The sequence below is a fragment of the Hyperolius riggenbachi genome, chromosome 1, assembly GCF_040937935.1.
Source record: "Hyperolius riggenbachi isolate aHypRig1 chromosome 1, aHypRig1.pri, whole genome shotgun sequence".
Lineage (NCBI taxonomy): Eukaryota > Metazoa > Chordata > Amphibia > Anura > Hyperoliidae > Hyperolius > Hyperolius riggenbachi.
In genome coordinates this window covers 238,797,340-238,869,428 of record NC_090646.1, presented here as the reverse complement: position 1 = coordinate 238,869,428, position 72,089 = coordinate 238,797,340, and the positions used below count along the sequence as shown (strand labels likewise).

The following is a 72,089-nucleotide window of genomic DNA, read 5'->3' as shown; positions in this document are numbered from 1 at the left end:
CAGCAGCGTGCCTTTGGAGTGGCTGGGTCTGTTAGTCCACATAGATGGACGGAGAGCTACGCGCGCGTGGGCCAGAAGTCAGGACCTTTATACCAGCAGGGGAAGTGTCAGCTGATCAGGACGATCAGCTGATTCCTGCTGGACTCATGATTGGCTGAGTGGCAGAGTTCAGCTACTATGTATTCTGCTTGCTTGTCAGTTGCTGGTTGTCTGCCATTGCAAACACTTTTGTGGAAGCATTTAGACCATAGTCAGATCCTTACAGTGTGTTTGAACCAGGTGGACCTGGGAATTCACACTTAGCCAGATTCTGTTGATAGTTTAAAATACTAATTGAATTGTATTATTTGTTAGACCAGTTCCAGGGTGTTGAGATCAAGGCCCTCACACCCCAGACTAGGAATACTGCGTATCTTCTGTGTATTCTCTAGCATAGTTCCAGGGTGTTGAGATCAAGGCCCTCACACCCAAGACTAGGGAACTGTATTGTCTTTGTGTTATGTTCCAGACTAGTTCCAGGGTGTTGATGATCACGGACCTCACACCAAAGACTAGGGAATTGTATTGTCATTTATGTTATATTCCAGACTAGTTCCAGGGTGTTGATGATCACGGACCTCACACCAAAGACTAGGGAATTGTATTATCATTTATGTTATATTCCAGACCAGTTCCAGGGTGTTGATGATCACGGACCTCACACCCCAGACTAGGATTGTGCTATTACTGTATTACGTTAGCCCAGTTCAGGGCAAAACCTTTTATATTAGCAGCAGGGCTTCCTGCAACCCAGCCTCGGTCCCTCGCCCAGGGGTCCACAGGCTACAGGAATATCACCCACAGTCAGGGGTGAATTCCTCAGAAGTCTTAGGCCGCCAGCTCCTCTGGTGGTCTCCACTCAGAGTTGTTACTGTTACAAAACACTCACCCACTCAGGTGTCTAGAGGTTAGACATATAAACATGAAAAAAGACAAGGCTACCCCTCTATATATGTATATTGATGAGCATTTGAATGGACCAGGACGCCAGGGAAGTATAATATATTCCTCTTAATTACAGCCAAAAAATGGAAAATTAAAAACATCTAAAAACAAGAGCACGTCATATCCATGCCTGTATAAAGCCCCAATGATAACAATAATATAGTGGCCTTGCAGATACTAAAAAGCACAACAAAATATATAATCAATAAGACACAATGATGGCCTGATAGTGTGTTCCCCTCAACACATAATGTGAAAAGTGTCAGCTCAGTGTTGCAAAAATGTATACCAGTGGATAAAAATAAAACACTGAGTCACACCATGCATGAGGAGGTACACACAAATGTATGAACATAAAACTGGTTCTGCTTATATAAATTCTCTCTGATGCTCAAAGTTAGAAAAAAATATATATTAAATCTGAACTCCAGCATTTGCTGTACAGTACATTAGAAAGTCATAAGGTGCAAAAACGTGCATAACAATTGAGAGCAACAGCCTAGTGCTCAATTAAAGTGCTAAGTGCTAGTTATAATGCATGAAACAGTGTAAAAAAACACATGTAATACCTGTGCTAAATGAAGAAAAAAAGGGGGGGGGGTTGAAAGTGAGGAAAGGAGGACTGTTAGGCAACGGAGTAATAGTAAATGATTGAGCAATATGATGAGAATAGAGTAAAGATGTGCAAGGCTCACCTAAGTAAGAAAGTCAAACAGGCATGGAGATGGCTGCGTGGGCGCTCCAGCGCCCGTCCGACTAGTTCCGCCGAAGCTGCTGAAGGGACGAATGTTTGTTGTATTTGGCTCGATTTAAATAAGTCCATAGACGCGGCCGCGTCACTGGCATGACCCCGCGCGCCGTCTTGACGTCAGCGCGCCGGGTCAGCCATGCGTACTAAATTATGCGTTCCATGCGTAATGACGTATGTATGTGTTGCGTAAATAAAGACGCATCGCCATCTTGTGGACAGAAATAAGAATACAAGAAAAGAGAATATATAGAATGAGCAAGGAAAAATATGTATAGGGGAAGACTCCATCTTGTGGCCAATATGCTAAAGACACCAACCTTCTCTTTTTATATACAAAAAACAAAAGGGTAAAGCTGGTACCATATTTCCTTACAATACAAAGAACAAACTACATTATTCCTATCAAGGAAAATTGATGAATATTAAATCCAGAGGTTATTCTTCCTTTTGGGGATGGATATTCAACGAGGAGTGTTGTTAAACATTGAAGACTTCCAAATTTTCATCAAGAAATAGATCCAACCAAAGACCCAAGCGTCTTCTAATTGAAAACATACAGAAGGTATAAATTCAGCATGTTTAAAGGAGAAAAAGGAGTTTGTTACCACCAAACCAAGGGAGGTCACTCCACCCAAATCCAACTAAAGGTGAGAGAGCATGTACACCTCCACTTATTTATATAATAAAAAAAGGCTATTGGTATTGTGTAAAAGATGTTATTCAGGGACGTAGACCATGCGTGAATACAGTAAATTGGAAATAAAGGCCATACAATTCTCCATCTACTCACAAAATGGAGCACGATATTAGTCTAAAAATATATAGCATGAAGAAAGCCTAAGTAGAGAAACAGAGATTTATTATACAATTAGTCCAGCTTTCCTACCTCAAAGCCGTAGATGTTGAGACAAGAAGACAGTCTAGCTCCCTTACCTTGAGCTGTTGAAAAACATAGAGTGGAATTGTAGAGGGGAAAGAAGTAAGAAAAAGATCACATGCAGCACCAATGTAGTGGTGAAGGAAGAGACTATTGTGGCAAGTAACACCCCAGGTTGAAATCCTCATTGAGCCCATAGGGGGCTTTCGTACCTAGTCTATGAATCCAGCGTAATTCCCACTGTAGCAGTTTGATCGTGTGATTACCACCTCTATTGTTTGGATGTAGTCGCTGTAGTCCATACACTTTCCAATTTTCGATCTTGCTCTGCCTGCATGTCAAGGTGTGTGCTGCCACAGTGGTTAACGTCTTGTTTTCCAGGTAATCCCTTTGAGCAAGTTTCATCGTGGAGCGGTGTTTTTGAATTCTCTGTTTAAGCGGATTTTTTGTCTGTCCTATATACCTCTTGGTACACCCGCATTCAAGAAGATATATTACCCAAGGTGTTTGGCAATTAATGAAATCTAACAGGGTGATGGTCTGGTTATCCCTATAGTCTACGATAAATTTAGTGGATGGCATCAGTGGACAAACAGAACATCCGCCGCATGGAAAACTACCCTTCAAACTCAATGATCTCTGTGGGGCTTGATAGTGACTGTGACAAAGTCTATCTCTCAGGGTGGGGGCCCTTCTTGCAGTCACAGAGGGTTTGGTGGTGATAAATTGGCTAATTGTAGGTTCACTCAACAATATGTTCCAATGTTTTTCAAGGACTTGATGGATGTCACTCCATTTCTCATTGTAGGTGGTAATCAGTCGAACTGTATTATTAGTATTTACTTTTTTATTTTTGCATGATAGCTGTAGCAGTTGTTCTCTTGGGGAAAATCTGGCTCGTCTCCAAGCCCTCCGTATATGTTTGTTAGGATAACCCCGATCTCTAAACCTGTCTGCCAACTTACTTGCTTCCCTTTCAAATTCCTCACTGGTGGTACAGTTCCGTTTGATTCTTAAGAATTGTCCAATGGGTATGCTCCGTCTAGTTGTAGATGTATGATACGACGAGTAGTGCAAAAGACTATTTACAGCTGTTTCCTTCCGATAAAGAGTTGTATGTAGTTGCCCATCCTGTTGTTTAGTAATCGTGATGTCCAAAAAATTAACTTCGTCCTGAGAGATGTTAAAAGTGAGAAAGATGCTTAAGTCATTATTGTTGAGAGTCTTCAAAAATTCATTTAATAACGCCGAGTTGCCCTGCCATATTATGAGAACGTCGTCAATGAAACGATGCCACCCCGCAATGGCGGGGTGGAATCGTTCCAACGGCGACGCCCACACAAACTCTCTCTCCCACCACCCAAGGAAGAGGTTGGCCACTGAGGGGGCACATTTGGCCCCCATGGCCACACCCCTTACCTGGAGATAATACGTACCATTAAAAATAAAATAGTTGTGTGTCAACACAAAATCAAGTAGATCAAGTAACCACAGATTTCTTCTCCTATTATCCATAGTCTCAGTGTCTAAAAAGTACTTAACCGCTCTCAAACCTTGGTGATGGGAGATGTTGGAGTACAGACTCTCTACATCACAGGTAACCAAAAGGTCCTGTGGGTTCACCTGAACATCCGTCAGTTGGGTTATAATATCTGTTGAGTCACGAATATAAGAGTCGAGTGCAACAACGTGAGGTTGCAGAAAAAAATCAATGTACGCACAACACTTTTCACTAAGACCTCCCATACCGGAAATAATTGGCCTTCCCGGTGGATGTAATCGATTCTTATGGATTTTGGGTAACATGTAGAATGTCGGTGTTACTGGATCTTCTACCCATAGGTATTTAAACTCTTTCTTTGTTATAATCTTTTCTTCTAATGCTAGATCTAGTAAATTTTTTAGTTCTCTTTGATATTTCTCTCTAGGGTTTCCTGTGAGTTTTTTATAGAATCTGGTGTCATTAATTTGCCTATAGGCCTCTTTTTCATAAAGATCTCGTGGCCAGATGACAACATTCCCCCCCTTATCCGCTTCCTTAATCAGGATATCTGATCTTTTACTAAGTTCTGTCAATGCCTTTCTCTCCTGTTTAGTCAAATTATCCTTCCCTATGGTTTTATTACAGTTGATTCTCTGTAAATCTGCTGAGACAACATCAAAAAAGACCTGTATTTGGGGGCAGGAATTAAAGGAGGGCAGAAACTTGGAGGCCGGTCTAAATTTTGTGCTACTACTCACCGCTGTGTGGGTGGTTTGTTCTTCTAATAGGGACATTAGGTCCAAGAAAATTGTTTTGTCTTGTTCTTCAAGACCCATTTCTTCAAATGAAGGCTCAGAAGTGTTTTGCGTATTATACATTTTTCTAAGAACCAACTTCCTGCAAAAGAAATAAAGATCTTTGAGCATATCAAAAGGGTCATACCTATTGACCGGAGAAAAGGTTAGTCCCCTTTTTAATAAGTCAAGTTCAACATCTGTCAAGGGAGTGTCAGACAAATTAATGACTGTAAGTACCTCATTGCCGGTTCTCAGCCCGGTTGCATCTTCACTTGCTTTATGTTTCTTCCCCACTTGACGTGGATCCAATCGGATATCCTCAAGTCTTCCCAGATGTTGTAGTACACTGCTCTCATAATCAGATTCTGTGAATTCACTTGAGTCTGAATTGTCCCCTCTAGGGGGACCTCCACCCTGAGGTATCGATGGACCTGATGCAGGACGCTTTGGCCTTTTTGGTTTTCTGGGTCGTTTGGGGAAATTCTTCCCTCTCATGTTGTTTTTATGTTTCCAAAGGTAGGCCCCAGCACCCGCATAATCCTGTCTGTCCCTCAGAAGCTTCTTTTTTTTATTTTCAATCACATCCATCTCCAGTTTCTTGACTTCATTTTTAAGCTGTTCCATAAAGGGTTCTACCAAAGTTCTCTGGTCATATTTGGTCAGTTGTTTTAATAGATCTGTGTTTTTCACTTTTAAATTCATCAGTAATTCTCTATCTAGGTTGATTAACATTTGTATGATGATACTAGCACATTTATTGAGACCCACCTCCCAGATTTTCTTATTTCTGTCTTCTAACTGCCAAGAGGGAAAAATTTGAACCCTTAGACCTCTGGGGTATATACCTTCCTTATCATAATGTTGTAGGCTCTTTATATTCCACCAAACTTTGACATAGTGCATATGGTTGTCCTTAATTAGACCACATAGAGTTTTGAAATCTTCCGGCAAAGTGTTGTTTATTATCGCCTGCTCATTCTGAAATACTTCGCTGAGTCTCTCACTCCAATCTTGCTCAAACGTTTCAATAAAGCTGTAAGCCATTTTTAATATAGCAAAAATTACACTGCTCTGAAAGAAGACAAAAGACAGTCTCCAATTAGACATATTTAAAACAAGAAAAAAAGGCGAGCATGCATAATAGTGCAATTAATATTGCTTTTAGCGTATAGCAGATGGGGGAAGAGGGTCACCGACCCAAACTCAGACATAAACATGAAAAAAGACAAGGCTACCCCTCTATATATGTATATTGATGAGCATTTGAATGGACCAGGACGCCAGGGAAGTATAATATATTCCTCTTAATTACAGCCAGAGAACTTTGGTAGAACCCTTTATGGAACAGCTTAAAAATGAAGTCAAGAAACTGGAGATGGATGTGATTGAAAATAAAAAAAAGAAGCTTCTGAGGGACAGACAGGATTATGCGGGTGCTGGGGCCTACCTTTGGAAACATAAAAACAACATGAGAGGGAAGAATTTCCCCAAACGACCCAGAAAACCAAAAAGGCCAAAGCGTCCTGCATCAGGTCCATCGATACCTCAGGGTGGAGGTCCCCCTAGAGGGGACATTTCAGACTCAACTGAATTCACAGAATCTGATTATGAGAGCAGTGTACTACAACATCTGGGAAGACTTGAGGATATCCGATTGGATCCACGTCAAGTGGGGAAGAAACATAAAGCAAGTGAAGATGCAACCGGGCTGAGAACCGGCAATGAGGTACTTACAGTCATTAATTTGTCTGACACTCCCTTGACAGATGTTGAACTTGACTTATTAAAAAGGGGACTAACCTTTTCTCCGGTCAATAGGTATGACCCTTTTGATATGCTCAAAGATCTTTATTTCTTTTGCAGGAAGTTGGTTCTTAGAAAAATGTATAATACGCAAAACACTTCTGAGCCTTCATTTGAAGAAATGGGTCTTGAAGAACAAGACAAAACAATTTTCTTGGACCTAATGTCCCTATTAGAAGAACAAACCACCCACACAGCGGTGAGTAGTAGCACAAAATTTAGACCGGCCTCCAAGTTTCTGCCCTCCTTTAATTCCTGCCCCCAAATACAGGTCTTTTTTGATGTTGTCTCAGCAGATTTACAGAGAATCAACTGTAATAAAACCATAGGGAAGGATAATTTGACTAAACAGGAGAGAAAGGCATTGACAGAACTTAGTAAAAGATCAGATATCCTGATTAAGGAAGCGGATAAGGGGGGGAATGTTGTCATCTGGCCACGAGATCTTTATGAAAAAGAGGCCTATAGGCAAATTAATGACACCAGATTCTATAAAAAACTCACAGGAAACCCTAGAGAGAAATATCAAAGAGAACTAAAAAATTTACTAGATCTAGCATTAGAAGAAAAGATTATAACAAAGAAAGAGTTTAAATACCTATGGGTAGAAGATCCAGTAACACCGACATTCTACATGTTACCCAAAATCCATAAGAATCGATTACATCCACCGGGAAGGCCAATTATTTCCGGTATGGGAGGTCTTAGTGAAAAGTGTTGTGCGTACATTGATTTTTTTCTGCAACCTCACGTTGTTGCACTCGACTCTTATATTCGTGACTCAACAGATATTATAACCCAACTGACGGATGTTCAGGTGAACCCACAGGACCTTTTGGTTACCTGTGATGTAGAGAGTCTGTACTCCAACATCTCCCATCACCAAGGTTTGAGAGCGGTTAAGTACTTTTTAGACACTGAGACTATGGATAATAGGAGAAGAAATCTGTGGTTACTTGATCTACTTGATTTTGTGTTGACACACAACTATTTTATTTTTAATGGTACGTATTATCTCCAGGTAAGGGGTGTGGCCATGGGGGCCAAATGTGCCCCCTCAGTGGCCAACCTCTTCCTTGGGTGGTGGGAGAGAGAGTTTGTGTGGGCGTCGCCGTTGGAACGATTCCACCCCGCCATTGCGGGGTGGCATCGTTTCATTGACGACGTTCTCATAATATGGCAGGGCAACTCGGCGTTATTAAATGAATTTTTGAAGACTCTCAACAATAATGACTTAAGCATCTTTCTCACTTTTAACATCTCTCAGGACGAAGTTAATTTTTTGGACATCACGATTACTAAACAACAGGATGGGCAACTACATACAACTCTTTATCGGAAGGAAACAGCTGTAAATAGTCTTTTGCACTACTCGTCGTATCATACATCTACAACTAGACGGAGCATACCCATTGGACAATTCTTAAGAATCAAACGGAACTGTACCACCAGTGAGGAATTTGAAAGGGAAGCAAGTAAGTTGGCAGACAGGTTTAGAGATCGGGGTTATCCTAACAAACATATACGGAGGGCTTGGAGACGAGCCAGATTTTCCCCAAGAGAACAACTGCTACAGCTATCATGCAAAAATAAAAAAGTAAATACTAATAATACAGTTCGACTAATTACCACCTACAATGAGAAATGGAGTGACATCCATCAAGTCCTTGAAAAACATTGGAACATATTGTTGAGTGAACCTACAATTAGCCAATTTATCACCACCAAACCCTCTGTGACTGCAAGAAGGGCCCCCACCCTGAGAGATAGACTTTGTCACAGTCACTATCAAGCCCCACAGAGATCATTGAGTTTGAAGGGTAGTTTTCCATGCGGCGGATGTTCTGTTTGTCCACTGATGCCATCCACTAAATTTATCGTAGACTATAGGGATAACCAGACCATCACCCTGTTAGATTTCATTAATTGCCAAACACCTTGGGTAATATATCTTCTTGAATGCGGGTGTACCAAGAGGTATATAGGACAGACAAAAAATCCGCTTAAACAGAGAATTCAAAAACACCGCTCCACGATGAAACTTGCTCAAAGGGATTACCTGGAAAACAAGACGTTAACCACTGTGGCAGCACACACCTTGACATGCAGGCAGAGCAAGATCGAAAATTGGAAAGTGTATGGACTACAGCGACTACATCCAAACAATAGAGGTGGTAATCACACGATCAAACTGCTACAGTGGGAATTACGCTGGATTCATAGACTAGGTACGAAAGCCCCCTATGGGCTCAATGAGGATTTCAACCTGGGGTGTTACTTGCCACAATAGTCTCTTCCTTCACCACTACATTGGTGCTGCATGTGATCTTTTTCTTACTTCTTTCCCCTCTACAATTCCACTCTATGTTTTTCAACAGCTCAAGGTAAGGGAGCTAGACTGTCTTCTTGTCTCAACATCTACGGCTTTGAGGTAGGAAAGCTGGACTAATTGTATAATAAATCTCTGTTTCTCTACTTAGGCTTTCTTCATGCTATATATTTTTAGACTAATATCGTGCTCCATTTTGTGAGTAGATGGAGAATTGTATGGCCTTTATTTCCAATTTACTGTATTCACGCATGGTCTACGTCCCTGAATAACATCTTTTACACAATACCAATAGCCTTTTTTTATTATATAAATAAGTGGAGGTGTACATGCTCTCTCACCTTTAGTTGGATTTGGGTGGAGTGACCTCCCTTGGTTTGGTGGTAACAAACTCCTTTTTCTCCTTTAAACATGCTGAATTTATACCTTCTGTATGTTTTCAATTAGAAGACGCTTGGGTCTTTGGTTGGATCTATTTCTTGATGAAAATTTGGAAGTCTTCAATGTTTAACAACACTCCTCGTTGAATATCCATCCCCAAAAGGAAGAATAACCTCTGGATTTAATATTCATCAATTTTCCTTGATAGGAATAATGTAGTTTGTTCTTTGTATTGTAAGGAAATATGGTACCAGCTTTACCCTTTTGTTTTTTGTATATAAAAAGAGAAGGTTGGTGTCTTTAGCATATTGGCCACAAGATGGAGTCTTCCCCTATACATATTTTTCCTTGCTCATTCTATATATTCTCTTTTCTTGTATTCTTATTTCTGTCCACAAGATGGCGATGCGTCTTTATTTACGCAACACATACATACGTCATTACGCATGGAACGCATAATTTAGTACGCATGGCTGACCCGGCGCGCTGACGTCAAGACGGCGCGCGGGGTCATGCCAGTGACGCGGCCGCGTCTATGGACTTATTTAAATCGAGCCAAATACAACAAACATTCGTCCCTTCAGCAGCTTCGGCGGAACTAGTCGGACGGGCGCTGGAGCGCCCACGCAGCCATCTCCATGCCTGTTTGACTTTCTTACTTAGGTAAGCCTTGCACATCTTTACTCTATTCTCATCATATTGCTCAATCATTTACTATTACTCCGTTGCCTAACAGTCCTCCTTTCCTCACTTTCAACCCCCCCCTTTTTTTCTTCATTTAGCACAGGTATTACATGTGTTTTTTTACACTGTTTCATGCATTATAACTAGCACTTAGCACTTTAATTGAGCACTAGGCTGTTGCTCTCAATTGTTATGCACGTTTTTGCACCTTATGACTTTCTAATGTACTGTACAGCAAATGCTGGAGTTCAGATTTAATATATATTTTTTTCTAACTTTGAGCATCAGAGAGAATTTATATAAGCAGAACCAGTTTTATGTTCATACATTTGTGTGTACCTCCTCATGCATGGTGTGACTCAGTGTTTTATTTTTATCCACTGGTATACATTTTTGCAACACTGAGCTGACACTTTTCACATTATGTGTTGAGGGGAACACACTATCAGGCCATCATTGTGTCTTATTGATTATATATTTTGTTGTGCTTTTTAGTATCTGCAAGGCCACTATATTATTGTTATCATTGGGGCTTTATACAGGCATGGATATGACGTGCTCTTGTTTTTAGATGTTTTTAATTTTCCATTTTTTGGCTGTAATTAAGAGGAATATATTATACTTCCCTGGCGTCCTGGTCCATTCAAATGCTCATCAATATACATATATAGAGGGGTAGCCTTGTCTTTTTTCATGTTTATGTCTGAGTTTGGGTCGGTGACCCTCTTCCCCCATCTGCTATACGCTAAAAGCAATATTAATTGCACTATTATGCATGCTCGCCTTTTTTTCTTGTTTTAAATAGAGGTTAGACATATCTGATTATTGACGATACTGCAGATCCTCAATAATCGGGTATATCTGCATTCTTGGGGATACTGCAGATCGCCAAGAATCGGATTCTCTCTCTGGTTGCTGACACCGATCGTTATATTAACTTACTGCAAATCATTAACCTGGTTTATTAATTTGGGGCCAGTATTTTTCATTACATTTGACAATACAAAATAGATTTCACAAGGACTGCAATAAAAAGCGGCTCAAGGGCAATGATCTGAGATTGTGATTATCCTATCCAGGGAAACACTGCGTAAGTCAGCAATGCTGCTGCCAAGAGTGCTGCACAACAAATCTGTGGTCCCTTTGCATGCTATTGGGTGACATTAGTCAGTAAATAACAAAAGAAACATGACCTGCAAACCAGCAGGGCAGTGGCAATACACTGAGGGAGTTACAAAAGCAGAGAGTGGAGGACAAGTGCATGGCAGAGACTCTCAAAATAATTATTGGCAATGTAGGATATGCAAATGGCTCAAGAGTTTCTGAGAATCCTGGAGATGTACTTCTGCCAATCATCCCCCCACCACCATGTCATTAGTGCCGCCTTATATCTAGACAAAGACAGATTGCTTTGACATGGGAAGTGCAGCCGAACCATTCAAAACTGATATTTGCATAAGCTAAACTTTAGTGGGTGAATGTGCAAAACTGCTTTATATATAAAGCACCTAAGACTGACTTGTGCTCAAATTAAATTTTCTTTTTGGATGCTTCATTTTAAAGTAAAATTCAATTTCTAATATACATACTTGCTGGCACTTCCCAATCCTCTTTGCTTATAAATTGTTAACTTGAATTCTCTCCTGGGGAAGTTTATTTGGGGTAAAGGAAAGCGTAGACATTCAGGCCCTGTCCCACCAGAGAGTGGATCATTGACTTGCATTAAAATTGCTGCAAAAAAGCCACGATCCTGATTTTTTAAGACATAGTGATCCTGGCAGTTTTACTGCAATTTTAATGCGAGTCAATGAGAGCATTATTAAAGGGACTCCGAGCAGTGCAGAAACTATGGAAAGATGCATATCATTTTAAAGCTCTCTTTCTCCTCTTTCCAATGATATATAAACCGCTGTCCTACGCCTTTTAGTTTTTGCTATTTTCGCGATTGAAATTGCCGCGGCCGCGATTTCAATCGCGAAAATAGAGAAAACTAAAAAGGCATAGGGCGCTGATTTAGGTGTTGCCAGAAAGAGGAGAAAGAGAGCTTTAAAATGATATCCATCTTTCCATAGTTACTTGTATTAGACAGGACGACACTTTCCCCAGTGTCAGCAGCTCCATTCAGCAGAATGGAGCTGCTGACTTTAGGAAAAAGTCGTCCTGTGTAATACAAGTAACTATGGAAAGATGGATATCATTTTAAAGCTCCCTTTCTCCTCTTTCTGGTGACACCTAAATTATCGCCCTATGCCTTTTAGTTTTCTCTATTTTCGCGATTGAAATCGCGGCCATGACAATTTCAATCGCGGCGTAGGGCGGCGGTTTATATATCATTGGAAAGAGGAGAAAGAGAGCTTTAAAATGATATGCATCTTTCCATAGTTTCTGCACTGCTCGGAGTCCCTTTAAAGAATGAAAATTACCTAAAAACTGCTCTCTGGTGTGTCTCCGGCGTCACCCAATGTATACTATTATTACCTGGCGACACAACTCTTCCACTTTTACCATGTTATGAAGACTTGGCGGGACAGATATCAGTGCCTTATAATTTTGTAAACTACCTTTGCTTGCAAAGATTTTTTTAGTCACCTTAAAAGGTTCAAAACCTACTTGCAATGTAACTACTCTCACAATCACACTGAGGCAATTCCTAAGAGTCTGGGATATAACCCATCAGGCGATTAATGTAAAGTACCCTTTGAAATACACTCCTCTTTGGGAGAATCTGGGTATGTCAGAACTCCATAACTTGCAGTGTATTTGTTTATGGTTCAATGAAGGTCTGTTATTATTTGTATACCAGGTCATTGAGTCCGGTGCCATCAGATCGTTTGACAGTCTAATGCTGGATACACACTGTGCGTTTTTCCGCTCGATTTCTTGCTCGATCGATAAAATTGATCGAATCGAGTATGAATCCATGCTGGCAATCGAGAGATATAATCGAAAAGTATTACGGATTCGATTATTTCATCGGTCGAAATGTAATCGAGCATGGAAATAGTTGATCAAAATACACATAATCAAGCGTTTTCTTCGCATTTCAATCTATTGCCTCGACCAGTCGGTCGAGTAGCATTAACATAAACCCTCCCATACTCTACACCTTATCTACAGTGGGAATATACAGTGGGAGCACAACATAGCAGTGTGTGTGTGTGTGGTGTGGTGTGGTGTGGTGTGGTGTGGTGTGGTGTGGTGTGTGTGTGTGTGTGTGTGTGTGTGTGTGTGTGTGTGTGTGTGTGTGTGTGTGTGTGTGTGTGTGTGTGTGTGTGTGTGTGTGTGTGTGTGTGTGTGTGTGTGTGTGTGTGTGTGTGTGTGTGTGTGTGTGTGTGTGTGTGTGTGTGTGTGTGTGTGTGTGTGTGTGTGTGTGTGTGTGTGTGTATGTGTAATCTCCTACTAATATAATAAATGGGAAAGTTCGGATGTTTGTTACTCGATCACGCAAAAACAGCTGAACAGATTTGAATGAAATTTGGCACACACATAGTACATTACCTGGAATAAAGTATAGGATACTTTTTATTCCCATAACCAAAAAGAGACAAATACAAAATTTCACTGGAAAATGTAAACTGCAGCCATTCTTACACTGTTACACTGGAGGTGTGTTTAGCTTCTAAGGGTAGAATGGTTAATTTGCATATATTCAGCAGTGATGCCCTGGGAGACATCTCAAGCTCACTCCAACCTCAATTATTGCAAATTCTTTCTGTTTTAAGAAAGCAAACTTTTGTTTTTCCTAACATCTTAGTAAGGGGGCTTTTAGAACCATTGTAGTCCCTTAAACACTCCAATGAGTTCTGGGTCACCATGAGCTTGCTGGTTAGTCTGTACCTCTCGGTGTTACAAGCCCTACTCCATAGAGCCAAATTAATCCATGCCATGAACTGATGAGGGTCAAACAATCCAAAACAGTCTGTATGCATGTTGGATTATTATGGCTCTGTACAAATTGCCCCTGTTTAACTCTCTAGTAAGGCCACATCTGGAATATGGAATTCAGTTCTGGGCACCACATTACAAAAAAGATATTGCAGTTTTAGAGCAGGTGCAGAGACGAGCTACAAAATTGATACGTGGGATGGAAGGTCTCGCTTACCAAGAAAGGTTAGATAAACTGGGTTTATTTAGTCTAGAGAAAAGACGCCTTAGAGGAGATCTAATTAACATGTATAAATACATTAGAGGGCAATATAATAGCTTGGCGGATGATTTTGTCCCTAGGCCTTCTCAAAGGACTAGAGGACATGAGCTGCGCATGGAGGAAAAACGTTTTAGCCATTTATTTAGGAAAGGGTTCTTTACAGTAAGAGTGGTTAAGATGTGGAATGCATTGCCACAGGAAGTCGTTATGGCAAACTCTATACCTGCATTTAAAGGGGGCTTAGATGCTTTCCTTGCGTTGAAAGACATCCATGGCTACAATTACTAGGTTATGCCTAATGATGTTGATCCAGGGATTTTATCTGATTGCCATCTGGAGTCAGGAAGGAATTTTTCCCATTTGGGGCTAATTGGACCATGCCTGGTGGGGTTTTTTTCACCTTCCTCTGCATCAACAGGGGTATGTGGGGGACGGGCTGGAGTTGTACTTTGTACTGGTTGAACTCGATGGACGTATGTCTTTTTTCAGCCAAAATAACTATGTAACTATGTAACAAGCTGACACATCATTGCATTCCAGCAGTTCTGGAGGTGTGTTTAGCTTTTAAGGGTAACAATGGTTAATTTGCATATATTCAACAGTGAAGCGCTGGGAGACATTTTAAGCTCACTCCAACCTGAATTATCACAAATTATTTCTGTTTTAACCACTTGAGGACCTAGGGCTTTCTACCCCTTAAGGACCGGCCACTTTTTTTCCATTCAGACCACTGCAGCTTTCACGGTTTATTGCTCGCTCATACAACCTACCACCTAAATGAATTTTGGCTCCTTTTCTTGTCACTAATAAAGCTTTCTTTTGGTGCTATTTGATTGCTCCTGCGATTTTTACTTTTTATTATATTCATCAAAAAAGACATGAATTTTGGCAAAAAAATGATTTTTTTAACTTTCTGTGCTGACATTTTTCAAATAAAGTAAAATTTCTGTATACATGCAGCGCGAAAAATGTGGACAAACATGTTTTTGAAAAAAAAAAACCCATTCAGTGTATATTTATTGGTTTGGGTAAAAGTTATAGCGTTTACAAACTATGGTGCAAAAAGTGAATTTTCCCATTTTCAAGCATCTCTGACTTTTCTGACCCCCTGTCATGTTTCATGAGGGGCTAGAATTCCAGGATAGTATAAATACCCCCCAAATGACCCCATTTTGGAAAGAAGACATCCCAAAGTATTCACTGAGAGGCATAGTGAGTTCATAGAAGATATTATTTTTTGTCACAAGTAAGCGGAAAATGACACTTTGTGAGAAAAAAAAAAAAAAAAGTTTCCATTTCTTCTAACTTGCGACGAAAAAAAATGAAATCTGCCACGGACTCACCATGCCCCTCTCTGAATACCTTGAAGGGTCTACTTTCCAAAATGGGGTCATTTGTGGGGTGTGTTTACTGTCCTGACATTTTGGGGGGTGCTAAATTGTAAGCACCCCTGTAAAGCCTAAAGGTGCTCATTGGACTTTGGACCCCTTAGCGCAGTTAGGCTGCAAAAAAGTGCCACACATGTGGTATTGCCATACTCAGGAGAAGTAGTATAATGTGTTTTGGGGTGTATTTTTACACATACCCATGCTGGGTGGGAGAAATATCTCTGTAAATGACAATCTTTTGATTTTTTTACACACAATTGTCCATTTACAGAGGTATTTCTCCCACCCAGCATGGGTATGTGTAAAAATACACCCCAAAACACATTGTACTACTTCTCCCGAGTATGGCGATACCACATGTGTGGCACTTTTTTGCACCGTAACTGCGCTAAAGGGCCCAAAGTCCAATGAGTACCTTTAGGATTTCACAGGTCATTTTGAGAAATTTCGTTTCAAGACTACTCCTCACGGTTTAGGGCCCCTAAAATGCCAGGGCAGTATAGGAACCCCACAAATGACCCCATTTTAGAAAGAAGACACCCCAAGGTATTCCGTTAGGAGTATGGTGAGTTCATAGAAGATTTTATTTTTTGTCGGAAGTTAGCGGAAAATGACACTTTGTGAAAAAACACAATTAAAATCAATTTCCGCTAACTTTTGACAAAAAATAAAATCTTCTATGAACTCGCCATACTACTAACGGAATACCTTGGGGTGTCTTCTTTCTAAAATGGGGTCATTTGTGGGGTTCCTATACTGCCCTCGCGGTTGCCCTCGGGGGTTTAGGGCCCCTAAAATGCCAGGGCAGTATAGGAACCCCACAAGTGACCCCATTTTAGAAAGAAGACACCCCAAGGTATTCCGTTAGGCGAGTTCATAGAAGATTTTATTTTTTGTCACAAGTTAGTGAAAAATGACACTTTGTGAAAAAAAACCAATAAAAATTAATTTCCGCTAACTTTTGACAAAAAATAAAATCTTCTATGAACTCATACACCTAACAGAATACCTTGGGGTGTCTTTTTTTCTAAAATGGGGTCACTTGTGGGGTTCCTATACCGCCCTGGCATTTTACAGGCCCAAAACCGTGAGTAGTCTGGAAACCAAATGTCTCAAAATGACTGTTCAGGGGTATAAGCATCTGCAAATTTTGATGACAGGTGGTCTATGAGGGGGCGAATTTTGTGGAACCGGTCATAAGCAGGGTGGCCTTTAGGATGACAGGTTGTATTGGGCCTGATCTGATGGATAGGAGTGCTAGGGGGGTGACAGGAGGTGATTGATGGGTGTCTCAGGGGGTGGTTAGAGGGGAAAATAGATGCAATCAATGCACTGGGGAGGTGATCGGAAGGGGGTCTGAGGGGGATCTGAGGGTTTGGCCGAGTGATCAGGAGCCCACACGGGGCAAATTGGGGCCTGATCTGATGGGTAGGTGTGCTAGGGGGTGACAGGAGGTGATTGATGGGTGTCTCAAGGTGTGATTAGAGGGGGGAATAGATGCAAGCAATGGCGAGGTGATCAGGGCTGGGGTCTGAGGGCATTTTGAGGGTGTGGGCGGGTGATTGAGTGCCCTAGGGGCAGATAGGGGTCTAATCTGATAGGTAGCAGTGACAGGGGGTGATTGATGGGTAATTAGTGGGTGTTTAGGATAGAGAATAGATGGAAACACTGCGCTTGGGTGGTGATCTGATGTCGGATCTGCGGGGGATCTATTGGTGTGGGTGGGTGATCAGTTTGCCCGCAAGGGGCAGGTTAGGGGCTGATTGATGGGTGGCAGTGACAGCGGGTGATTGATGGGTGGCAGTGACAGGGGGTGATTGATGGGTGGCAGTGACAGGGGGTGATTGATGGGTGATTGATAGGTGATTGACAGGTAATCAGTGGGTTATTACAGGGGAGAACAGATGTAAATATTGCACTGGCGAATTGATAAGGGGGGGTCTGAGGGCAATCTGAGTGTGTAGGCGGGCGATTGGGTGCCCGCAAGGGGCAGATTAGGGTCTGATCTGATGGGTAACAGTGACAGGTGGTGATAGGGGGTGATTGATGGGTGATTGATGGGTAATTAGTGGGTGTTTAGAGGAGAGAATAGATGTAAACGCTGCGCTTGGGTGGTGATCTGATGTCGGATCTGCGGGCGATCTATTGGTGTGGGTGGGTGATCAGATTGCCCGCAAGGGGCAGGTTAGGGGCTGATTGTTGGGTGGCAGTGACAGGGGGTGATTGATGGGTGATAGGTGATTGACAGGTGATCAGTGGGTTATTACAGGGAAGGACCGATGTAATTAATGCACTGGCGAATTGATAAGGGGGGGGGGGGGTCTGAGGGCAATCTGAGCGTGTGGGCGGGTGATTGGGTGCCCGCAAGGGGCAGATTAGGGTCTGATCTGATAGGTAACAGTGACAGGTGGTGATAGGGGGTGATTGATGGGTGATTGATGGGTAATTAGTGGGTGTTTAGAGAAGATAACAGATGTAAACGATACATTTGGGAGGTAATCTGACGGCGGGTTTGCGGGCGATCTAATGGTGTGGGTGGGTGATCAGATTGCCCGCAAGGGGCAGGTTAGGGGCTGATTGATGGGTGGCAGTGACAGGGGGTGACAGGGGGTGATTGATGGGTGATAGGTGATTGGCAGGTGATTGACAGGTGATCAGTGGGTATTACAGGGAAGAACAGATGTAATTAATGCACTGGTGAATTGATAAGGGGGGGTCAGAGGGCAATCTGAGCGTGTGGGCGGGTGATTGGGTGCCCGCAAGGGGCAGATTAGGGTCTGATCTGATAGGTAAAAGTGACAGGTGGTGATAGGGGGTGATTGATGGGTAATTAGTGGGTGTTTAGAGGAGAGAATAGATGTAAACAATGGATTTGGGAGGTGATCTGATGTCGGATCTGCGGGCGATCTATTGGTGTGGGGGGGTGATCAGATTGCCCGCAAGGGGCAGGTTAGGGGCTGATTGATGGGTGGCAGTGACAGGGGGTGATTGACAGGTGATTGACAGGTGATCAGGGGGATAGATGCATACAGTAAACAGGGGGGGTGGTCTGGGGGGGGGGGGGGGGGTCTGGGGAGAATCTGTGGGGTGGGGGGTGATCAGGCGGGGGCAGGGAGCAGAGGGGGGGGATAAAAAAAATAGCATTGACAGATAGTGACAGGGAGTGATTGATGGGTGATTAGGGGGGTGATTGGGTGCAAACAGGGGTCTGGGGGGTGGGCAGGGGGGGGTCTGATGGGTGCTGTGGGCGATCTGGGGCAGGGGGGGGAGAAATCAGTGTGCTTGGGTGCAGACTAGGGTGTTTGCAGCCTGCCCTGGTGGTCCCTCGGACACTGGGACCACCAGGGCAGGAGGCAGCCTGTATAATACACTTTGTAAACATTACAAAGTGTATTATACACTTTGTATGCGGCAATCGCGGGGTTAACATCCCGCCGGCGCTTCCGTATAGCCAGCGGGATGTTGCGGCAGGCGAGCGGTGACAGGCGCCGGCGGAGGATCGCGTCACGGATGACGCGATTGCTCCGCCCATGCCCTTAGAAGGACTGCCGCCTCTGTGGGTGAGCCGGTCCTTCAGGGCTCCACTTCCCGGCCGCCCCTGTGCGTTAGGTGGTCGGGAAGTGGTTAAGAAAGCAAACTTTTGTTTTTCTTACACTGTTAATGGTAGGGTTCTCAAACTTTGCACAGTTGGTCGATTTTCAAGGGGAATATTTCTGCCATTCTTGCACTGTTAATAGCACAAGCCTCAAACCTGCCATTCTTGCACTGTTAATGGCACAAGCCTCACACCTGGTATAGTTGATCATTGGGTGACTGGGGTTCAATTTCAGAAAGGGGGTGGAGCCACAAATAGCCAATCAGATTTGTTTCATTCCAATGCAAATTATTGTTGCCAAACACCGCAAAGCTCACAAACTTTGTAATTGAGTAATTGATTAATTGTGTGTTAGGGTTAGGAAAGTGGGCACAGCCATCACCAGCCAAATACATAAGCGGGCAACGCAGGGTCATAAGTGGGCGGAGACAAATACAAATTTTACTCGGAAAATGTAAACAGCAGCCATTCTTACACTGTTAATGGTAGGGTTCTCAAACTTTGCACAGTTGGTTACTGGGTGACTGGGATTAATATTCAGAAAAGTGGGTGGAGCCTACAAAAAACAATCAAAAATTACCTATTGATTTTTCAGGGGAATATTTCATTGCTGCCATTCTTGCACTGTTAATGGTACAAGCCTCAAACCTGGTACAGTTGATCATTGCGTGACTGGGGTTTAAATTTATATAAGGGGGTGGAGCCCCAAACAACCAATCTGATTTGTTTCATTTTAATGCAGGTTCTTGATACCAAAGACCGCAAAGCTCACAAACTTGGTCATTGAGTAATTGTGTGTTAGGGTTAGGAAAAGTGGGCGCAGCCAACACCAGCCAAATACATATTCGGGCAATGCCGGGACATCAGTAGGCGGAGACAAATACAAATTTCACTGAGAAAATGTAAACTGCAGCAAATCTTACACTATTAATGGTAGGGTTCTCAAACTTTGCACAGTTGGTCACTGGGTGACTGAGATTAATATTCAGAAAAGTGGGTGGAGCCTACAAAAGCCAATCAAAATCCACCTATTAATCTTTAAGGGGAATATTTAATTGATGCCATTCTTGCACTGTTAATCACCTGTACCTGGTACAGTTGGCCATTGGGTGATTGGGGTTCAAATTCAGAAAAGCGGTGGAGCCACAGCCAATCAGATTTATTTTATTTCAATGCAAATTATTGATGCCGAAAACCACAAAGCTCACAAACTTGGTCATTAAGTAATTTTGTGTTAGGGTTATAAAAAGTGGGCGGAGCCAACACCAGCCAAATACATACCTGGGCAATGCCAAGTCATCAGTGGGCGGAGACAAACACAAATTTCACTGGGAAAATGTAAACTGCAGCCATTCTTACACTATAAATTGTAGGGTTCTAAAATTTTGTACAGTTGGTCACTGGGTGACTGAGATTAACCACCCTGGCGTTCTGATTAAATCGCCAGGGTGGCTGCGGGAGGGTTTTTTTCAAATAAAAAAAAAACTATTTCATGCAGCCAACTGAAAGTTGGCTGCATGAAAGCCCACTAGAGGGCGCTCCGGAGGCGATCTTCCGATCGCCTCCGGCGCCCAGAATAAACAAGGAAGGCCGCAATGAGCGGCCTTCCTTGTTTTGCTTATATCGTCGCCATAGCGACGAGCGGAGTGACGTCATCGACGTCAGCCGACGTCCTGACGTCAGCCGCCTCCGATCCAGCCCTTAGCGCTGGCCGGAACTTTTTGTTCCGGCTGCGCAGGGCTCAGGCGGCTAGGGGGGCCCTCTTTCGCCGCTGCTCGCGGCGAATCGCCGCAGAGCGGCGGCGATCAGGCAGCACACGCGGCTGGCAAAGTGCCGGCTGCGTGTGCTGCTTTTTATTTGATTAAAATCGGCCCAGCAGGGCCTGAGCGGCGACCTCCGGCGGTGTTGGACGAGCTCAGCTCGTCCAGACCGCTCAGGTGGTTAATATTCAGAAAAGTGGGTGGAGCCTACAAAAAACAATCACAATTCACCTATTGATTTTCAAGGCAAATATTTAATTGCCGCCATTTTTGCACTGTTAATGGCACAAGCCTCAAACCTGGTACAGTTGATCATTGGGTTAAATATTTAGAAAAGGGGTGGGGCCACAAACAGCGAATCAGATGTGTTTCATTTTAATGAAAATTATTCATGCCAAAGACCACAAATCTCACAAACTTGGTCATTGACTATTGACAATTGTGTGTTCAGGTTAGAAAAAGTGGCCACAGCCAACAGCAGCCAAATACATACCCGGGAAACATTAGGACATCAGTGGGTGAAGAAAAATACAAATTTCACTGCTAGAATGTAAACTGAAATTTGGCACACACATAGTACATTACCTGGAATAAAGTATAGGATACTTTTTATTCCCATAACCAAAAAGGGGGCGGAGACAAATACAAATTTCACTGGAAAATGTAAACTGCAGCCATTCTTACACTGTTACACTGGAGGTGTGTTTAGCTTCTAAGTGCACAATGGTTAATTTGCATATATTCAGTAGTGATGCACTGGGAGACATCTCAGGCTCACTCCAACCTGAATTATCGCAAATTCTTTCTGTTTTAAGAAAGCAAACTTTTGTTTTTCTTAACATTTTAGTAAGGGGGCTTTTAGGACCATTGTAGTCCCTTACACACTCCAATGAGTTCTGGGTCACCATGAGCTTGCTGGTTAGTCTGTACCTCTAGGTGTTACAAGCCCTACTGCATAGAGCCAAATTAATCTATGCCATGCACTGATGAGGATCAAATAATCCAAAACAGAGTCTGTATGCTTCTCGGCCTTTTGGCTAAGATCAAGTGTAGTATCTGTTCTTGAGGTTTTTGGGAGGCATGTTACTGGGAACCCGGTCTCGTCTCTCCCGGGTAGGACGCTTTGAACGAGTTGAGCAGAGGTCCAGGTCTACCCTCAGCTCCTCCAGTAAAGGTGTCCGTCCTGGTTCATAATTCTCAGGGGCTGATTGAATGGATCTACCATGGTCGAGGCTGAATGGCTGAGGGCTTTGCTTAGGCGTACTGCCCCTGGAAGTGGCGCTCCAGGTGCACCTGAAAAAACCTGAGATGTGGCAGATCTCAGGCGGAAGTAGGGTGCTTTGGTCTGTACTGCCCATATGCATCGCCAACTAACGCAGCTCCCCGGCCTTTTGGCTAGGGAGAGTGCGGAATTTTTATCACTCCGGCCGCAAGGTCGGGGCCAGCTTGCTGGCACGGGGACTTCGGTTCCCAGGGGACTTCGGTTCCCACCCGGCTCCCCTTCGGGGGAGCCACCCGGACCATGTGGGAGGCCACATGGCCAGGCCCTTTGGGTAACCACTGGGCACAGTAGGGGTCCTCCTCGGAGGACTCCAGGATCCTTCAACCCCTTGGGTGTTGGAGGATGCCACCCCCTGAGCCGATGGCAAAGGGGGAAGGTTCCCATCGGGGAACAACCGGAAGGGCCCTGCTGTATTGTGGGGCCCGTGGCTACTCGTGCACGTTTTGCGGGGGTGCTTTAGGGCACTCACGCTTTTTCCGTGCATGGGGCTAATAGCCTTGCTTACCCGGGACCTCTGTTGCATGCAACAGGGGCCAAGAAAGCTTAAAAAAAAAAAAAAAAAAAAAAAAAAAAAAACAGTCTGTATGCATGTTGGATTATTATGGCTCTGTACAAATTAACAAACTGATACATCATCGCATTCCAGCAGTTCTGGAGGTGTGTTTAGCTTTTAAGGGTAACAATGGTTAATTTGCATATATTCAACAGTGATGCACTGGGAGACATTTTAAGCTCACTCCATCCTGAATTATCGCAAATTCTTTCTGTTTTAAGAAAGCAAACTTTTGTTTTTCTTACTCTGTCAATGGCAGGATTCTTAAACTTTGCACAGTTGGTCACTGGGTGACTGGGATTAATATTCAGAAAAGTGGGTGGAGCCTACAAAAGCTAATCAAAATTCACCTATTGATTTTCAAAGGAGTGGAGCCACAGCCAATTAGATTTATTTCATTTCAATGCAAATTATTGATGCCAAAGACCGCAAAGCTCACAAACTAGGTCATCATTGAGTAATTGTGTGTTAGGATTAGAAAAAGTGGGCAGAGGTAACACTAGCCAACCAATTACATACCCGGGCAACCAGCTAGTGTGTATATATATATATATATATATATATATATATAAATATATATATACATACATACATACATACAGAGAGAGATAGGGAGATATATATATATATATATATATATATATATATATATAGCACAGTGCATAGTGGTTAGCGCTCTTGCCTTGCGGCACTTGGTCCCCGCTTTCAATTCCAGTCAGGTCAACAAGAAATTTGTATGTTCTCCCCGTGTCTCCATGGGACAGTTAAGTGACAAGACAATATACTCTGTACAGCGGAACATGTCGGCGCTATATAAATACTAAATAATAATAATCGATATAGATATATATAGATCTATGTATAGAGAAATACATAAATCTCGATAAATGTGTGTGTATGGATGTATATGTATGTGTATGTGTATATATATATATATATATATATATATATATATATATATATATATATTATTATTATTATTATTTAGTATTTCTATAGCATCGACATATTACGCAGCGCTGTACAGTGTGTATGTGTGTATATATATATATATATATATATATATATATATATATATTTACCTACTTGCTGATGTTTGTTGTATTTCATTGCCACAGGTGGACAGCCAGGAGGAATTGGACATGACAACCACAAATTCCCTGAGTGGTGAGACTTCTGCTGAAACTGTGGCTCAGAACACCCCGCCGCCAAGAAAAGCCAAACGGAAACGCACAAGTACAGCTGCAGAGCCAGAACAGTCCCCCTTCCTGGCCATGGCCTCCAACCTCATTTCACAAAGAAATGACATTGAGGACTCTTTTGCCAAGCACAGGGCAAATCAGATGCGCCGAATGAAGGAGGATCAAAGACTAATTTTCGAAATGCTTGTGCAAGAAAGTATGTACAAGGGGCTGCAGGGAACTTTAGTTGATGCACCCGCCAATGAGGTGAGCGTGGCTAATTGTGCACGCTGTCAACGCATGAGATACAGCAGCTCTTTCAGCCAGGATTGCATCCCACCGTCTCAGAGCGTTAAGTATTCGTACCACCAGCTATGACGCACCTAGCAACTGCATAAGCACCGGTTTTGTCAATAATTTTCACTTCCTTTTTTTAATTTGTTGTTTATTTGAATATAGTATTGGTATTTTATAAAAGTAAGTTATTGTTATTGTTTCTAAATTGTTTTCAAATAAAGATATTTTTGATAAAGTACCGTTACAGTTATTGTAAAAGTATTGTTATTTTATTGTATTAAGTTATTGTTCTTCATTGATTCTAAATTATTTTTCAATAAACTGTACATTGCACACAACATTTGCACTTTGACGAATACTGGTGACCCACTGCGTGGCTAGCATATAAATTATTATTGTTATTATTGTTCACTAAAGCGCCAACAAATTCTGGGATGGTGGAGAAACAAAAATGGGGTACAATTGTGTGTGTGTGTGTGTGTGTGTGTGTGTGTGTGTGTGTGTGTGTGTGTGTGTGTGTGTGTGTGTGTGTGTGTGTGTGTGTGTGTGTGTGTGTGTGTGTGTGTGTGTGTGTGTGTGTGTGTGTGTGTGTGTGTGCTACGCCATACTGCTTCCCAAATATATATATATATATGGGCAGCACGGGGGCGTAGCGGTTAGCACTCTCGTCTGCCAGCGCTGGGTCCCTGGTTCGAATCCCAGCCAGGGCACTATCTGCAAAGAGTTTGTATGTTCACCCCGTGTCCCCGTGTCTGCGTGGGTTTCCTCTGGGCACTCTGGTTTCCTCCCACACTCCAAAAACATACAGATAAGTTAATTGGCCCCCCCCTTAATTGGCCCTAGACTACACACTACATAGACATATGGCAATGGTAGGGATTCGATTGTGAGCTCCTTTGAGGGACAGTTAGTGACAAGAGATATATATATATATATATATATATATATATATATATAGCGGGACGCCGCATCCACCCAAAAGCCAGGACAGACCCCTCTGCTAAAGATTAGCATGATGTGCAAAAAACCAAGCATACTTACGTAAGTGCGCATTCACTGCGCGGCGGCTTTGAAGATATTTTAGCTGTATTACACTATGATGGGTCTATGTTTTTATATTTTTTATGCCAAGGAAATTTTATCTGGATATTAAACTATATGTTTGAAGAGAAAAAGTGCCAGTGGAGTGACTTGTGATAAAACGCTAGACCCACCTGTTGTCTGAGGTGGCTGCTATCTGGAATCTTTGGTGAGCGCAGCTCAGCGTGTTGTATAAAACATATATATATACGCTTGGTGCGCTGGAAGTGTACGTGGCTTTTTGACTCACATTGGTGAAGCCAGCATTAAAATGAGCATATAGGCCTTCATTAATACAGCTGGCGTATTTTGTACCATGTGCTACTATTTCGTGCGGGAGGGGTAGCGGGCAGGAAGGGGGTATTGGGCCTGTAGCGGGGAGGGGGGTTGGACCTGGATGGGTAGCGGGCAGGAAGGGGGTAGCGGCCAGGAAGGGGGTATTGGGCCTGTAGCGGGGAGGGGGGGTCAGATCTGGATGGGTAGCGGGCAGGAAGGGGTAGCGGCCAGGGAGGGGTTAGCGGGCTTTGTAGCGGGGAGGGGGGGGTCGGACCCACTGTATTGTAAGTGGACGGCATTGCAGGAAGGGTCGACAATGGAACGCAGAAGCGGTGAGTGATCCCCGCCCGTGCTTACTACTACCTTTAGGGGGGGGGGGGGGGTCTGAACACGGTGGCAAAAAAAGGAGGGCTGGCCCATGCTGTAGCATGACATACAAGGGGAATGCAATCGGCATCAATGTGTTAAAACAGTAGCTTACCATGCCGCTGCTTTCAAGCGCCAAATGTTCGTCCAGGCTGTTTTCACAGTTATCGCTGGTCAACTCAACATCAGAGTTTGATTGGGATGGAAGGGCCACACAGTTTGCCGTTCTCGTTGCCAAATGTGCTGGAGCAAGTGTGGATTGTCCTGGCCGAGGGATGTGCAGGTCTCTGATGAAGGACAGTTGTTCATAGTATTTTAAACGTGGCTTTATTGCGCTGTCTACACCAGCCCCAGATCTCTTGAGTCCCTCCAACCTGTGTGTCTCCTTTGAAAACACTGATCGCAAGTTTGCGATTTTTTTTCTTTACAAGTGCAACTGTTGCCCGTGGGTGAATGGTGCGTAGATACTGTGCTAGCAACTCGTACTGCTGATTTTTCTTGGTGCGATCACGGTACTCGTCACTTTTCACCTTCCACAATGCTGAACAAGAATGATCTAGTTCAATGAACTGGAACACCTGGGAGGAACATCCTTTCCTGTGCTATGTACTTCCCTTATTTACAGCTAACACATGGGCTTCGATCCCAGTACCCCATACCCCCAACTGAGGTTGCGGACTCCGACATACTTAAAGTGAACCCAAGATGGTTCACTGGCAGCGGCACCCATCCGCTTGTTTTGCAGCATATAAGACCTGACTTGAAAGGTGTCATGCAGAACTGCCCTGATGATGCCAGTTTCTTCACCAAGCGAAACCGGGTTGACCCTTACTGTTCACCCTGACCTCAGGAGACATGGCTGCAATACTGGCTCAGGTTCTTCTGAACAGGATATCTTCCTTGCTCCTATGCAGGCATGGTCGGAATAGCCCATTTCCGTTCCGTCATATAGAAATTCCGTTACCGTTCCATTCCGACGGTATACCGAGGCAGTTCCGCGGAATTCCGACTTATACGGAATTCCGTCGGAAAAATTTTAAAATCTCTCTCTCTCTCTCTCTCTCTCTAGGTTCTGGGTTCAAATCCCAGCTATGGTATATAAGCATGCTTTTCAAAAAGTACAAATCCTTAATCATGCTACTTTTTCTATCGAATTGATCATAATGGAAGTATGGTTTATGCTACCGCCAGCTTTAGCATGTAGTGTGGGTCATGGTCTAGAGGTTAAGACAGATACCTACTACACACTAGGTTTTGGGTTCAAATCCCAGCTATGGTATATAAGCTGTTTTGAAAATCTGCAATTCCCTACTGCGATGGAAGGAGGAGGAGGAGGAGGAGAGAGAGATTTTTTGTACTATTCCGTCGGAATTATAAAATTTCCGCGGAATTCCGTTTGAGAGGTATAGGAATTCCGATTTGACTACCGGAATCGGAATTAACCTAATTCCGTCCGGAATCACGGAATTTATAATTCCGCGGAATTTTCCGAGCATCCCTACTCCTATGCAGGCATCCTATTGGATAAGTATTCAAGTCATTTAATGCAGCCTGCTGGCTCTCTCTGCCCATCCAATTGCATGCTGTTTTGAATGCCTCTTCATAACAGTGCCTTATGGAACTTTAAATTAATTTTGATTCTGTTGCGGCTATGCCTGCTGCGATTGCTCTGGAACTTTGATTAACTAACTACCACGCTGCCATTATTCAACTACTGACTTTATGCACATGTAGGATTGTTTATGGAAAGTTGTATGCCAAGTCCTGTGATGGAAATCAATATGGACTCTGATCTTTCAACATATTTTTCAGCGACTGCGACTGGGTCACCTGAACTGTATTTCCTGCCACAAGTTTGTGGAGTGCTTTTGATCTAATGCACTTCTTGGATGGAATCTGGAACTGGTTGAATTTATGATTTATGGCTTCTGGAGCTTAATCTTTGAAACGTCCATGGGAATTAAGAGCTATTCTGAACAGGATTACCGTAATATTTCTACTGTACTCTTCATATACTATTGGATAGTAACATCAAGGGGGGAGGGGGGGGAAGAGAGAGAGAGAGAGGGAGAGGGGGAGGGGGAGAGAGAGAAGTGGCCACACTCCCTATCTATACAAGACTATTTTTAACCTTTTAGCCAATATCACCCTCTCCATGGTCCAGGGTGTAGCCTTTCAATCGCTATTTATGTGGTTGTTTTTTGTTTAAAAATAGATATAGATAATATATAAAAAAACCGTGAGATAGAATGAAGGAGGGGTATGACCTGATTGAAGACAAATCTTGTTACAAAAGTACAAAACTTTATTTAACACTTGCAAATCATCAAGATATCAAAAGGATAAAATTCCACCACGAGACCCAAACCCCATGCAGCCCAAGCCCATCCCTCCCTGAACCCCATATACCCCCACTCCTATCCACTTAATTGATTATGGCCATTGAGAACATGTGCACATGGAAAATTCCTGTGGCTGCGCAGCCTCTGATCAGGAGAGAATATACAGATGAAACAAATGAATTTGTCCCAGTGAGTTTCCAAAATGAAAAATGAAAATGTAAATAATCAGTATAATGGACCAAATACAATGGTCACACTGTAGCTTTACTGGGGTCGCCCAGAAAAAATCTTTCAGCTCCAATCACTGTCTATAGGTATGCTCAGCAGTATTAAGTAGGTAATGTCTCCGTGTCATATAAAGCTCAATATTCAGCACAGCATGTGCATACAGAACATCACAACAAGGCAAGCCAGATTCTTCCTGTCTCCATAGGCTCTTTAACCACCACAGCAGTATATATCAATGTAGCATAGCATAGCATGTGTAACAAGCAGTATGTAGGTGCCAGTCAATCATGCAGGTGGCAGAAGCACATAAAGCAGCAGTTCACATATGGATAGCATCAGTGACAGAAGCACATGAAGCAGCAGTTCACATGTAGATAGCATCAGCAGGCAATATGTAGGAGCCAATCAATCATGCAGGTCACAAAAGCACATGTAGTGGCAGTTCACATATGGATGGCATCAACAATGCATCTGTGTATAGCCAAACAAATATTGATGGGTTTGTTGGCAAAACATATGCCCAAAAGGCTCTTACTGTGTCCTCGGATGTAGTTCTTAACAACCTGTGGTGCTGAGCGACTAAGGGGAGACTCCGTTCAAGTCTAATGTGGCTGAAGAAGAAGTGGCTGTGTGGTAAGTGAGAGCCAGGAGCCTGGGTATGGTGGCTTAGGAGCATAGAGAAGGCACCGTCATGGCAGAGGACGGCATAGATATAGATAATAATATATTTTCTTTGCTGCAATTTTTTTTCAGATTTTTATCTTTTAAATGTATTCGGAGCCTCTGGCTTATTGGTTCTCGTAGACTCTCTCTCGGGTTTTTTTCTCAGTCTTTTTTCCCCCTTTTTTCCCCCTTCCCCTTATTCCCCCCCCCCCCCCAAAAAAAAGAATGAAATGAAGGCAAGTAAACACTGATGACTTTATTCTGCAGGCTGAAAAGCAAGTATGATGTTTACTTCATCAGCTAAAGAAGACTTCAGTCTTTTGTTCCATTGAAAATGGTTACTTGATTTTCTTCTGACAGTCTGCATCCCAAAATGGTTAGTAACCACCACTATTTTGAGATTTCCTTTAGATTAGAACATCAAGATTGTTCGGATGCTTTCATATAAGAAAAAAGAAAAACATGAACAAAAGACTTGAAAATCTGCACGTTCTGAGGCATTTGTCAAATGTCTGGCTATAGGACATTTTCTAAATCTCTCCTAGCAACCAACACACCTTACTTCATCTAATCTGCACTAGTAACAATACAGGGAGTAGCTTAATTGCATGGAAAGCAGTACATAATGTTGTGCAGTCACATACTTCATACAGTATGCATCGCGGTCTATTTTCAACAATAATACTTTGCATGTATAAAATAACTTTCAGGACTTAAAGAGGAACTCCAGTGAAAATAATGTAATAAAAAGTGCTTCATTTCTACAATAATTATGTATAAATGATTTAGTCAGTGTCTGCCCATTGTAAGATCTTTTAAATCCCTGATTTACATTCTGACATTTATTACATGGTGACATTTTTACTGTTGGCAGGTGATGTAGCTGCTGCATGTAAACAGCTATTTCCCACAATGCAGCAAGGTTCACAGACAGGAAACTGCCAAGAGTACGTACTTTTCTTGTTTCTTGTGGGAGGGGTTACCACAATATCAGCCATACAGCTCCCCCTGATGGTCTGTTTGTGAAAAGGAATAGATTTCTCATGTAAAAGGGGGTATCAGCTACTGATTGGGATAAAGTTCAATTCTTGGTCAGAGTTTCTCTTTAAGCATTGTACACAGGTATGAGGACTGTATCCAGAGAGGGACCAGAACTTGATCCCTTGGGCAACAGTGCTGGACCACAGCTGTAGAAACACTTTGCTAGCTTCTAGCATCAGTAGCTGCTACACCCGCAGAGACCGAAACAAGACCCTTGGATTCCTCAGCTTTTGGTCAAGTGAGCAAAGACAGGCAGCAGTTTTAGATGCAGAGGCCTCATTTCACAAAATATATATTAGCTCTCTGGGTGGTATATTTAGATCTGTACATGGATGGGCTTTAAAATATAACATACAAATAGCTGAATGCAAATATAATCCAAACACATAAATGTGGTTTGGAATATAAAAACAAAAACACTACCAAGAGTGCAATTACCTTTTGCCAGCATGCAAGAGCTCAAAACCTTCATTGATGTTGTCAAATGGCAACGTATGGCTCACTAATCCATCTATATTAAATTTATTTGCCATATAATCCTTTATTAGCCTTGGGACACTCTCTTTACTTTTCCAACCTGAAAAACACAAAATCATTGTGAATATGTTAGTTTTTTTTAAATCCAATTTCCTACACACGTACTATTCCAAATGGAGGAACTACCATCACAATACAATGTGAGATATACAAGATGTTTATCAAGTATACTCTTATGGGAACAGTGGGGAGAACTGTGGGTTACTCACAAGTAAAGAATCATTAATGGCAGCATGATGACAAGTAATTATTTAGATTTAAGCCTGTCACTAGAGCAACACCATTAACCAAAATATAGACATCCTAATGGTAATTTAAGCATGTTTTCTCATCCTTCAAACACCAGGCAATACAGTGGCTAGGTCAGCGCTGGGCAAACTACGGTCCGCAAGACATCACCAGCCTGTCGCTGGGTGGCCGGATTCCTCTCCTCCCTCCGTGAAGAGTTGTAAGCGGGCAATAGGAAGAGGGTTAACTCACCTAATCATCACTTCCATTCCAGAATCGGCTCTCCATGACCACATCAGCGTCATGTGACACGATGTCAGGCCCGGGCCACTTAAACTTTGCCCAGGCCTGGGATAAGTGTTTAGCACTCTAGACACTAGCAGTGCTAGGGGTCTCAGGACTGATTTTCAGTCAGGAGAATTCCAAAATGGAGTTTGTATTTTTTTCCCATGTTTGTATGGAACTCCTTAGGGCATCCCAAAATATTCTATTTAAGTAACCCCTCTCCTTAGGCTAGTAAGACATTCACAGAAGCCATACTATTCTATCTCTCAGCACACACTCATATCTCCAGTCTCAGTGAACTCCCTGTGGGAGTCCATGCATGACAACATCTTCGTGCTCCGCACACCCTTAGGCCCCTTTTACACTTAATCAGTTGCTCTCAGTTATAATTGAAAGAAAACAGATTTTCAAAGAAATGTTCATGCTTTCTTATGGCACAGTTCACACTATAAGCATTTTAACTGAAATATTTTTCACAATGCACAGCTATGGAAAAAACACGTACTAACGCATACCAACGCACTAAGTGTAAAAGGGTCCTTAGGCTGCTAGGACAATGACAAATCCATCCACAACCTGCGCATGGTCAGGCAGGTTGGGGGTAGTGTCATGTAAGGGTGTGGGGTGGGCAGCAAAGCTTTCATGTGGGTCAAAGAGAGTGACCACACAGGCATTTCAGCTTGGTTGTTCTAAGTGACATCAGAACTCACAGACAGAGGGATCCAGGGGGAGGCGTTAGAGTGCTAAATTGCTTTAATTAGCCAAGTATGAGTATTTGTACACTAAGGGTTTATTTATTTTAGTTATACACATTCAGCTTACTTGCTAATGAAGAGAAATAAACATGATGAGTATACAGGTAGGTTCAGTTTAAATTAATTGCCTTAGACTAAAGTAAGGCCCTAGACTAGAACTATGGTATGCATTAAGTGGTGAGCTCCTCCCCAATATGATTAGTAGCATTGTTTAATGTACTCATTAAAGTGTGCTAGCAATTCAAACATACATAATATCAGGCACTCAATATATTAAACAATAGCCACCTGCTATTCCCATCCTCATTCTTCAGTACAGTACTTTATGCTTCTCTGGCCAGTGTACAGCAAACTAACAATCCCATCTGATAGGAATACTGCAACCTGACTGCATTTTATACGCACAATAAAACAAGATAAGAAAAAAGGGAAGGGATTGAAATGATAGCTTTTATCTGTGTGAGACTTTGGTTTACCTTTAATTAGTAGAAATGGTAGAAGACTTAAAAATGTATCTCCACATTTTCCAAGAAAAAAAAAACACAACATTTTCTTCACTCATTTGAAATATTTGCATTTATAGTTTTACTATAAATACATATAGAGATGCTCAGGAGGCGTATGAGAGGAATCGGTGTGGGAGACTTGGGCGCAGGATACAGCCGGTATATGGCTGATCCTGCTGCTGCACAAGTCCCGGCCGTGTTAATTACTATTCCCCTTCCAGACCGCCATAGATGGTGGGGAATGAAATAATTCAGCTTCCAGCAATTGCTGGAGGCCGAATTATAGTGTTTTATAAGTAACTTCAGCTCCGTCTTCTGATGGCGCCAAAGTTACTCAGTGTGCGCCCAAATCTCCTGCGCTGGATTCACTGTGTTCGCTCAGGAGGCCTCCATGTGCTCCACTGCACAAGCCCAGCATCACTGTTAGCCACTGCTGAGATGGAAGTCATTACACCAAATATAGTTTATGTACCACAGCATGATCCACATCTGTCTGATCCCTCTTGTTGAATGAACAAGTCATTGCAGTCAAAGTACAGGTAGGGATTCAAGAAATCTTAATTGCTGCTTTGTGCAGACAGATCTGAATGTGAACCAGGTCCTATACTATTGCCATGGTTTTCAGCAACATTAAAGTGTGCCTGAGATGGTGGTTAAGGAAGTATTTATAATTACCTGGGGCTTCCTCCAGCCTCATGAGGGACCCCATGAACTTCATGGGGCTGGAGGAAGCCCCAGGTAAGTATAAATACAGCCTTAAAGGGACACTTAAGTCAAACAAAAAAAATGAGTTTTACTCACCTGGGGCTTCCAATAGCCCGCTGCAGCTGTCCGGTGCCCTCGCCATCTCCCTCCGATCCTCCTGGCCCCGCCGGCAGCCACTTCCTGTTTCGGTGACAGGAGCTGACAGGCTGGGGACGCGAGTGATTCTTTGCGTTCCTGGCCACAATAGCGCCATCTATGCTGCTATAGCATATATCATATACCATATAGCAGCATAGAGGGTGCTAATGTGTCTGGGAACCCGAAGAATCACTCGCGTCCCCAGCCTGTCAGCTCCTGTCACCGAAACAGGAAGTGGCTGCTGGCGGGGCCAGGAGGATCGGAGGGAGACAGCGAGGGCACCGGACAGCTGCAGGGGGCTATTGGAAGCCCTAGGTGAGTAAAACTCATTTTTTTTGTTTGACTTAAGTGTCCCTTTAAATGCCACTTCAGGTTTCCATTAATAACAGTAATAGTCTAAGAATCTCCACAATTTCTGCCACACTCTTGTACTAATCTGTATTTCAGTATAATTCTTACCAGAAAAAATTAACTATAGAGTAGTATTATCTCTAAGGCAATGCCCATCACCATAGACACTGCAACTAGGGATCCTGTGATGAGCTATGTGCAGTCCTCAATGTGAGAACATGCATGTTCTGCACCAGTGGGTTACCAGATGCTCACCACTCCTTATTCAGGATACTGGTATATATGTTTTGTGGTAATTTTTGCCAACTATGGCTCTTCTGATCTATCCCCGGGGGTATAAGCCAACTGTCTGCAATGAATTAAACTTGAGATTGCATAGTATGCCTGTTTTTTGTGGGTTTAACAAATATGAATCTAGCCCTATAAGGACCTGCAGTTCAGTCTTAACCTATAAGACTGCCCGCGTGGTCCAGCTGCACAACAATATTCCAGATTGCTTACCACTTCAATTGCTACTGCTCATATAAAGTGGAAATGCACTGTAATTAACATATCCAGGGGAGACTTCAATGTTTCCTCTGATCCAGTAAAACATCTATTATTCTTGCCATAAAACCTCATTTAAAATTTGAAGCCACGAAATTCAGTCCGGATAGCAAACAGCATCAACTGTTCCCAGCACAGAGTTAGCAGCTTGTAAATCTTTTTCAACTATAAAGTATTTTTAAGTATAAGTATTAATAAAAGTAAGGGGCAACAGCTGTAGACTGAAGCTAAAAGATAATATTAAAAGCAAGCCAGTAGGGAGGAATAATCTGGAGGAGGTTAAAATCTGGATGCTTAATGTAAACCTGAGATGATAAAAAAAAAAAAATTATATATATCTGGGGCTTGCCATTCTCCTCCGCCACCTGCATCTTCCACTATGGGACCTGGTAATTGAGACAGTCGTGGTGTAGTATGCATGTGTGGCCTGGCCGAGCGCCCTGTCGCCAGGAGCATTCTGTGCCTGCGCAGTACTATTTCGGAGGAATATATTATATATATATATATATATATATATATATATATATATACACACACATACACACACATATATACACATATACATATAAATACAGAGGAGCTGCAGCACACAACAGGAAAACAGTGACAGGGGCTCTTGGTTACGCTTTAACGCGCTAAAATCCCTTGGTAATTATTAATAATTTTCCCCTGTGAGCCTGCATAACCACGCCCAACTCTAGCACAGTTAAGCATATAAATGAGTGGATTGCTCAGAGAGTTCATTTGGTAGCTAATGAAAAGGTGAGGTGTTTTTAATTTCCTTTTCTCCCATTCGGTTGACTCTTGGGTTTTTGGATTAGTTCCCACTAGACTGCTTATAAAAACTGGCATTTTGCATGGTAGAGTAGGACTCACCAGATTGGGGACACTTTGGCGCAGTTGGTGAGCTTAAGCACGTTAAAGCGTAACCAAGAGCCCCTGTCACTGTTCTCCTGTTGTGTGCTGCAGCCCCTCTGTATTTATATATTTCTTATGGAGTCTGGGGACCTCCAGTGCTGCATGCATAAAAAAAATTTGGTTTGTGCTGCTCATCCCTTGGTAAAGTATAATATAATAATGCAACTATAGTATAGTATGCAAGTATAATATAACTGTGCAAACCACAATAGACTTCAATGGGCAGGCGAACTTTCAAAAATTCAAACATTAATTGTGGCCACAAAAGTGATGGAAAAGGGGTCTAACATCTGTAGGGGGCATGGCGGAGTGGGATACACGCCCAAAGTCCCAGTGAAAAATCTGGATTTGACACACAGCAGGGCAGAAATCACATTGCATTGCTAAATTGGAGGCATAAAGTGCTTTAAAACTAGAGATGGCCCGAACCTCCGATTTTCGGTTCGCGAACTTCCTCGAACCGCAATAGACTTCAATGGGGAGGTGAACTTTGAAAACTAGAAATAATTATGCTGGCCACAAAAGTGATGGAAAAGATGTTTCAAGGGGTCTAACACCTGGAGGGGGGCATGGCGGAGTGGGATAGACGCCAAAAGTCCCAGGGAAAAATCTGGATTTGACGCAAAGCAGAGTTTTAAGGGCATCAATCACATTGAATGCTAAATTGCAGGCCTAAAGTGCTTTAAAACATCTTGCATGTGTATACATCAATCAGGGAGTGCAATTATAGTACTGCTTCACACTGACACCCCAAACTCACTGTGTAATGCACCGCAAACAGCGGTTTGCCTAGTGACGGCCGTGCTGGACTGGTGAGCACCATGGCGAGAGTGCAGGCTGTGGCGGTTTTCAAGCCCATATGGTCACCGGGCTGTGGTAGCTCAATGATAGAACAACAGTGACTGTCTAGCTGATCAAATTTGGCCTGTCCACAATGAAGCAACGACCTTATTATCTTTGGTGTGCCACCTCCCGAGACACTGATATAGCCGGCGGTTATTGCTTCATTGTGATACGCAAGCCCCTTCAGCGCTGCAAGGTAATGATCACGAAGGGGAATGGGCACATGTACATGCCTTTTGTTTTGTTGTTGCAGCTGCAGTGCAGCCAGAAAAATTAGGCAGGCAAGTACACGCACCAGAAAAATTAGTATAGCGGCCGCTGCTAGCAGCGGCCTTAAAAATTCAGGAATCCGCCTGGAGACCTGGACCCTGTTGGTGGTGGCAAAGCAGGCAAGCGGCCTGCAGGCAGAGATGCTGTGTGTGGGGAATGACTTACTCCTCGGGCGGGTAGTAGCCCTCCGGGATCCATGCCTCATTCATTTTGATAAAGGTGAGGTACTGAACACTTTTGTGACTTAGGCGACTTCTTTTCTCAGTGACAATGCCTCCAGCTGCGCTGAAGGTCCTTTCTGACAGGACGCTTGAGGCAGGGCAAGACAGAAGTTGGATGGCAAATTGGGACAGCTCTGGCCACAGGTCAAGCCTGCGCACATAGTAGTCCAAGGGTACATCCACATTTAAGGCCAGGTAGTCGGCTACCTGCCAGTCCAGGCGTTGGTGGAGGGTGGATCCGGAAGCGCTAAGTCGAGGCGTTGGACTAAAGAATGTCCGCATGTCCGACATCACCATGAGATCGCTGGAGCGTCCTGTCCTTGCCTGCGTGGACATGGGAGGAGGATTACTAGCAGTGGTACCTTTATTGCGTTGTGCTGTGACATCACCCTTAAACGCATTGTAAAGCATACTTGCCAGCTTTTTCTGCATGTGCTGCATCCTTTCTGCCTTCTGGTGAGTTGGTAACATGTCCGCCACTTTGTGCCTATAACGAGGGTCTAGTAGGGTTGCCACCCAGTACATTTCCCTTGAGTTTTTTTATACGGGGGTCCCACAACAAGCTGGACAGCATGAAAGACGCCATCTGCACAAAGTTGGATCCAGACGTACTCTGTCTCCATCTCCTCTTGCTCTTCCTCAGTGACGTCAGGTAAGTCCTCCTCCTCCCCCCAGCCACGAACAATACCACGGGAACGTTGAGCAGTACAAGCCCCCTGCGATGCCTGCTGCGGTTGTTCTTCTGCCTCCACCTCCTCCTCCACAGAAACACCTTCCTCATTATCCGAGTCTGACTCCTCTTTCCCACACGACTCTTCCTCCTCCTCCCCCCTCTGTGCTGCCGCAGGTGTTGAGGAAACATCTGGTTCTGATGAAAATTGCAACTGTTCCTCTTCACACTCCTCCCCAGCTTGATCCACCACTCTACGCACGGCACGCTCCAGGAAGTAAATGTCTAAGATGGCGTGACACCGTCGTACCTGGCATGCAGCATAGGCCCTGGGGAGATGGGACTGTGTAGATGGAGAGGAGATTGCGGCACCAGCCGAGGAGGAGGATGACGACAGCGAAGAGGATGTAGCAGGCGGAGAGTAGGTGGCAGGCGGCCTGCCTGCAAGCCGTGGAGGTATCACAAGTTGGTCCGCTGCACAGCCACGTACTCCCTGCTTGCCATTGGTCACCAGGTTGACCCAATGGGCTGTGTAAGTAATGTAGCGGCCCTGACCGTGCTTGGCAGACCAGGCATCCGTGGTCAGGTGGACCCTTGACCCAACGCTGTGTGCCAGAGATTATACCACTTGCCTCTCCACTTCACAGTGCTGTTTGGGTATCACCTCTTTAGACAAATAATTTCGGCCTGGCATCTTCCACTGCGATGTCCCAATGGCCACAAATTTACAGTGGGCCTCAGAGTCCACCAGCTTGTATGGTAACAGCTGGCGAGCTAACAGTTCCGCCAAGCCAGCTGTCAGACGCTGGGCAAGGGGGTGACTGGCAGAAATTGTCTTCTTCCGCTCAAATATTTCCTTCACGGACACCTGGCTGCTGTGGGCAGAGGAGCAGGAACCGCTCAAGGTCAGAGGCTGAGTGGAGGATAGTGGCTGTCAAGGTGCAAGGGAGAAAGCGGCTGAAGAAGCTGCACCTGAAGGAGGAATAGGAGAAGGAGGGTGGCTTTTCTTTTGTGTGCTGCTTTTGCTCAGGTGCTCTTCGCATTGCAGTTTGTGCCTTTTCTCCATGTGCCTTTGTAAGGCACTTGTCCCTATGTGAGTGTTGGCCTTTCCACGGCTCAATTTTTGGAGGCAGAGACAACAGATGGCATTGCTCCGATCTGAGGCAGACACATTAAAAAAATTCCAAACCGCTGAGCTCCCCTGGGGTGATGGCACTATAGTGGCATCAGCAGCTGACATTAAAGGGCATGTTGGCTTGCTGTACATAGGTGGCGATACATGGCGCCGGACACTGCCGCCAGCTGTTTCCGACGACGAGCTCCCCCTGCTTCTTTCAGGAACTCTTCTCCTCCTACTCCTTTCTGACTCCCCCTCTGAACTGTCCCCTTGGTCATGTTGTCTCTTAGGAACCCGTGTGGGATGCAGTGGATGTGGTGCTTGTAGTAGCGCTGGTGGCTGCGGAAGATGAGGTGTTCTGTGTTAAATAGTCAACCATGTCCTGACAATCTAGGGAGTTGATGGCACGTGCCTTCTTCTGAGCACTGTACTTTGGGCCAGGGCCACACAAAATCACATCAACACAACCTCGAACAGACCTGCCAGGTGGCCTTCCCCTGGCTCTGCCTCTACCTCTTCCTCTACCTGTTTTGTCCGTTTTGTCCATATCGGGGGGATGAAGTCAAAGGTATGCACTGACTTGACTGATACAATGTGCAGTCACACAGGTGCAGTTAACAGGTATACACAGAGTGGTATATCACACTGCGTGCACTCACGTAGGTAGGTGTATATCACACTGTGTGCACTCATGTAGGTAGGTGTATATCACACTGTGTGCACTCACGTAGGTAGGTAGGTGCACTGAACACAACAGGTAGGTATATGCAGTGATGAGGTGGATGCACTCAACACAAAAGGTAGGTATATGCAGTGATGAGGTGGGTTCACTGAACACAACAGGTAGGTATATGCAGTGATGAGGTGGGTGCACTCAACACAACAGGTAGGTATATGCAGTGATGAGGTGGGTTCACTGAACACAACAGGTAGGTATATGCAGTACTGGGTATTACAATGTGCAGCTGCCTGGCAGTGGCACACACACAGTGTGAATTAGCAAGGCTGTCTATGCAACACAAGTGTCAGTGGGACACAGAAAAAAAAATCACAAGAACAAGATTAGCTTAAAAGAGCTGTTGTGGGGGTGCTATTTTAGCAATAAGTATTCAGCAAGGAGCAAGCTAACAAGCCTACAACAGCCTAACTAATCTTTCCCTATGAGAGTCTGCCAGCAGCTGTCCCTTCTCTACTGCAGGCACACGAGTGAGTGTAATGGCCGGCGGTGCCTGCCTTTTATAAGGGGGGGGGGGGGAGTGGCTCCACGAGGGAGTGTAGCCTGATTAGATACAATGTTCCTGCTGACTGTGATGTAGAGGGTCAAAGATGACCCTAATGGTGCACTATGGGGGCGAACCGAACTTCCGGTAAAGTTCGCCTTACATGGCGCACACGAACCACCGGAAGTTCGCCGGGAACCATTCCCCGGCGAACCGTTCGGCCCATCGCTATTTAAAACATCTTGCGTGTGTATACATCAATCAGGTAGTGTAATCAGTGTACTGCTTCACACTGACAGACCAAACTCACTGAGTAACACACCGCAAACAACTGTTTGTGTAGTGATGGCCGTGCTGGACTGGTGCGCACCATAGCGAGAGTGCAGGCCATGGCAGATTTCAAGCCCATATGGACGTTGGGCTGAGGTAGCTCAATGACAGAACAGTGACTGTTCAGCTGACCGAATTTTGTCTATCCACAATGAAGCAACGACCTTATCTTGGGTGTGCCCCCCAAAACACTCATATAGCCGGCGGTCTTTGCTTCATTGTGATACGCAAGCCCCTTCACCGCGGCAAGGTAACGATCACAAAGGGGAATTGACACATGTATATGCCTTTTGTTTTGTTGTTGCAGCCGCAGTGCAGCCAGAAAAATTAGGCAGGCATGTACATGCACCAGAAAAAAAATTATTGTTTCAGTTAGCGGCCGCTGCTAGCCCGAACCACGAACAATACCACGGGACAGGTGAGCAGCACAAGCACTCTTCGAAGCCTGCTGTGGTTGTTCTTCCGCCTCTTCCACACAAAAAAAAAAAAAAAAACACTCTTCCTCATCTGAATCCTCTTCCCCAGATGACTCTTCCTCCTCCTCCCCCTTCCTCCTCTGTGCTGCCGCAGGTGTTGAGAAAACATCTGGTTCTGCTGATGATTGTTCCCACTCTTCCACCTCTTCCTGTTTACCTGTTCACGCTCCTCCACAGCTTGATCCACCACTCTACGAACGGCACGCTCCAGGAAGAAACCATATGGGATCAAGTCGCTGATGGCGCCTTCACTGCGACTAACCAGGTTTGTCAGTCACCTCCTCAAACGGCCGCATGAGCCTGCAGGCATTTCGCATGAGTGTCCAGTACTTTGGCCAGAACAACCCCAGAGCATGACCTTTCACTGTAGTTGTATAGATACTGGTTGATGGCTGTCTCCTGCTGTAGCAGGTGGTTAAACATCAGGAGCGTTGGATTCCAGTGAGTCGGGCTATCGCAAATCAAGCACCTCACCTGCAAGTTGTTTCTCTCCTGAATATCGGCCAAGCATGCCACGGCTGTGTAGGACCACCTGAAATGCCCACATACCTTCTTGGACTGCTTCAGGACCTCCTGTAAGCCTGGGTACTTAGACACAAATCTTTAAATTACTAGATTCAGCACATGTGCTATGCAGGGTAAATGTGTCAACTTTCCCAAAATCAAAGCCGAAATGAGATTGCTTCCGTTGTCACACTATACGTTGCCGATCTCCAGTTGGTGCGGGGTCAGCCACTAATCCACCTGTTTGGTTAGAGCAGCCAGGAGAGCTGCTCCAGTGTGACTCTTGGCTTTGAGGCAAGACATGTCCAAGATGGCGTGACACCGTCGTACCTGGCATGCAGCATAGGCCCTGGGGAGCTGGGGGTGTGTAGCTGGAGAGGAGATCGCAGCACCAGTAGAGTAGCACTGCCACTCAGCCAAGAAGGAGGAGGATGACGACCGCAAAGAGGCTGTAGCAGGAGGAGTAGGAGAGGAGGTGGCAGCAGGCCTGCCTGAAGCCGTGGAGGTGTCACAACTAGGTCCGCTGGACAGCCACGTACTCCCTGCTTGCCAGCAGTCGCCAGGTTGACCCAATGTACTGTGTAAGTAATGTACCTGCCCTGACAGTGCTTTGCAGACCAGGCATCCATGGTCAGATGGACCCTTGACCCAACGCTCTGTGCCAGAGATGACACCACTTGCCTTTCAACTTCATGGTACAGTTTGGGTATCGCCTTTTTAGAGAAATAATTGCGGCCTGGTATCTTCCACTGCGATGTCCCATTCGCCACAAATTTTCAGAAGGCCTCAGAGTCCACCAGCTGGTATAGTAACAGCTGGCAGACTAACAGTTCCGCCAAGCCAGCTGTCAGATGCCGGGCAAGGGGGTGACTGGCAGACATTGGCTTCTTCCTTTCAAAGATTTCTTTGAAGGACACCTGGCTGCTGCTGTGGGCAGAGGAGCAGGAACCACTCAAGGTGAAAGGCGGAGTGGAGGAGGGTGGCTGTGAAGTTGCAGGGGAGAAAGCGGCTGAAGATAATGCACCTGAAGGAGGAAGAGGAGAAGGAGGGTGGCTTTGCTTTTGCTCAGGTGGTCTTCCCATTGCAGTTTGTGCTTTTTGGTCTTGTGCCTTCGTAAGGCAGTTGTCCCTACGCAGGTCTTGGTCTTTCCACGGCTCAATTTTTGGTGGCAGAGAGTACAGATGGCATTGCTCTCATCTGACATAAAAAAAAATTTCCACACCGCTGAGCCCTGGAACGATGGCACTTTGATGGTGGCGTCAGCAGTTGAAGTTGAAGGGCATGTTGGCTGGCTGTCCATAGGTGGCGATACATGCGGCCAGACACTGCCAGCTGTTTCTGACGATGAGCTCCCCCTGCTTCTTTCAGCAACTCGTCTGCTCCTACTTCTCTCTGACTCCCCCTCTGAACTGTCCCCCTGGTCATCATGTCTACTAGGATCCCACGTGGCATCCATGGCAGTATCATCATCATGGTAATCATCCTCCACAGCTTCGCTTTTATCAGACACCTTATAAACTGGACCAACAGCAGGTACTTCATCCTCCTCCTCACACCTTACGTCCATAGTGCCGCCTAACTCACACATATGAGGTGATGTAACTTGCTTAGCGCCTTCATCTTATTGTAACAATAATGGCTGTGAATTAGTTAATTCCCCACCAAATAACTCCTGCGAAGTGTCAAATGGAGCGGATGTGGTGCTTGTACTAGCGCTAGTGGCTGCGGAAGACGAGGTGTTCTGTGTTAAATAGTCAACTACGTCCTGACAAACTTGGGATTGGATGGCACGTGCCTTCTTCTGAGCACTGTACTTTGGTCCAGGGCCGCACGAAATCACGTCAGCACGACCTCGAACAGAGTGACCTGCCTCTGGCTCTGCCTGTTGTTTTGTCCATATCGGGGGGAGGGGCGATGAAGTGAAAGGTAAGAACTGAATTGACTAATACAATGTGCAGTCACACAGGTGCATTGAAAGGTATGCAGTGACAGGTATTACAATACAATGTGCAGCTGTCACACAGGTGCAGTGAACAGGTATGCACGGTCTGGTATTACAAATGTGCAGCTGTCACACACAGGTACAGTGAACAGTTATGCAGTGACTGGTATATAAAACTTTGTGCTGTCATGCAGGTGCAGTGAACAGGTATGCAGTGACTGGTATCAATACAATGTGCAGCTGTCACACACACAGGTGTAGTTCAAAGGCATGCACGGACTGGTATATAAAAGAGCATGTGGTCACACAGGTGCAGTTAGCAGGTATGCAGTGACTGGTATATAAAACAGCGTGCGGTCACACAGGTGCAGTGAAAGGTATGCACGGACTGGTATTATTTACAATACAATGTGCAGCTGTCACACACACACAGGTGCAGTTCAAAGGTATGCACGGACTGGTATATAAAAGAGCGTGCGGTCACATAGGTGCAGTGAAAGGTATGCAGTGACTGGTATCAAAACAATGTGCAGCTGTCACACACAAAAGGTGCAGTGAACAGGTATGAAGTGACTGGTATATAAAACTGCGTGCTGTCACACAGGTGCAGTGAAAGGTATGCAGTGACTGCTATCAATACAATGTGCAGCTGTCACATATACAGGACAAGTGAACAGGTATGCATGGACTGGTATCAATACAATGTGCAGCTGTCACACACAGGTGCAGTGAAAAGTATGCAGTGACTGGTATCAATACAATGTGCAGCTGTCACACACACAGGTGCAGTGAAAGGTATGCAGTGACTGGTATCAATATAATGTGCAGCTGTCACACACACAGGTGCAGTGAACAAGTATGCACGAACTGGTATTACAAATGTGCAGCTGTCAGACACACAGGTACACTGAACAGGTATGCAGCGACTGGTATATAAAACTGCATGCTGTCACGCAGGTGCAGTGAACATGAACAGGTATGCATGGACTGGTATTACAAATGTGCAGCTGTCACACACAGTGAAAATGTAGGCACTGAATGTGCTGGGCCTGGCACAGTATAGCAATTAGCAAGGGCCAGCTGCGACTGACAGATCACAAGAACATTAAGGGCTTGATTCACAAAAGAGTGCTAACTGATAGCACGGCCGTTTTTGCGCTAATTTTTATGTCTTGCGCAATCGTGAATTTTTATGTGCAATTGATATCGGTTTCGTGCAAAAATGCGCGTTTTCGCTCGAAACCATTATCGTTTCACGCCAAAAGGCTATGCTATCAGTTAGCATTCTTTTGTGAATCAAGCCCTAGCTCTCAAAAGAGCTGTTTTGGGGTGCTTTTTAGCAATAAGTATCAGCAAGGAGCAAGCTAACAAGCCTAACAGCCTAACTAAGCTTTCCCTAATCTCTGCAGCAACCTCTCTCCCTTCTCTCACTAACAACGCAGCACACAGAGTGAGGAAATGGCTGACGCTGCTGCCTTTTATAAAGGTGGGGGGCTCCAGGAGGGAGTGTAGCCTGATTGGCTTCCATGTGTCTGCTGACTGTGATGTAGAGAGTCAAAGTTTAGCCCAATGATGTAGTATAGGGGGCGGGTCGAAATCGCATAAAGTTCGCGATCGATCGCAGACCACCGATGTTCACACAAATATGTATGCATGCGAACCGTTCGGGCCATCTCTAGTGCCAGGATGAAAGTTTCCACATCCACATGCGCCCGATAGAATCGCAAGCGCCTGGGGGCTTGTGCCTGCTGTGCAATGCGACAATTTGCATCTCCGCAAACCATGACATCTGTGATTGTATGGGGCGCCTGCAGAGACTTTTAATGATTGCCGCTAATTGGGCGCCTCCCCAATATCGCAGCTTTACTTTGGGGGGGGGGGGAATGGAAATTAAGGGTTAGGAGAAGGGGTAGGTAGGGTTAGATATCCCCGGGGAGGGGGGTCTTAGGGTTAGGCACCACTGGGGGGGGGGTCTTAGGTTTAGGCACCACCAGGGGGATTTTAGGGTTAGGCATCAACGGGGAGGTGGGGGGGGTTCTTAGGGTTAGGCACCACCGGGGGGGTTTTTAGGGTTAGGTACCAATATTCTACTAGTGGCAATCCCCTGCACCCTTTTTTCCAGGTGCCTTAATTTCATGTATGCTCTCCAGCTTACTGAGCAGGCACAGTTGTACTTGCACAGGCTGCCCATGGGGTTGAAGATGAGCGCATCCCATGTCGGTAATCTTTGGAGTGTTCGTGCTTGGCAATGGGGGACCAGAGGATTATGATCCAGAGGCTTCCCTGTCCTTACATAAGCATTTGATTTTGTACCCGAGCTTTAAATATCTTCTAATAAGTTTCCAAAGTATCATACAAAAATGCAAGCCAAAAATGAATTCATTATACAGTATATAGAGTAATAAATGTATTGTGGTCTGCTGATCATACCTCCAAAAATACAGCCTCTCCAGGTTCGTCCTGTAAACAACAGATAGGGGTCAAAAGTAATGTGAGCATTTAGGGGGGCTCCTCCGATAATCACACTGATCCCATATCCCAGCTGCGTGCACTCCAAAGCTGCTCTCTGATTCAGAAACAAGAAGCAAGAACATTAGCATTTCTCAGGAGGTTCACTTCACTATACATCATCTTTAGACCCGTTTGCCTGTTAATTTGGTTTCTGAGAAATGAAAATCAAAACTGTTATGCTGGCCACTAAGGTTCCCAATCTTGTTTGTCCAATCTTACCATTTCTATGTAATAGTGCCTAATATCCAATTCATAGATTCACTATATTTACCCTTCTACTACTGTACATAGATTTAGTAAGATTGGGGGAAAAAAAAAAAAAGATTGGATCAACAGTGGCCAGCATTAGACAGCAATCTTACCTACTTAAAGGCTCCCGATCCCACAGCCCAGGTCAGGCTCTCATGCCACTTGTAAAATGGCTGCCGGAGCTGGCCGCGGCTGCGCAGTCCGCATAGGTGCTAGTGTGGCTGCGCAGCTCTAGGGCCTCCCCCCCCCCCCCCGATCCACGCTACAGGCTGTCTCCTGTGTGTGGATCGGGGGTGCCATAGAGCTGCGCAGCCGCACTAGCACCTATGCGAACTGCGCAGCTCCGGCGGCCATTTTACAGGCGGCATGAGAGCCCGACCCGGGCTGTGGGGTCAGGAGCTGGCCCAGGGGGCTATTGAGCAGCGGGGACCCGGCAGAACTACACGGAGGGCGTGGATGGCGTTCAAATTTTCTGCAGGTACTTAGCTTTTTTTTTGTAATCTCGCCTCATAAGTCCTTTAAAGAGGATCTGTAACGTCAAAAGATCCCCTGGGGGGTACTCACCTCGGGTGGGGGAAGCCTCCGGATCCTAATGAGGCTTCCCACGCCATCCTCTGTCCCACGGGGGTCTCGCTGCAGCCCTCCGTGAATGATGACGTCAATATTTACCTTCCCAGCTCCTGCACAGGCGCTCTGACGGCTGACGGCTCCGAAGTAGGCGGAAATACCCGATCGCCGTCGGGTCTGCTCTACTGCGCAGGCGCAAGTTTCCGCCTGCGCAGTAGAGCGGACCCGACTGAGATCGGGTATTTCCGTGTAGTTCGGAGCTGAAAGCAGCCACAGCACCCCCGCTGGAGCCAGCAAAGGTAAATATTGAACTGACAGTCGGGTCTGTCGCCGGCTGTTCGGAGGGCTGCAGCGAGACCCCCGTGGGACAGAGGACGGCGTGGGAAGCCTCATTATGATCCGGAGGCTTCCCCCACCCGAGGCGAGTACCCCCCAGGGGATCTTTTTGATGTTACAGAGTCTCTTTAAGGCTCAAACGTGTTTCTAGCACCATTTAGTGGCAAAAAGTTAAATTACACCACAGATTTTTTTTTTTATTAAATTTTTTTTTATTTATAGTAGCATTGCTTATTTTAAAACTATAGGGTATGGAATTGAAGAAATGGCGTATTTTGTTCTTTTGTGTGTGTGTGTGTGTGTGTGTGTGTGTGTATTTACCTATAAAATGCATAGAAAATAAAGTAATTACTGAAAACAAGTATCACTCACAAAAAGCTTAATTTGTGGCAACCCCCCCCCCCCCCCCCCCCAAGATGTTGATCATTTACGTGTGATGAGAGTAGTGATAAAGTTCTTGGCAAATGAATGGGAGGAGCGCTGACAGGGGAAAATTGCTTCCATCCTCAAGGTGAAAACAAATGCAGGCTGAAGTGGTTAAAGTAGGCATAAATATGTTAAAAGGAGTATTCCGAGTAGTCTCATTTAACATTTGTAGTCTATACCGGTTAACGTATTTTTGACTTTCAAACATTATAAGTAGCACAATTCTGAATAGTTGATAGACCCTGTCTTCATTTTCAGAATTCAGACTTATGCCTGCAAATTAGCCTGAGAGATAATTAGGGGCACAGATATCTTGATTGACCATTCCAAAAGTCAGCTTGATGAACTCTGCCTTGGAGACTGTGCCATGTTTTTTTTTTCAACATTGAGCTTTATTGAGGTAATATACAGGGTGGTACATTCTCATTCCAGAATTTTGGTACAAAGCTCAACATAAAAACATTAAAAAATAAACAGTAACATGTATATGGGTGAACAAACAGTATTGTGGAAACGCGCCATATAAAGAGTATTATTAAGCAATCTGGGCATATAGTATGTTGTAGTATCAGGTTATTGACAAGTTACCAACGCTCATCATTATCACTCAGTATCACTTGAGTCTGCCCGAGCACAAGAGACCACATCACGTAAGCGGTGTTCTTCTGGAGTTAATCCAGGTGGACCAAGTGGCATTAAATTTAGCAATTGTGCCCCTACGCTGCGCAACCGCCTTTCTTAGGGGTAGGACCAAGTTGACTGCCCTAATCCATTCGCCACAGGAGGGAACATTGGCAGTAATCCAGTACTTAGTAGTTTACGACCCAAATGTAGGACAGTTAATAGCAAAAGTTTTGCATATTTATCAGAGAAGGTATCTGGTAATATGCTTAATAGGCATAGTTGGGGGGTACATTCTACTGGACAGCCCATATGATCATGCATAAATTTAATAATTTGTTGCCAGTATGTGTTGACATTAGGGCAGGACCACATCATATGAAAAAAAGTGCCCGGGGACACTATACATTTGGGGCAGTGGGGTGAGTAGTTCATTCTGAATTTGGCAAGACGAACTAGGGTGAGATAAGCTCTATGCAATACATAAAGATATTGTAGACGGTCAGGTTTGTGGGGCGAGATTTGAGTGACCTTTTCTAGAGTTTCATCCCAGTCGTCAGCAGAAATGTTACCTATGTCAGCTTCCCAAAGCAGTTTGCACTTGTGGGCCTTAAGTTGGGCAGAAGGTAGTATAAGGGAGTGATAAAATGCAGAGATAAGCTGTTTGGGGGAAGGGCCTAGCAATATTTTGAGGATGCCAGAGTTTTCAGGGGAGGCAGGGATATCATCATATTGGGTGAATAAGGCGTGCTTAAGTTGTAAGTATTTATAAAATGCAGTGGCGGGTAAATTATAGTCAATGACCAATTGGGAGAATGATTTAATAGAGTTACTTTGTATAATATTATGTAGGTACAGGACTCCCCTCTTGATCCAGAAACTGTGGTCCTCAAGTTTCCCAAATTCCGGTAATCTGGCATTTTCCCACAGTGGGATTTGTGTAGTGGGACCGGTGACAGTTAAAAGTTTATGAGCGTATGACCATACCTTGATTAGTTGTTGCAGTGTAATGGGTAGCAATCTAAAGTGGGCTATGCCCCTCGTCCCTTTCAGTAGGTTGTATAGAGGATCTGTGTAGGTATATGGAAGGCAGGAGAATAATAATGTCTGCAGCATTGGTTTGCCCTCTCGTAGTCCATCATAAAGATGAGAGAGTTGGGCAGAGATATAGTAGGAATAGCAGTTAGGAAGAGCAATGCCACCCACATCTTCTGGACTTTGAAGGGTTGAGAGAGCCAGCCTATGGTGTTGTCCAGACCATATAAATTGAGTAATCTGGGCGTTTAATTTTGTGAAGACGTCAGGGGCAAGGTATATGGGAGAATGCCAGGTCACATAAAGAATCTTGGGCAAGATTATCATTTTAAAAAGATTAGCTCTACCCACTACACTAAGAGGTAACTTTTCCCATGCTCTAAGCTTACCCGCAACTGTACCTAGTAGAGGCCCTAAGTTAAGTGTTACAAATTCCTGCGGGGATCGTGCTATTATTATACCTAGATACGTAAATGAACTAACCCACATAAGAGGGGATTGTAAGTGACTCTCCAGGGGGGGGGGGGGAAACATCAATAGGCAGTAATACAGACTTGGACCAGTTTATCTTTAGACCTGCAAATGTGCCAAACTCGTCAATTGTGGACAAAGCAGCCTCCATTGACTCTCCAGGGTCAGCCAAGTATAACAACATGTCATCAGCATATAGGCTTATTTTTTCATGTAACTCCCCTTTGATCCAGCCTCGAATTCCAGGGTGGGAACGTATTTTAGAAGCTAGTGGTTCTAATGCTAAATCAAAAAGCAGGGGGGATAGAGGGCATCCCTGTCTGGTTCCACGTTGCAAAGTAAAGGAGGATGAGAGCCAGCCACACTTTGACCCTAGCTACTGGATTAGTATAGAGTATATGGACCCAGTTAAGGAATTTCGGCCCAAATCCCATTCTACGTAAAGTGGCAAATAGGAAGTCCCATTCAATTGTATCGAACGCCTTAGCGGCATCGAGGGATAGCAACACACGTGTACCAATATTATCATGGGGCGCCTGTAGATTGGCATATAGACGTCGTAAGTTAATGGCAGCAGAACGACCCGGTATAAAGCCAGCTTGATCTCGGTGTACCAATAACGTAATTACTTTGTTGAGCCTGCGGGCAAGTATTTTAGCTAAGACTTAAGTGTCCGTCTGTATCAAGGAAATGGGTCTGTAGGAGCTACACTCTGTGGCATCTTTGCCAGGTTTGAGGATTAGAGATATAATTGCTTCTCTCATAGAGTAAGGAAGTTCTATGTCTGAAACGTTTCGGAAGAGTTTTAATAAGAGAGGGGCCATGTCATTGGCAAATGTTTTATATAGTTCTGAGGGAAACCCATCAGAGCCTGGGGCTTTCGAGGCTGGAAATGCGGCAATGGCATCGCATATTTCCTCTGTAGAGATAGGTTCGTCTAATTTGAGAGATTGTAATTCAGATAAAGTGGGCAAGTCTATGTTTTCCAGATAAGCATCTAACTCTGGAGAGGTTTTGGAAGTCTGCTTGGTATACAAAGCCCAGTAGAAGTCATAGAACTGATCCAGAATACCCATAGGGTCTGTACAAGGCACCCCATTAGCATCTAATATAGATGATATTACCTGTGGAGCTTCCCTTTGTCTGGCAATTTTAGCTAGTAAAGCACCACACTGATCACCCGTTTCATACCATTGTTGTCTGAAGGAGAGAGATTTTTGATAAGCTTTATCCGTAAGGAATTGCTCATATTCACGTAGTTTAGTTCTGTATGTAAGTTCGGATTCAGAGTTGGGGAACCTGTTGTATAAACCTTCTGCAGCTTTAAAACGTATATGGAGTTGTTGCTCTGCACGTGCGGAGGCATTTTTGATACGTTTTGTTTCTGTACGAAAAAGTGTTTTAAGGTGCACTTTGGCCGTACTCCATGCAGAAACAAACTGAGTTTCTTCACCCTGTTTTTTAATAAATGATTGCAAACTCTGCATAATAGGTGTATTCTCTGCGATCTTGGAAAGCCAAAAAGTATTGAGTTTCCATAGGTCAGATTTAGGGGAAAAGCCATTGGAATGAAGCTCTGCATGGAGAATGGTCAGAAAGCACAGATGGTAAGTATTCAATACATTCGCAGTTGGGGAGCAGCACCTCACTTGCAATAATATAATCCAAGCGTGATCTAGAGTGGTGAGAAGCAGAGTAACATGAAAACATAGGTAGTGTAGGGAATTTGTAGTGCCAGGCATCATATAGAGAGAGTACTTGGAGCATTCTGTTCAATTTAGTAGGGGCAGAGGACTGAGAAGATATAGGCAGTTTATCACTATGAGGATATAGCACATACTTAAAGTCACCTAGCCACACTACAGGGAGATGTGGGTTTCTGGCGATATAGTTTAATGCTTTCTGTATTACCATATAAGCAAAGGGTGGAGGAATATAGATTGCAATTATTATTATTGGTTGATTGTTTATTAGGCAATGCAGAAAAACGTAGCGGCCCTGTGGGTCCATTTCCTTATTTAGGGGTGCAAAGTGAACTCGTCTGGTAATAAGTAGGGATACACCACGAGATTTAGAGTTATAGGTGGAATTAAAATACCATCCGATCCACGGTCTATTTAAGGATCGTAGTGTCGTGTCATCAAGGTGGGTTTCCTGGAGAGCCACTACATCTACATTTCACTTTTTAATATAGTTTAAGACAACCGCACGTTTTATCTTATCCCCTAAGCCTCTGACATTCCAGGTTAAAAAAGAGATTGCTTGATTAGCCATACTTCTTATGGAGCATCATTATTTGTATAGGTATAATATATCTGGTGTCGACGGTGGTCTCAGTGCGCATATCCACATTTGTTCTCATATGAAGGATAAAGAAAATAAAACTTAATAACAATTATAACCCAGCTCCTGGCCTTTAAAACTAGGCTGGAGCATTGTCCCGATTGTACACCTGCTGATCAGTACCACTGCAGACTGAGGCCCGCTGAAAATTCTCCAGCAGGTCGCAGCCCAGCAATAAAGCGGCAGTGGTAACGTGACCCACAGCTGGGGGAGAAGGTAGAGAATCAAAATGAACATAAGAGTGAAGAAAAATAGGGGGAAAGCTCCCGCTTCAGCAATTAAACAGTAACATTTATATTGACCCATTTAGCACTGAGCCTACTATACAGTTTTGCCAAGTTAAATACAGTGAGAATAACATAACCATTAGCAACCGTGCAAGCTTTGGCCCGAATTGTTATGATATGTTTAATATACTCCCATAGATGGTGAAGCATACAGTTCCAGGCTTGTTTCTTGCTGGGGGGGTACCAGAGTATAATGTAAGGGTTTGTGATTAAAAAAGGGGCCATCAGCGGAACAAAGTTTATGTCCTCGGATGTAGATGGGGGGCCGGGTACATTATAGCATAGTGTCAGCAATATAGGGGGTCATGGTAACAGCGGAAATAATATAGCGGTATTCAGCTATGTCAGCAATAGAAAGCGTATGGTCGGCGAGCAGTTCTGTGCCTGAGGTGGAGGGAGTTTTTCGTTTATTCATCCAGGAATCAGCTTCCAGTGGGGAGGCAAAAAAGAGAGTCTTACCCTCGTCAATGACCCTCAAGCGAGCTGGGAACAGCATAGCATATTGTAAATCAAGAGCTTTCAGCTTACGCTTCACCGCCTGGAAACCCGCACGCTGTTTTTGTGTTTCTACACCAAAGTCTGGGAAGATTAATATGGTAGTGTTGTCAATCTGGATGTTACCTTTCTCTCTTGAGAGGCGTAGTGCCGCGTCACGGTCTTGGAAGTGGAGGATCTTTGCAATAAAGGTGCGTGGTGGGGCCCCCGGTGGTCCGGCTTTCGCCGGCATCCGGTGTGCTCGCTCTACCGAGAAGGTTGTAGTGAAGGCCTCTCTGCCAAAATGATCTATGAGTAATTGTTCCAGGAAGCGTTCAGGGTTGTCTCCCTCCGCTCTTTCAGGAAGGCCGACCAGCCTAATACTGTTGCGTCGCAGCCGGTTCTCCATGTCCTCCTGTCGGTTAACCATCGAGCATACCTGCGTTTGCATAGATTGCATGTCACGCGGTATGTGTCTCGTGTCGTCTTCGAGTTGTGAGATTCTTTGCTCCGCGGATGTGCCCCGCTCCCTGAGGTTGCTTAAGTCAGCTCTGACCAGATGGATGTCCTTAACCTCCTCCAGCTTAATAGTGAAAGTGGCGGTGAGTGAGGCTTGCATGGCAGACAGAGCTTCTAGGATGCGAGCGGTTTCCGGGTTTACTGAATCTCCGTCTTCTTGTTGATCGCCATCTTGGGCGCCATCTTGGGCCTGCGTGCGAAATCTGTCTATCGGGCCTGTGGTCTTGTCTTTCTCCTTGTCTCTTATCTTTGGACCCATTTTAACAGCGGAGAAGTTCAGTAGGCTGGTGATGGAGTTTGTGGGGTTGTATGTGCTCTGGGAAGCAAGGATGAGGAAGGATTATGTTAGCCGAAGCGGGAGCTCACCAACCGTGTGTCTGCTCACATGTCCGTCCTGGCCACACCCCGACTGTGCCATGTTTTACACTGAAGGTTGTATGGCAGTGAACGACTGTCCATTCAGATCAACGGACAGCCGTCGATATGATCGCTTACCGTTTTCGCAAGTGGTGCATTTTGATCCAAATTTTCCCCACCCAATGCTTAGCCGATCCTGAACGCAACAGGTTGCTGCCATGACAGTTTACCATAGCGCTTCTGTTTCCCCAAGCAGGGGTAAAAAAAACTGCACGCCAGGAAGCATTTAGAACAAGAATGATTAATGATTAGCTTGCACATGCTAAAAGAATTACCATAAAATGCCTGAATGCCTAAAAAAAAAGTATTCCAGACTTGCATATCACTTTACCAGCTGCAGTTTAAAATTGTCGCCTGTCCATTAATTGCACCCTTGAAAGACACTTGTGGTCAACAAATGCATATTTCAGCCTTGTGTGTATAAAAGGCTTTAGTAATTACTAGGACTATGGACTCTATAGGAGTGGTGACATCCTACAAACATAACATTTGAAAAATGTGGGGGGAAAAAAAAGTCAAAACACTAGATACAAGCTTGGACAACAACATTCCCTTATAAAGAAACAATGCCATCTAGTGGAAAAAAACAAAATACCATACTGAACAAAGTGTTAAAGTTTACTGAGCACCTGGCTGCTCCTAAGTGCTGAAACCTTAAACAAATCTGCCCATAAGGGAGGCTTGTTAATTGAGTGCATTTTTGGTGGGCCAACAGGCATTTACTTCCCTATGGGGTGCTGCTCTGTAGCCACCTGCTCTATATAGAAGCCTTCATCTTCTGTGTCCCTTTGCCGTGGTGATGTCTTGTGTCCCTGGCCACACGCAATACATGCCTGGAGTCAGGAGATGCAATGAAATCAACGGGGACTACATCTACTGGCATGCACGGCCTGCGGCCAGACAGACAGGACATCACCGCAAGAACTTCAACCTGTGGTTTAGAGCACAGAGCGCCTTGAAGGTGCTCATAATGTGTTTGACTTCTTCGTGAGGGCACTTGTATTAAATCTAAAGAAGCAGTGCTTTTGTGCCATCTACAACAAACTTTGAACTACAGAGTCAGTAGCTGTGTTGAAAATGAGCAAATACCTTTTAAAATGTTTTTGAAGATTTTATATTTTCTGGGTAATTATTTTAAATAACACAGCAATATGTCAGTATGGCAGCCTCACCTCTTGGCTTTCAGACATTACTCCCCCCCCCTTCCAGAACCTGTATGAGCCAAAACCAATTCCGGGTACAACCTTCCATTTGAACTTGGCGAAAAAATTATTCAGTATTGATCAGGCCAGATCTACAAAACAAATCCAGAAACAGGAATTTTGGGCGGTCGTGCTCATGAGCGAAAGTACTAAAGGCACTTGTATTGACCAGAGGAAGTGGGCTAAGGCCCGTTAAACTACTCATCTGTAATACATTATTGTAGTGTTCCTATCATCATGGGCGCCTCCACCAGTGTTTTTATTGTAGTCCATACCCCCAAGGGGTTTTTCAGTCCTGTGGACCTTGTATCCCTCACAACTAAATAAAGAGGGCAACGATCAGCATCTGCACCTACAGACCTGGGATACAAAGCGGGGGGCAGTTATATTCCCGCAGGCTCAGACAGTGGTTGCAACGTTTGTGAGTATATTACTTATTTTGTAGTATATACAGGCGCTGATCCAAACTTTATCTCATGTGTATGTTCCACCAGCTGCTCAGGATAAACCACATCCACATGTTCCCTGATGACGGCGCAGGGCCAAAACCGGTAGGAACTGGAGACTGGGCAACTTATATGAGATCGTTTTTTTGGATTTTAAATGTGTACTGGGTTACACTATAAGCTTTTAACTACTAAGGGTCCCTGTCAAAAGGACCCTGGAAGTAGGTCATTGTATATGTGATGTAGATTCAGCTTCTAATAAATGTTTATGTGATTCTTGGATGGAGAAGTGACCTTTCTCAATTTATTTCTGGTGATGGTCACTGTGGAAATATGCTTTTGAGCACTGTGGGGTTACTGCAGATGCCGATTTGAGTACCAAGCGCTGTGGATTTGTATGCAGTATATTACTTATGTACGTGTGTCTTTATCTCTTTGTTCAACAATACTGCACCATTGGGCTCCGGTAATATAATATTTATAAGAATGCTCATCCTTTTAACCTGCCAATATGCATCGTTTAGCAATAAAAATGCAGACATTGTGTATAGTGCTGCAATTTACTTAGTGCTGGAGGCTACATATTGCAATTTCTGAACAATCAACCTTATAAGCATAAATGTAGCTACTTTAAACGTGACATACCATAACATCTGTATTGCCAATACATTCAAATGAATAATGCACTCCATGTTCCGTCATTTCTTTTATCACCTCCTGGATGGCCTTACTGGAATCATCAGGATTAATGCAATCCGTGGCCCCAAACATTTTTGCCTTTTCAAACTTGCTGCTGTTTGTGTCTATGGCAATAATTCTTGCAGCTCCAGACATTTTGCAGCCAATAATGGCCGACAATCCAATAGCGCCCAGTCCAAATACAGCACAAGTAGTACCGGGCTCCACCTGTTTGATCACAATGCACTGTTATCGGACAGATGTAAATACCTAAGATCCCTAACACAGGTCCTGATACTGCAAACAATGCTAACAATCGGGAATCGGGAAGGAATTTTTTCCCTTTTGGGACTAATTGGACCATGCCTTGTAAGGGTTTTTCACCTTCCTCTGGATCAACAGGGCTATGTGAGGGAGCAGGCTGGTGTTGTACTTTGTGCTCTGGTTGAACTCGATGGACGTATGTCTTTTTTCAACCCAAATAACTATGTAACTATGTCTTACGCGCCAGAAAATACAGTGTGTAACTATGTAACAATCTGGGCATTAAGAAATTACTGTAAAAAAAAAAGTGTCCCTAAACTTAACTTTAACACCCCCCCCCCCCCCCCATAGTGGTCCCTAACATTAAGGCTCGTGCCCCCTATTAGTAGCCGCAGTTTGCATAGCAGGCTCCCATATTTGTTGCGCTCCTTTTAGCTGTTCCAACAAATGGGGCTGTCCAACCTAGCTCTCCTGAAAAGTAAATAGAAGGAAGAACACTTTGATCTGTATGTGCATAGACTTCTAATAGTAGCATCCTGTAGTACTGCTCTCCCCTGGAAGCTGAATGGACCAGATTCCACTTCACAATGACATGGCCACTCTCTAGACTTAATATATACAACTATATCCCTTAAACTGAAAATAAGGACATGAGACTATTAGAAAGTTCTATTTACCATCACGTATACTATTAATTATCGTATATGTTTCTTTTCAGTTTATGTTTTAAAGGGAATTTGAGGTAAGATATATAGGTTGCCTTATTTATTTCCTTTTAAATTATACCAGCTGCCTGGCAGTCCTGCTGATCTCTTTGACTGCAGTAGTCTGAATCACACACCTGAAATAAGCATGCAGCTAGTCAGATTTAAGAGAGAGCGCCTGATCTGCAAGCTTGTTCAGGGTCTACGCCTAAGAGTGTTAGAGTTTCGATAATGAGAAACAAAGGCGCAAAAAGAGTAAAATGCATTAAAAAACTGTTTAAAAATGGAGGTAGTGGTGGACTTACCTTCTCGTAAAAGACTCAGTCGACTTGCAGTAAAAAAAAATATTTAATTGTATGCTCTTCAACTATCTGAGTCCTTTACGGGGAGGTAAGTCCACCACTACCACCCTTTAAAAAATGTTTTTCATGTATTTTACTCTATTTTGGCGCCTCTGTTTCCGATTATCGAAATACTAGTAGACCACCCTTGGTGGAGGGGTATTTCTCATCATCTACAGAGAGCAACATCTTAAAGGGGAACTGAAGAGAGAGGTATATGGAGGCTGCCATGTTTATTTCCTTTTAAGCAATACCAGTTGCCTGGCAGCCCTGCTGATCCTCTGCCTCTAATAATATTAGCCATAGCCCCTGAACAAGCATGCAGCAGATCAGGTGTTTCAGACTTTTAAGTCAGATCTGACAAGACTAGCTGCATGCTTGTTTCTGGTGTTATTCAGATACTACTGCAGAGAAATAGACCAGCAGGGCTGCCAGGCAACTGGTATTGATAAAAGGAAATAAATATGGCAGCCTCCGTATACCCCTTACTTCAGTTCCCCTTTAACCCAAGTGGGGCGGGTTTATAACCCCACCAGCCTTTACAGTGGTTGCCTTAGTGGTAAACCAGCTTTGTGAGAACCTCTTCAATGCACATAATTCAAGAACATTTTTCCTGCACTATCAAGGGCACTCGATAGTTCTTTTTTTTTTCTTAAAAAAGTGTTAGGCCTCATTCACACTGGAGTTTTACCAGTGATTTCAGATTGTCTGTAAATCACTAGTGCTTGAAAAAGTGCTATGGCAATGCAAATCAATGGTAGTGTTCACACTGCAGTGATCGCCAGTGATAAGTGACTTGCTGAAAACTCAAACATGTTGCATGCAGCATTTTTTTTTTAGCAATTCTCAGGAATATTGCTTTGCAAAACGCTGGCTAATTTTTTATAGGGGGTAAGCTCCCGGAGGGAGGAGGGTCTCATCTTCCAGGGAATTGTAGAATTTCAAAAGCCAGCTTATATACCTTGGCCGGGAATTGAACCCAGGTCTTGGCCGGGAATTGAACCCAGGTCTGAGTGCTTGGTAGATAGCTCTCTTAACCGCTATACCACCACCAACACTACATGCTAAAGGCAGCCTAGCATGTACCATTATGATATATCCAAGAGAAAAATGAGCTTGCTTTAAGATTTGTAGGCTTTCAAAAGCCAGCTTACATACCTTGGCTGGTTTCAGAATGTAGTGTTGGTATAGCGGTTAAGAGAGCTATCTACCACGCACTCAGACCTGGGTTCAATTCCCGGCCAAGGTATGTAAGCTGGCTTTTGAAAGCCTACAAATCTTTAAGCAAGCTGATTTTTCTCTAGGATATATCATAATAGTACATGCTAGGCTGGTTTCAGAATGTAGTGTTGGTGGTGGTGTAGCGGTTAAGAGAGCTATCTACCAAGCATTTAGACCTGGGTTCAATTCCTGGCCAAGGTATATAAGCTGGCTTTTGAAATTCTACAATTCCCTGGAAGATGAGACCCTCCTCCCTCCAGGAGGAGGGAGAGAGGGAGTAATATAAGGAACAACAATTAGCTAGGAACAAACCTACAAGAGCCTAACTAAACTCTCCCTAGCAGAGTCTGTCAGCAGCTGTCCCTTAACTAATTAGTGTAGGCAGACTAGTGAGTAAAACGGCACAAGGACCTTGCCTTTTATAAGGGGGGGTGGGGCTCTAGGAGTGAGTGCAGTCTGATTGGCAACAATGTGCCTGCTGACTGTGATGTAGAGGGTCAAAGTTCTGCTCAATAGAGCATTATGGGGCGAATCGAACCACCCGAAGTTTGCCTGCAACCGTTCGCCGGCGAACTGTTCGGGACATCTCTAGCAACAAACATTGGAGTGAATCCAGTGCAAAAGTGGAGAAGATGCCCAGATGGCAAAATTTGATTTAGTTGCTCTCAGTAACTGCTCTAGATTTGTAAAAGCTCTACTCTATGCACTGGTATATTGATAAATCTACCACTCTTAACCAGAGTTCTCTTTAGAGGAGAATGTTAGTCATTATGAATGTTGTAATTAACAATAAATGTTAGCCTTTTTACGTTATATGGGGTATATTCACTAAGCCCCGGTAAACATAACTTGTACAGGCAACGCACGTAAAGCTTACTGGGCTAATAGCAAATTTCATAAAGACCATTTCGACCAAACTTTGTGCCTGTTTGACACGTTTGCATCTGAATAAAGAAGCCTTGAGTTATTCAAATCCCAGATCTTCACTTGCACTTAGGACTTGTGGCTAAGGATAATCATTAAAATTCAAATATTTGAGTCCATGCAGGATTATGCCAATTTTTATGTAAATATATGCAGCTTGAAAATGGACTAATTTAAACCTTGGTGGGACCTGATTGGTCCATTTTCAAGCTGCATATATTTGCATAAAAATTTAGATAAATCTGCATGAACTCGGAAATATTTGCATCTCATTGATTATACCTACTTGTGGCCAATCTGTTCAACTCCCTAATAAAAAAAAAGGTATTTTGGGTAATAGAGTCAGCCTCATATCTTTGCATTGCTATAACTTGTCTAACTCACACCAACTGCAAAAACTATGTTGCCATTAAACAAGCAACATCAGTGTTGCATATATAATGCAAGTTACATAAATTTGCGTAATGCCCAGTAAACTAAATGTGCACTGTCTGCAAATGTTATGTTTATGGGGATTAGTGAATACAACCCATGGTGTGCTATGAAACAGACAAACAGTAACTGCTTAACTTGGCAATGTTGACAGCAGCCCCGTATCCTGTGGGGAAACCACATCCAAAGAGACAGGCCTTGTCCATTGGAACATTGTCATCAACCTTGGCAACTGCATCAACAGGAACCACGGTATATTCTGAAAAGGTGCTGGTCCATAAAAAGTGGTACACTTGTTTCCCCTTGCAGGAGAACCTGGGTGTCTTGTCTGGCATTACATTTTGGGATTCACTAATGCTGTGGGAAAACAAAAGAGGAGGTGGAGAGCAAGCAGATGCATTTCTAATATTTTGATCACTAAAAATAATATCTGGTGGCCAAATGTAATTTCAAAGATAAGAGACCCAAAGGGAGACAGCCAAAAAATAAACAACTATTTACAGATCAAATGAAAAAAGTGGAGATGGATTGGCCACACTCAGAATAATATCAAGAACAATGCCATTGAGAAAGAAGAGACACTGAAGCGAAAAAAAATATATGATATAATGAATTGGTTGTGTACTATGAATAATTACTAGAAGATTAGCAGCAAAGAAAATATTCTCATATTTTTATTTTCAAGTATATAGTGTTTTTTCTAACATTGCATCATTCTATAATATGTGCAGATTATACAACATTCGGCATTCAAAATGATTCTTTCAGAGCAGTCTGTGAACTAATGACCTCTCCTCTGCCAGAGGAAAAGTAAATAGTTAACTAACAGTTGAGATAATAAAAGTCAGAAAACAGCCCTCTCCACGACTTTTGAAAGTCGTAGAGATAATGGCTTTTTTTGTATAGCGATAACAACTGGAGTTTCTTAACTCTTCCTGTACTGGAAACAATTAGACTGATGTATCTGATCTTAATGTTTTATTTCTTAGCTGTGCTACACATATAAATCATAATATCATAGTTTTTTTTTCGCTTCAGTGTCTCTTTAAAGAGGAACTGCAGTGAAAATAATGTAATGAAAAAAATTGCATAATTTTTACAATAATTATTTATTAATGATTTAGTCAGTGTTTGCCCATTGCAAAATCTTTCCTCTTCCCAATTTACATTCTGAAATTTATCACACGGCGACATTTTTACTGCTGGCAGGTGATCTCTGTGGAAGGAGATGCCGCTTGCTTGGCAGTTGGAAACAGCTGTTATTTCCCACAATGCAACAAGGCTCCCACAGTGTGATGTCAGCACCGTGGTGCTGATATAACACTGTGGGTGGGGTTTAACCACAATATCAGCCATACAGAGCCCCCTGATGATCCGTTTGAGAAAAGGAAAAGATTTCTCATGGGAAAGGGTGTATCAGCTACTGTTTGGGATGAAGTTCAATCCTTGGTTACGGTTTCTCTTTAAGGGAACTGAGCACCAAAAACAAAACAAAACAAAAATTTGCATTGCACCTCTCCACTAGGCCTGGTTTCTACTGCAAGAGCTTTTTTAGCGCTTCTTATTTAAAAAGCCCTTGCTAATGCAATCCTATAGGGATTTTTACAAAATCACATCGCTCAAGTGAGAACAAACTCATACCATTACATTAGCAAGAGCTTTTAAAATCAAAAATCACTTAGAAATAGCTCTTGCAGTGTAAACCAGGCCTAAGGGAGGTTCGTAACACTATATGCCCTTGTTGGGCTGGGGGTTGGGGAAACGCCATTGGTAACATGCAGGGGTCTGCTCCTGTAGCCCACAGTCCCTGTGAAAGTTTTAATTCGGTCCGCATTTCAAAGTACCCACCTCTGGAGCTTGCAATGCATGCTGGTAGCTGTATGCTGCAAATGCATGCCAAGAGCTGTAGTACATACTGTACATCTCCCTGGCAGGAGATATGATACACACATATCTATGGACTACAGCTCCCGGCATGCATTGCGGCATATAGCTCCCGGCATGCATTGCGGCGGGAGCGAGCTCCTGAGGCGTATTCTAAGGACAAGATGGCAACTTTCACAGGGATTGAGGGCTACAGGAGCAGCCTCCAGTAGTTAACCAATGGCGCTCCCTCTAACATCTGGCCCACCAAGTTTATACACGGTTATGAACCACCCTTATGCAGAGGTTTAATGTATTTTTTATTTTTTGTGGTGCTCAGTTGCCTTTAAGGTGGGTTCCGCAGGGTAGAAGAAACAGAGGGAGACCAAAAGAAACGGGAAGAAATGTGGAGGAGGAAATACAGTATGCAAAGATATCATGGACTAAGATAGGCAACAGGGTTTAGGACAAAAAATGGTGGAAATCATTTATTAAGGCCCTATGCTACAGTGGGATACATAGGAACTAAGTTTATAATAATAACAAGTTGAACAAAGTCTACTAACCTCAAACAACCAAAATTTAGGAATAATTTGCTTAATATGCAGCTTTCACTCCTATAGCAGGCAGATTTTTTTTAACAGGGAACATATAATACAGTTGTACAGTAGAAGAGTTTACATATGCATACACACAACTAGGAATATGATGAAAAGTTAAAAGATATATTACAATTTTCAAAAGATCTTGCAGAGAGTTGTACTCATACTGTGGCCAGCCGCTGGCATTGGGCTTCCCTGATGACACTCCTCCATTATGCAGAGATGGGCAAGAAAGCATTGGCATCAGTTCTATATTTAAATCTCAAGGTGCACAGCAGTCCTTTCCTTCTATCTACATGGGGGAGGGAATCACACTTGAGTCCATGAAAAACAGGTGCGGACTTTCTGGGAATCGCATGCAGTGTGCAAATAAAATAGTGCATGCAGCAAAGCTTTTTTTACCTCGCATGCAGGAACCACATTGACGTTTGCCTGCCCAATGATTAACATGGGTTGTCACATCTGGTGCATCTCTACATGGAGGAAAAATGGGTTCTATTCCCCCAAGTATGACCCCTGCCTCACTTTCCTACTCATATCAACACAACCATGTAATGATAGTGATCTGCTGTGCCTGGGACATCATATGAGTGCTGGACTGACACTGGGACATGGCTAGCCATGTGGATATGAGCGAGGGGGTAGATGGGAGGAGAAGACCTCCGCAAGTATGCCAGCATTTTCCTGTGCATTCTGTATGGAGTGGGGGTAGACATGGGTGACGCTGTAGGCGAGACATGACAGCGGTAAGGGGGCTGATGGCACAATTGGGGCTACATGACTATACTGTGGGAGGTTGGACATAGGAGGTGGGTTCTCCATCAAAATTTTGCTGAGGTGCTCCATGGACTCTAGCTATGCCCCACAACCCAACAACAAATACAAAGTAAAGAAAGAAAACAACTTACTGTGTTTTAAGGCAGCAGTTGGTATGTGGATTTATACAAGAGTCACATTGTCCACACTGAGGAATACATAATGGGACCACTTTGTCTCCTAAATAAACATACAATATTAATATTTTTAGAAGTGCGTGTGGCAATGCGAGTAGTCAGTAAACGGCGCATAGCCAGTAAACGGAAGCCCTCGTGCATAAAAGGAAGAAGAAGCACGAGCGCTTTCTCTTTCACTGGACAGCCACAGTCCGGAAACACTTGTTCACCGCTTGGTGTGTTACATAGCCAAAATGCTGGGCGCTGAAAACAGGAAGATGTGTCTGAGTTAGGGTTAGGCATTGATTAGGATAGTCAGCAAATAGGTGGGAAAAAAGGGCGCATGCCGCTAGTGGACAAAAAGGGCGCCGCCATTCACTCCCATAATAAATAGCGTTTAATGGGCGCCGAGTAGGAAAAAAGGGCGCCGGAGCTAAATAAAGTTTATAAACGGCGCCAGGAGCTAAATAAAGTTTACAAACGGCGCCCGGCGATGTTTAATGATTTATAACTGAACTTGTGGTGATTTAGGTTTATAAAATGCACCCGTGCTGAATAACGTTTATGAAAATACTAAACATATTTATCTTATTTAAATAATTAAAACATTATTTAAAGTTTTATCCCTTACTGTTTGTAAAACATTATTATTCACAAAATAAAGCGATCAGTACGTAACGTAAATTGCAAAATATTTTTTCAATCCACAATTAGTAAAACATTATTATCCACATAATAAAGAGGGGTCTTAGGTTTAGGCACCAACAGGGGGGTCTTAGGTTTAGGCACCAATAGGGGGGTCTAGGGGTTAGGGGTAGGTACAGGGAGGGGTACTTAGGCAACAACAGGGGGGGTCTTAGGTTTAGGCACCAACAGGGGGGTCTTAGGTTTAGGCACCAACAGGGGGGTCTTAGGTTTAGGCATTAACAGGGGGGTCTTAAGTTTAGGCACCAACAGGGGGGTCTTAGGTTTAGGCACCAAGAGGGGGGTCTAGGGGTTAGGGGTAGGTACAGGGAGGGTTACTTAGGCACCAACAGGGGGGGTCTTAGGTTTAGGCACCAACAGGGGGGTCTTAGGTTTAGGCACCAACAGGGGGGTCTTAGGTTTAGGCACCAACAGGGGGGTCTTAGGTTTAGGCACCAACAGGGGGTCTTAGGTTTAGGCATTAACAGGGGGGTCTTAAGTTTAGGCACCAACAGGGGGGTCTTAGGTTTAGGCACCAAGAGGGGGGTCTAGGGGTTAGGGGTAGGTACAGGGAGGGTTACTTAGGCACCAACAGGGGGGGTCTTAGGTTTAGGCACCAACAGGGGGGTCTTAGGTTTAGGCACCAACAGGGGGGTCTTAGGTTTAGGCACCAACAGGGGGGTCTTAGGTTTAGGCACCAACAGGGGGGTCTTAGGTTTAGGCACCAACAGGGGGGTCTTAGGTTTAGGCACCAACAGGGGGGTCTTAGGTTTAGGCACCAATAGGGGGGTCTTAGGTTTAGGCACCAACAGGGGAGTCTAGGGGTTAGGGATAGGTACAGGTAGGGTTCTGTGTAAGAGTAGGCTTAGGTATAGTTTTAGTAAAATTTTAGTAATAATTACTAATGTATTACAACACTTATTACGAACGTAGTTATTTATATCGTCTTTAAAAACAATATTTTCAGATTTTATTATAAGAACAAACCATAAATGACGGTTATTCACAATAATATACAATTATAACAATTAAACATATATTATTGTTTTTTTTATAAACGTAATTATAAGTTTAACTTTTGAAACAGGGAAGATTAACGTTTTCACAATTTCCGATTTCATAAACATTATTTAATGATTTATAATTTTGTTAAACATTATTTGTAAACGAAATATAGCACACTATATTTATAAACCCTATTAATGATTAATTATTATTTAGAGTTTACACCCCGCGCCCTTTTTGTCCAGGCGCCCTTTTTGTACGTACGCGGTTTTGCGTTGTAGTTAGGACAAGGTTAGGCCTGAGGAAGCAAATAACATTGAAAATGGAGTGGAAGAAACAGAGTTTTACTGATAGAAGCCTTGGCCAGCAAAAGTTAGAAGTAGAGAAATCATACATGAAAATAAAATGGCATAGATTACCATTTCTACAGATAGTGTGACAATGGACTTAATACATGCCGAATCTTACCAGAAATGCACATAGTCCTTACTATGGACTAATATAATAGAGGTAAGGGTTGCAAACATTTGCCATCTACCAATTTCTAATAACATCCAGTCCAGAGGATTCTTGGTCACACAGGCTCAAGGCCAGCGCTACTATTCATCAAAGGGGCCAACACCCCCCCCCCCCACCCCCACCCAGTGCTGCAGGGGCCCCACACTGCTGGACTCTGCCAAGTGTTCTTTCACTACATGTAGCTGAAGATTGATCACGCACCCGTCCCGGTGCTGCTCCACCCGTGCTGTCTCCAGCAATGATGCCTGCCTCTTCTCTATGACCCAGCACGTTACACATAACATGCGCCGGATGGAGAAGAGAAAGGCAGTGTGGCTGGAGACAGCACGGACAGAGAAATTTTGGGATGGGTGCATGATTAATGATTAATCTACAGGGGCATCGGCAAGCAGTGGGGGAAGACCACAGGAGGGCTGACATTCCTGGGAGGGAGGGAGGAAAGGGGGGGGGGCAATCTTAAGTTTGCAATGGGGCCCCTTAAAATGGCTCTGCAGGGGCTCCTCTCTCACCTTTTGGGCCATTTTGGGACATGGTATCAGTACAGTTATCCTGTAAAACTTTCAAACAGCTTTACAATTTTTTTTTCTGCACTCATACCTGGTTTTAGGTCTGTCACACCTTCTCCAATGCTTTCAATTACTCCAGCTCCTTCATGGCCCAGGATAACCGGAAAATCAATATTTCCCATATCTCCGTGCATTGCATGGTCATCTGTCCGACATATTCCAGTAGCCACCATCTAAGTACATTACGAAGAATAGGCAATAAGATGTTGGTAATTATATTTGCCTTCATTTTTTAAATTGTACCTGAGGCAAAAATAATGAAATAAACTACGGTAGATACTTACCTAAGAAGAAGGAAACATCTGCATCTGGCAGAGGCTTCCCATGTCCTCCTGGCACCCACCATTGCTGCGGGGGAACCCCATAAAGAAATCTGACAGCTTGGCGGATTTCTGATTGTGACAGAGCTCCTGTTCATTCACGGGGTTCCTGCTCAGCTGTGGTGGTTTTCTGAAGGACACAAGAAGCCTCTGCAGCAGGATCCTCCAGAGGTTTCCCCCTTCATAGGTAAGTATTTAGTTTTTCCCCTTAGGGCTGCCTTGGGTTTACTTAATATGAAGCTATAACATCCCCCATAGATAGATAATCATTTGGTAGTAAATGTGTAAATACTACCTTAATCCGAACTTCATGTGCCTTCGGAGGTTGCACTTCCACTTGCTCAATTACAAGTGGTTGATTTTTCTTCCAAGCAACAGCTGCCTTGCATTTTATTATCTAAAAAAGAAAAAACGCAGGTAATATAAATCCTTTGATAACATCTAGTGTGGTGCCCATCCATTTGCCATCAATTTGAATAGCACTGGGAAAGGCAACCCAGAATCATCTAGGATTAACTGACTTAACATCTATATAACATTGACCCCTCTTGATGAACTGTAAAGGCTGGTACCCACGTTTTTGGTAGCTTTTTGGGAATGCTTTCAATCACTAGCAATTTCCCTAAACGCTTTGCCAATGTAAGTGGATGGAGCAGATTCCACTAGAGCGATTGCGATTAGGGACATTGCAATTGCAGAGCGTGCAGAATTTTGGGAGCGTTTCCATTCTAACGTGTTCTATAGGAGCAGGGAAATTGCTTTCTGAAATCGCTAACAAAGCACTACCACAAATACCACGTTAGCGATTGCGATAGTGCTTTGTAGTGGGTCCCAGGCCTTACAGATGGTCATTTGAAGCCCTCACTGCCCTTTTCCACAGACCACATTTCAATCTGAAAATCTGATCGCATTATTTGCCAGTGCTTTGCAAGTTGCAGTGCACTGTGATTATCAATATAATTGTACCTCATTCCAACTGATGTAAGTCAGTTTCTAAGAATCGCAAACCTGATACTGCATTTTTCCTGTGGCTGAGTTCAAGTGTTGGAGCACAAAAAAAAAAAAAAAAAAAAAGAAAACACGGTGTACTTTAGATTTTCTTGCAATTTATGTAAATGTATTGTTTTTTTTTTTTTTACCAATGATTGGACAGAAAATTGCAGCAGAAAATCTGACCAATAACATGAAAGCCACACTGCAAACAGAAAATAGTTTTAGAAATGGTGGGGAGAGAGGATCAAGTGGAAATGAGCCTTACTGGTGTAGAATCAGCCTTCTGTCTGTTTACAAAAAAACTGTTGTGCGGTTCAAGAAAGCTGACACTATGCCACTACCAGGCCACCTACTATAATAGTTCCTATAGTGACAGGGAGGAGGGAGTATGGGCACCTTACAGACACTGCCCACATCACATACTATCTACAAAGCCCCATAACTCTCACAGGTATCATATGACTTAGTGGTTCAAGACCAAAGATGGTTGTTAATTTATTCTGCCTTGCATGTAAATTTCATGCAATTGTAGGTAGTTTGGAATTGAATCAGGCTAAAAAGATATAATGAAATACTAAGCTGCATACAATTTGCATGAAATCTGAACTCAATGCATAATTATTTACATCTCATCATCTCATTGGCCATCCCTGGTCAAGTCTAGTCAAGTGTGACATAAATGTCCTGAACGATTTTAGGAAAAGATTGAATTACCCAAAGAGGGTGCTGTGACTGAAGAACTGTTCCCTATGAGGTTTCCTGCTGGCTCCCCTGAACTAGACTAATACCATAGCACAGACACGAAAAAAGCAGACCATCATTCAAAAGTACAGAAAAATTGCATACGAACGCACACAAAAAAATGCATTGCCATTGAAATCCATTATGTACGGTGAACATGATTAAAAAAAAGAAGTTCGGACAGGAATTCGAAAAAGCGTGAACCATACCTTACAGAGAAATACACTGCCAGCTGCATTCCCTTAGGCTACTTACACACCAGGACGTTGCGTTTAGGGGACGTTATAGGGCACATAATGTGCCCCTAACGCAACGCCTGGTGCTCTCTGGTGTGGACGTCGGAGTGAGCCGCGTTGTGCAGCTCACTCTGGCGTCCGTGATGCGTACTCTTGGACGCATGCGGCATCACGTGGTCCCGCCGGCCAATCACCGCACAGAGCGGCCGCTCCAAGAAGTAAACACTGCACGTCACAACGTGCAGTGAATATTAATTAGCCATGTGCCTGGCCGCTCTCCCCTCCTCCCCAACATTACTGAGCATGTGCGCACAGTCTAACGCGGCTTAGCCGCGTAGAACGCACAGCATGCAGCACTTTAGAAAAAAGGTGCTGCGTTACAATGTAACGCAACGTGGGCACTGTGAACAGCCCATTGATTTTTCATTACTGTGCGGTGGGGCTGCGTTACAGGCTGCACTAACGTGCGCCTGTAACGTCTTACTGTGAAAGCAGCCTTACTCAACAACATTTTGGGAAAAAAATACAAAAAGCAATCACACATCTTACATAGTTATAGCTCAGAATGAGAATCATTTTATCAAAGTGATGATCTTGACACACTCTATAAATGCTATCCTTATTTTAGCAGTTTAGGAGGTGCTGGCTTATTATCCCTCATAACTATGCATCATTATTATCCACCAGCCTGCCAGAGTTTAATTATAGCTCATCATACTATCATTCTTAATTCCAAAAGCTCTTACTTTTCCTGTGTGATCCATATTTACTATACAGTACAGCACCTCAACAGCAGACAGCAGCAAAGCCTTCTGTTCTGTAGTACACAGTTCCTGTTTAGAAACAAGCCCTCCCAGTCACATGATCACAAGACTAGCAGCAGCAGCTGAATCCAGTGTGTTTCTCCCTCCAGCTCAGCCTGAGCCTTTCTCAACCTTTTTACCTGGGAGGAACCCTACAAATAACTTTTGGATCTCAAGGAACCCCTGCAAACAATTTTTTGGTCTCGAGGAACCCCTACATTTATTTTTCAGGAGGCAAGGTCTTTAAAAGTAGGTTAGGCTATTAATTTCAGTACCTCCTATTACACTGCCACTCATCAGTGGCGTAGCAATAGGGGGTGCAGAGGTTGCGACCGCATCGGGGCCCTTGCGCCAGAGGGGCCCCGAGCGGCCATCCCTCAACTGCAGTATAGCTCTCTATTGGTCCTGTGCTCATAATAATCACATCTATAGATACTTTGAACAGGTAATCATGAACAAACTATTCCCCATCCCCTTCTTGCCGGAGCAGTGCTTTTCAGCGCTGCTAGATTTGGGCGCAGCCGGCGCCTCCATAGACTACAATAGGAATCATTCCTATTGCAGCGCTCAGTGAGTAACGTCGGCTCCGTCAGAAGACGGAGACGAGGTTGCTTAAAAAACACAATAATTCGGCCTCCAGCAATTGCTGGAAGCCGAATTATTTAATTCCCCCACTATCCATTGCGGCCTGGAGGGGGAATAGTAATTAAAAAAGCCCGGACTTGTGCAGAAGCAGGATCAGCTGTATAACAGCTGTAACCTGCGCCCAAGTCTACCGGCGCCGATTTCAAATGTACTCCCTTCTTGCACCTCTGAGGCTGTAGTTGCCATTGGCATGTTTTGGTGCACTGTATCAATTGTTATGTATAGAGTCCTTAGGGGGCCCCAATGTAAAACTTGCATCAGGACCCACAGCTCCTTAGCTACGCCACTGTCCCTCATTATACTGTCTCCTGACCCCCCAATTTAGTGCTTCTTGTTACAGTACCACCCATTATAGTGTGCATGGGCGTCCGCAGAAAATTTTCCAGGGGGGGGGCAAAAAGTGGGGAGCAAAAAGCGGGGCGGCGCGCCTAGCTCGCCGCGCCGCAAATCTGGCTTGGTGTTGCGCGCCAAAAAAATGGAGCTACGTCATGAAGCGCGCCGCGCCGAAAAATGGGTGTGGTCATGAACCAGAATGTGGGTGTGGTCGTGGGTGGAGACAAGTTTACATGAACTAAGCAATGGTGGGACATTAGATTAGGACAGTGGTGGCGAACCTTTTGGAGGTCGAGTGTCCAAACTGCAAAGTCACTTTACTATCACAAAGTGCCAACAGCAATTTAAACTAAATACAAACGTTTTAACTCATACATGAACATTATGGAAAATTAAGTTGAAAATAAACTGTGAAGATAAACAATTTCATCCATCGTACTCCTGAAAAAATTATTCATTTTTTTTAGAACCTCCCAGTTTCATTTTCTGTTTTAAAAAGCGGAAAAAGTAGGTTTAATGCTATTGTCTCATATGATGATGATTCAGCTTTTTCCATAGTCTCGCAGTTAGCAATCATGTGACCCCCAACAAGACAAATTCAGCAATCATGAGGCCCCCCCCCCCCCATCAAGACAAATTCAGCAATCATGAGGCCCCCAACATGACCAACTCAGCAATCATGAGGCCCCCAACAAGACAAATTCAGCAATCATGAAGCCCCCAACAAGACAAATTCAGCAATCATGAGGCCCCAACAAGACAAATTCAGCAATCTTGAGGCCCCCAACAAATCATGAGGCCCCCAACAAGACAAAGTCAGTAACCATGAGGCCCGCAACAAGACAAATTCAGCAGTCCTGAGGCACATAAATAGACAGCTTTTTACATAAATAGGCAGAATGCCCCCTTAATATGTAGACACCTCTCACCTGGCAGCAGTTCCCCAAAATACACCCCCAACAAGACAAATTCAGCAATCATGAGGCCCCCCCCCCCCCCCATCAAGACAAATTCAGCAATCATGAGGCCCCCAACATGACCAACTCAGCAATCATGAGGCCCCCAACAAGACAAATTCAGCAATCATGAAGCCCCCAACAAGACAAATTCAGCAATCATGAGGCCCCCAACAAATCGTGAGGCCCCCAACAAGACAAAGTCAGTAACCATGAGGCCCGCAACAAGACAAATTCAGCAGTCATGAGGCACATAAATAGACAGAATGCCCCCTTAATATGTAGACACCACTCACCTGACAGCAGTGGTTGCCCAAAAATAGGTAGCCCCAGGTCTATAGGTGTCCCCAGAATAGGTGGCCAGCGGTATAGATGTCCCCAGAACTGGTAGCCAGGGGTAGAGATGTCCCCAGAACAGGTAGCCAGGGGTATATGTGCCCAGTATATGTAGTCAGGGGTATATGTGCCCAGTATATGTAGGCAGGGGTATATGTGCCCAGTATATGTAGGCAGGGGTATATGTCCCCAGTATATGTAGGCAGGGGTATATGTCCCAGTATATGTAGGCAGGGGTATATGTCCCAGTATATGTAGGCAGGGGTATATGTCCCAGTATATGTAGCCAGGGGGATATGTCCCAGTATATGTAGGCAGGGGGTATATGTCCCAGTATATGTAGGCAGGGGGTATATGTCCCAGTATATGTAGCCAGGGGGTATATGTCCCAGTATATGTAGCCAGGGGGATATGTCCCAGTATATGTAGGCAGGGGTATATGTCCCAGTATATGTAGGCAGGGGTATATGTCCCAGTATATGTAGCCAGGGGGATATGTCCCAGTATATGTAGCCAGGGGGATATGTCCCAGTATATGTAGGCAGGGGGTATATGTCCCAGTATATGTAGGCAGGGGGTATATATCCCAGTATATGTAGCCAGGGGGATATGTCCCAGTATATGTAGGCAGGGGTATATGTCCCCAGAAAAAGTAGCCAGGGGGATATGTCCCAGTATATGTAGGCAGGCGTATATGTCCCAGTATATGTAGGCAGGGGTATATGTCCCAGTATATGTAGGCAGGGGTATATGTCCCAGTATGTGTAGCCAGGGGGATATGTCCCAGTATATGTAGCCAGGGGGATATGTCCCAGTATATGTAGCCAGGGGGATATGTCCCAGTATATGTAGCCAGGGGGATATGTCCCAGTATATGTAGGAAGGGGTATATGTCCCAGTATATGTAGGCAGGGGGTATATGTCCCAGTATATGTAGGCAGGGGGTATATGTCCCAGTATATGTAGCCAGGGGGATATGTCCCAGTATATGTAGGCAGGGGTATATGTCCCAGTATATGTAGCCAGGGGGATATGTCCCAGTATATGTAGCCAGGGGGATATGTCCCAGTATATGTAGGCAAGGGGTATATGTCCCAGTATATGTAGGCAGGGGGTATATGTCCCAGTATATGTAGCCAGGGGGATATGTCCCAGTATATGTAGCCAGGAGGATATGTCCCAGTATATGTAGGCAGGGGTATATGTCCCAGTATATGTAGGCTGGGGTGTATGTCCC

At 44.1% G+C, this 72,089-nt stretch overlaps 1 protein-coding gene and 1 pseudogene across 2 annotated transcripts; one reads left to right on the top strand and one right to left on the bottom strand.

Annotated features, from left to right (window-relative positions):
• The first annotated feature begins 21,996 nt into the window (after positions 1 to 21,996).
• On the top strand, positions 21,997 to 22,104 carry LOC137533155 (U2 spliceosomal RNA; annotated as a pseudogene).
• Positions 22,105 to 29,488: 7,384 nt separating this feature from the next.
• On the bottom strand, positions 29,489 to 68,606 carry LOC137547336 (alcohol dehydrogenase 1-like). Of its 2 annotated transcripts, none has more exons than XM_068270818.1 (9): positions 68,526 to 68,606; positions 66,105 to 66,206; positions 65,521 to 65,662; positions 62,692 to 62,779; positions 59,458 to 59,675; positions 55,400 to 55,662; positions 45,281 to 45,416; positions 30,727 to 30,865; positions 29,489 to 29,684 (listed from the first exon to the last, which is right to left on the bottom strand). In XM_068270818.1, the coding sequence occupies exons 1-9, from the start codon at positions 68,541 to 68,543 to the stop codon at positions 29,660 to 29,662; spliced, it is 1,131 nt and encodes a 376-aa protein (XP_068126919.1). In that variant the 5' UTR covers positions 68,544 to 68,606; the 3' UTR covers positions 29,489 to 29,659. The 2 variants fall into 2 exon arrangements, with proteins under 2 accessions (XP_068126919.1, XP_068126929.1); XM_068270828.1 differs by lacking the exon at positions 68,526 to 68,606 and adding an exon at positions 67,068 to 67,086.
• Between the last annotated feature and the right edge of the window lie 3,483 nt (positions 68,607 to 72,089).

Coding starts and splice junctions, on each gene's coding strand:
- LOC137547336 (XM_068270818.1), bottom strand. Junction 55,663..59,457: donor GGCTGCTGTCAACATTGCCA/AGTTAAGCAGTT, acceptor TTGTGATCAAAC/AGGTGGAGCCCGGTACTACT. Junction 30,866..45,280: donor GAGAGGCTGTATTTTTGGAG/GTATGATCAGCA, acceptor TGTGTTTTTCAG/GTTGGAAAAGTAAAGAGAGT.